The sequence below is a fragment of the Aplidium turbinatum genome, chromosome 4, assembly GCF_918807975.1.
Source record: "Aplidium turbinatum chromosome 4, kaAplTurb1.1, whole genome shotgun sequence".
Lineage (NCBI taxonomy): Eukaryota > Metazoa > Chordata > Ascidiacea > Aplousobranchia > Polyclinidae > Aplidium > Aplidium turbinatum.
This window is the reverse complement of record NC_137475.1, coordinates 9,331,597-9,392,544: the sequence shown is the minus strand read 5'-3', so window position 1 is coordinate 9,392,544 and position 60,948 is coordinate 9,331,597. Positions and strand designations below refer to the sequence as shown.

Below are 60,948 nucleotides of genomic sequence, written 5' to 3'. Positions count from 1 at the left end.
CTAGCCTGAAAAGATCGCTCATACGCCATCATCATCATCAAGCGCACTTTTACGATTGATAGATTTTTTCAAGTTTTGCCATTCCTGGTGTAATTTTTTCACCTGATTAATCACATGGTTTTGATGGCGTGTTGGAATTCGTGCTCGACTCCAAATAGGCAAAAGCAAAGATACTGTGTTCTTGACACTACTTTTCAAATCAAAACCTTTTTTACAATGAAAATCAAACAAAACTTGAAGCACTTCTCTCCTCGATGGTATTTTTACAGCGCTGAAATGACCTGAACTGCTACCTACCAGCCAAATTTTATCTTTAGACCTTGTCACAGCCATTGTACAACCGCAAACTGTTAGTAAACTGAAATAAATGCAACAGCACAACAGACTTGACAGTGTAATTTTTGTAGTTTTACGAGGTGTTGCAATTGTGACGTAACAACGCTTTATTTGTTCTGTGAAGTGACGTAGCCTACAAGTACCAGTAATTGCTTATATTCCGCTGCTACATTGTAGGCTAAACAACCTAAACTTTAGCTTCCTTGCGCAAGTAGTAAATGTCGACGGATTTCAACAAAAATTTGCCAAAAGGATTTTTTTACTGAAAGGAAATGAACACCACCCTGTACATTAATATTAACAATGGTTAGAATTTTGCGTATTGCGCTAAAAACACCCTAGTCCACATGGTACATTAAAATTGTCAAATGTTACAACAATTGCTTTGTGAGAAATTGATAGAAACACAATCAAAAATACACTTCAAATGTTTTCTAGTAGCCTATAGTTCAATATTGTTACATTTTTTTTAAATCTTTCATTTGTGATTTTTTGCGTTTTTGTCCAAATTTTGACGCACACTTTTTATAAGAAAACATTGAGAACCATTGATAAATTTTGCATGGTAGACTTACCATATCTTAGTGCATAAGTGGACAAAATTAATTTCAGTGCAAATTTTCCCTGGGGTCATGGGCAACCAAGATATTAAAAGGACTCCACTTTTTGCTTTTTTTTCATTTCGACCCATGTTTCACATTAAATAAACTCCCAAAAATTTAATATTTTGTACTGATATTTTCTCAGTTCATCAAGAATCTTATAAACAACATTTCTACTAAATTTTAGCCAAAACCAATCAAAAATGGGGTCTTGGCAAGATTTTAAAATTTTGGAAAATCTTAGCCAAGAGCTGGAAACGGCCAACTTTGGATGTCAATGACCTTTGACCTTTCATAGTGACAATGTAAACGATGTTGTTTTTAATATTTGGCAGAAGTACTATCACCTGTAAAAAATTTGGGTTGTTACCTAATTTAGTTTAGCAGTGATAGGGCCTCAAACATGGCCAAAAATCAAAAAAATCGTGCCCCCTTGGCAGACCCCCCCCCCAAACTAAATGCTTTGCTCACACTAGGATCAGCTGATTTTTGAATTAATAGGAAAATAATACCCTATGAACCAAATGCTAAATTTTTTGGTTAAAAAATTTAGCATTTTCACCAATTGAGGCAAAAATTTGGCACAGCACTTCGTGACTGACTTGTGTTGCCCAACCAAAATAGCCATGACTGAACAAAAATAAATACCCAATAAAACTAATTTCCAAGGAAGAACTACAAGATGAGTAGTTTTGAGACAAAGTACAATAATTGTAATTTCGTTTAAACTAGAAAGTCTTGGTTTAATTAACAATTTTCATAGTGTAATGCTCTGTTTAGTCGAAACCACAAAAAAAAAGTTAGTCCAAAATATGAAGGTAAAATTTTACACCAACTTACGTTTCGCAGCCTAGACCGATACAGCAAGTAAAAACCGCACAGCAGTTGCTGTTGTCGCATCACAAAAGAACCACTAAGTGAGCTAAAGCATTGTTTTGAGTGTATTATTTCCAAAAAAAAAGTTATGCTTGATTAAAATCAAACAAACCGGTTTTACCCGACGACTTGTTTTGCCCCGAACTACCCTAGTTAGTTTTACAATCTTTATTAAATGAGGAGAAGTCTACAACTTTGACTACATCGCACTCTATCCTAGATAAAGCAAGCTCATCATAATTTTTTGTTTTGTTTTTGAGTCCCAAGGAAAGAGAACGTAGTGAAGACGAGCCAGTCGCCTAACAAAAACATAACCTGAGCAATTTTGTAAGACAGTGAAATCTTGGGTCTTTTTGGGGCAACTCGGAGAAACGATTGCTATCAGCTACAGTGCGTTCCATTTTAAAAAAGCATTTCTGCAAAAGCTTTTGTCCGTTCATAACGTTCTTTCAATAATGTTCCAAGGTTTACTTACAATTGTGTATCAATAAAAACTATACACCTGAACCTTTTACAAGATTAGCCTACTGAAAAACAAATATCGAGATGGTGGAGATGGCTCAATGCACTGTCCCACGACAACAAATACAAAATCATTTTCTGATTTATAATGTGCCATCCTCAGACAAGAAGGTGACCGCACAAGTAAAAAATTAAAGTAAAAAAAACTAGTATGGGTATTGGTTCTAACATGTGAAAAAGATGTCCCAGAAAAGATTTTAATCGTTTCCCAATGGACGTAAACCCTACACGATGATACGGTCAGTCTATTTGGCTTACATAAGTGTGCTCAGCAAGTTAACGATAGGTCTAAATATTTGTGGACTACAAACTTTATCTTGCAGTGGAAGGCAATTCACAATTTTAGCTTTAGCGAAGTTTAGTACAATCACCGGTACATCCAAAAACGACAAAGGCTAATATTGCGCACCGTTTGTGATTCAACAATGTTTAGCTTCTTTATTCTGATCAGTTCTGTTTCATTCAAGAAATCTTGTATGGGACTCTGTGCTTTGTTCTATTGCCTATGTCGTAAAATGGCCACAATCGGCGGAGTTTGTGTTGATAGAAAAGGAATCATGTCCTCAGCAAGGTACTCTTTTGTTTCCAAAACGAAAAACATGTTCTGTAAATGGGCAGCATGCTTTTTTAAGAATTTCATCATTGTCTATTGTCACAGTGCAATCTCACAGATTAACACCATGGCTATTCGAACAAAACTATTGTTTAAAGCGTCCAACAAGATGAATGTCACGAAATGAATCAACGATCCAAATGTTTTTATTATAAAACAAGAGTTGAACCGCGCTTAAACAAAAGTCCCTATATCATTGTAAGTTGAGGAAGGAGTGAATTACAAATTAAGGATATGTATAGCTATCAAAAGAATTATACAGTAACTAAATAATGTGAATACAATAAAATAACTATCTCTTTCTTGATAGTATCACAGTAAATTTTCTTTTTCATTATCATTTTCGAATTTAATATTTTTGATCTTCACTGTGTGGCTTACTGAGATTATAAGCAACGCATTGTTCAATGTTTGAGCTACTGGAAAGTACTTTTGGAGCAGGAACTTCAATAGCTTCATTCGAATTTTATTGACACTAAAATTGGCGAAAAAAGCTAGACTAGGCCTACTTAGAATTAATGAGGTGTTCCAATTGGAATCTTTTTTTGAAATTAACTTATAATTTTAGATTAGGACTTAATTATGAATTCAATAATTGTACTATTGTTGTGTTGTCTAAAATAACCTTTTAGCTTACTTCACATAAAAACTTTATTATGAATGCTATAGTTGTTTATCTGGAGTACACCAACAGTTTTTTTTTTACAGTTTACTTAATCTGATTTTTGTCTAACGTAGGCCTACTAAGTGTTCAAAATAAAAATTTCAATCATTTTCTTAAAAGTAACAACACAAATGGTTGGAATTACTAGAATAAAACATTTTGAAAGCAGTGCATTTTTGGCCTGCACTTTTGAAAACATTTTGAATTTTGAAAGCAGTGAATTAAAAATTCCTCGAAATTTAAAATGAAAATTCAAACAAGTTAAAAGAAATTCTAAACAAGTTTGAAGTCAGCTTTCTCACATATTAAGCATCAGTTAAATTTATTTTTCACTTCAACATTGAAATTATACAACATCAACTTGCAAACGATAATAGAAATACTGCTCAAATGTCGACTTCAAAATTTTAGCTGAGCATAAGGAAACGTTGGAAATGAAAGATGTTTTGGCATTAGAGCTCACTACAAATTTTTCGCGCAAACTTTAGCAACGTGAACACGTTAGCTCCCTTAAGCATATCACTAAATTACAATTGGGAACCCTGTGGTAATCTATTATATTTTAGTTAATTGATTTCTTCCAAATTGTTTTACAATGATGACTTTCAAAACTAAAATTTAGTTTACAAAAAAAATGGTTCAGACTTTGCGTTTTAGAATTGCTTTTTCGACACTAAGCAAAGTTGCTTTGTTTTTTTTACATTCTATTTCATTGCGATATTTGTTGCGCGTTTTGACTGCCATTTGCTTGTAATCAAGCCATCTAATATCAAATCCTTCAGGGTATTGAAGCAAATTACTGTTGTCGCAGCCGACTATAGTTACGGATATGGAAGTTACCTTTTAACATGGTTTGCTAACATGCGTATTGTTATGCAGTAAGATGTATTGTTGCATAAATAACACGGTTGAAAAGGCAGCTATTACTCAATGCTGCATCCAAAATCGCTAGTTTTGCTATTTTCCAAATTTGGGATAGTTTTGTTTCCAGGTTGCAAAAAAAATGTAGAAGCTGAAGATGGCAGTCTAATTGTTTCGTTGGTTTCGTTTCGGACCAAAATTCATGGAATAAATACTATTGTAATGAAATACTCAAGAGCTAAAAATGTAGATAAAGGTCAGTTTGATTTATTTCTGACCATCACAACGAAAAAGCTATACGTGCCAAACACAGCAGAGCTCTAAAAAAAAATAGAAGCAACAAAACGCGAACGTTATAACATACGCTTTACCGAAACAGGATAATCAGCAAAATATGGCACGGTCACAGTACTGTTTTTTTGAACTCATGTTCACCAAACGTTTCAAAAACTAAACTGTTTTTTAATGCAATTTAGGTAGAAAGATTAACTGTTTTCATTTTCAGTGCAATGTCATTTTACTTTGTATTTTTGGATTTGATGACTTAACTTGCTCGAATTTTTGAATTCTGGCCTAAGTTGTGGCTTATTTCATTCTTATTAACAAATGGGTCACTTTTGAGCAAGATTCTTTTTATAACGATTGTGCTGAAATTTTTAAAAACATTTGACAACGCTGAATGAATTGAAAGCTGGCATGCTACCTAAAATACAGTAGAGAGGCATTGCTAGTTTATTATGTAGGCTAATTTATGGTTCTGTGTGGGTATATAGACTGTTTAGTGTGTTTCAAACTTTATTGAGAGAACTAATTTGTGATATTCAGATTGAAGTAAGTACCGTACATAAAAGTATTGTTGGTACGCAATTTTATCTACCAGCTGAAGTGGAATGATTATGGTCAGCTATTTAGCCTTGACTTGCAATCGTTGTTCCGCGCAACACTAGTGTTCCATGAAAGATCGTAATAGTTTGACTAGTGTTCCATGGAATACTAGTTTAACTGCTGTTCCACTTTGCAAGCATGGCTGCTAAAAATGTTTAAAAAAAAGAGAACTGTTGAGGAAGAGCTTCGCGTTTATCTCTACAATTCCTGCCCGAATATCAATTTTGTGCTCATCCAAACACGCCCAGATACCACATTGAAAAAAACAGAAACTGATTGTTGTTTATTTCATTGCATCATTACGCAAGATTATTTTAATGCATAAAATGTCCTTGGCTAAAAAAGGTTGAAATACATTGATATCTTGTGGGCTATGACACCCATCTACACTAGTGGGCCATATGCTGTTGTAGGCTATTGATGTTCTTCGGATAGGCATAATAAGGTAGAGAGTGAAAGTAGATTTAAGGTGGGGGGAACAAGTTTGATCACAGGTCTTTTAAAAACTGAAAAATAATGCTGCCGGTAAGCAAAATGATCCTCATTCGGCTGCATAAAGTTAGCAAAAGGGAGTTTGAGACCATCTTTTTTCGAATTAACAAAGTTTACTTAAAATGTTAACAAAAAATATAACTTTTGAATTACTGGTAGGCCTATTTACCTTACAGTAATAGAATAGTTTTGAACTTTTCATTTGATTTCACACCAAATCTTTTAACTCAACCGTTCAAAAATTTAAAGCTGTAATTTGAGAATTACAGTTAAATAAAAATTAATAATTGTATACAAAACCCATTTTTGGTGTCAAAATATACACAAAAGCAACCAAAACAAGATATTTTTTTTTACATTTTTCTGAGGGCAAACCCGAGACCCTTTTACAGAAATTTATTTTTCATAAATCCAACTAATATGTTGTTAATTTATCTCAAACAAATTTGATTCAACTGAACTTCGATGAACCTCGATAATAATTTTAGTAAATAGATTCACTACATGGCACTACATGGAAATAAATTTTGAATTACTACTGGACACACGGAAAGAACTTTTTGTCGAAATCGTATGAATCTGTATTATCAGGCTTCATGCTAAATTTATTCAAGTTATTTTTAATTTTGCGTTTTACAACATCGACTAAGTTAAATTGCTTCAAAAGTCACACAGCTCATTAATTTATTTGAGATTGTATAGATAATAACAACAAACATAGCTAGATAATAACAAACATAAAACAATCTGAGTTAAAACTGCAATTATATGCCCACTAAGCCCAGTTTTGTGAATATTTTAGTGTTAAAGAAAGCAAAACAAACTAAGCAGTAGATTTAGTAATGCATTGAAAGTGGTGCCCCACTGCACATTGCACAACCTGTCACTTGAAACACTTTTTAGTCAATCTCAAAATGAGCAAAAAATATCTGGTGCAACCTATAGGCCTATTACCATAGACGAAATGCAACATTGAAAGTAGCCTATCCTACACCACATTATTTCGAAAACTTTATCAAAATATTATAGAAATTTAACTATTTTTAACCCACGTTCAAAAAAAGCATAATATAATGTAACTTAGGGCTACCATACTGTATGTCCTCTGTTTGGAAAAATGGACCTCTTGTTTCAAGAAAAATGAGTTGTTTTCCAAGAACACTCGAAAATTTTCAAATGTTTTCTTTTTTTGCATTTTTATTTTCCTTGCTTATATTTTCAACAAAATGTTTCTTTATGTCAATTTTTGGAGCAAGCTATAAATAGCTAAGCAATAATATGGTACATTAATACTAAAAAGGAAAATTGTATTTTCTGTCAGCTGTGGCAAAATTAGACTATCTTTGTTTAAGAAAAGGACATTTACTTCTGTAGCAAACAAAGGTAGTGTTAGCCTCGATGATCATATCAGATGTCTTTTTATTGTAGGACTACAGCTACAGCTCTTGTGTTGCCTATTGGGACGAATAAACCCTTTCACTGGTCGTGTTCAAATGTTGCCATTGGATGCTTTTGTCCAAAACCAAAAAAATAGAATAACTGCCAGAAAAAAAAATTTGGCTTTGATGATGCTGTATAGGCTAACAAAGCTTATTTGTGTAAAGGTGCCTTAAAACTGACAGTTTTGCTTTTTATAAAATGATGGCAAAAGAAAAATAGACAAAATATTTGATACATTGTTGAACCGTGGAGTTTTTAGGTGAACTAACCGTTAAAAATTGTGCAATTCTTCGTCTGCAATGGCTCAGAATGCAAATGAAAAACGCATTTTTTGTATGATTCAGCCATAGTGGCGCAAGAGAAAGAGCATAAACCTTTTTGATCAGTCCGTTTCTTACATTTTAAAGGTTGTGTACTATTTCAATCACATTTCTTGTAAGCAATTTTATAATTTCGTTAAAGCTGACCTTTTCTCATAGAAAAAAGTAAAGAGAACAGCGAAAAATTCATGAGCTGATCTTGACGAACAAATTTGTTTCGTTTTTTAAGCTGTATCTTTACTGTATACTAGGGTGGGTCGATTTCTCCATTTATCATATAAATTTAAACATAGGTGAGACTTTACCTTCTAAACATTTTGTCAAAGTTTAAAATCGTTTTGGGCACAACAACCCCTTACCCCAATGACCCTCTGTTTCTATAACAGGGTTGCCAGATTGGGCGAAAAGTTGCGAAAAAAAGTGATTTTACCTCATTTTTTCGCCCAATCTGGCAATTCTGCGCAGTGGGCGAACTCCTAATAGTTGTGCGGTTTACCTCACCACAAAAAGCTTTGTGAAACTGACTCTTTATCTTATTCATCCGATAATGATCCAAGTTTCATGGAGAGAGTCTCAACAAGTAGTGCTTACAATACCATCCCAATCCCTTGTGGTGCAAGGGAAGCCGATCGAAAGATGGTTTCTGACGAACAGTTGCTGCTATTGCCACTGCTACTTTGCAGGATGTGTTAGAAGAAGATTTCTCCACAGACATCATTTTTGACTCACGGAAAGTAAGACATACCCGAGTCAAGATGGGTACTAGATTGAAACCAACCCAACATGTCATCAATAATTTTATATCGCTCTATTTCGATGGGAAAAAGGATGAATCATATGTCTTTGATGACTACCACCACAGGAGAAAAATAAAAGAATACCATTACGTTTTACTGACATAACCTGGTGACATCCGCATCTCTCATGTCACAACACCAAGTGGTCGTTCAGTTGACATTTTAAAATGTATGATCGACGAGAATATGAACATGGATGGAATTCGAATAACAGGTTGTGACGGGACAGCAGTGAACACTGGGAATCGTAATGGAGTAATTGCTAGAATAGAAGATCATATCCATTATCCGGTATGAAGTTCAGTGGAATATATGTTGGCCTATGTTGCCCATTAATGAGTTACCATTGTAACATTTATTTGGATTATTTGGAAAGACATCTGGTGCAGAAACATTCATAATTGGTGAAATTGACGATATTCTGTAGTCAAACCATATAGCCGTGGAGACCGCATTGTTTGATAAAATTGTAACTCCCCATTTGCCAAAATTGGACAATTCAAAGGATCTAAGCACAGACCAGATGTACCTTTTGGAAATCTGCCATGCAATCAGTTCTGGGGAATGCTCTGAAACACTCTTACACAGAGATCCTGGGAAATATAATCATTCACAGGAGCAAATCGAATGTGCCGCTATCATGTTAGTCAAACCCATCCATCAGAAGCTGTTAAGTCATTGACACGATTCCATTGCAACTGATAGGCCTGTATGGTTTGCCACTAAGATGGCCACAGATATCAGCGATGCTCTAGCAGTACTTTTCCTTATGATACAACTCAGTCGTGGACTTGAGCCAGTAGAAGTGCACTCTGTCATCGACAAATCTATCAAGCGAAATTGTTATGCAGCTCACCCCAAAAACTTGCTATAAGTTATAGGGCCTACCATGTTTCATGGCAATGGACCTGTCATTCGTGAGGTAGCTGTTAGGCGAATTCTGAAAGCTTTCATCTAAAATAATACGAAGATCCCATCACCCTGCTTATCAACTTAATCTTAATGCAAAGGTAAAGGATTATATTGATATGATCGACTGGACACAGATTGACGTTACTGAACCACCATTATTAGCATCTAAGATACAGGATGACCTTTGGGATGTAATAAAGTCAGTCCCAGTAAAGTCGTCATACACACCACAGACTCAAGCCGTTGAAAGCATGATTCGTGTAGCCTAGTCGCTGAGGTCAGCCTCAAAACAGTCGGAAAGGAGAAAAGGAACTCTATGATTCATTCTATCTTAGATGCAAGGAAGCAGCGGCCTAGGCTATATTTGAATCAAAGAAAGACTGTGTTGGTTAGTTTAACATCCAGGTGTGATTTTAACTCATTAAATTTCAATTGTGTTTCGTTTTCACTCCGGCCTACCTATTGAATATAATTTACCCTAAAGTAGAAAATTGTATTTTTCCATACCACCTGGGGTAAGTGGTTAGGGGCACACCATCACATTGAAATTTTAACACTTTATTTAGTATGGTAAGCCTCACCTAAATACCGATTTATGCGACAATCCGACAATTTTATGTGAAAATCGACCCACCCTACTGTATACTGTATAGGCCTATAACTATCCAAGAAAATGCAATAAATTCTTCAAACGCAGAAATCCACTTGCACTTTACTTGCTTACAAATATGTTTTCTTTTTGGGTGATAAAAATAACCTATGATTGGCCTAAATAATTGTTCTTTTACGTCTATTTTTAATATTTTGGGCAGACTTTTGTAAGTTTGTTGCATAGTGTTTAAGTCGTACATTTCATTCATCTTAATCCTTAATTTTTGACCAGCTTGTCTTTGTCGATTTGATTCACTAAGAAAGAATCTATAGCACTGTTGGTGGTCAGAATATCATCCAACACCATTTTTTGTAGCGGAGAGCCAGAATAAACAATTAAGAATGATTTTTCAAGCTATTTTTATATATAAAGTTATAGCATAACGTAACAACAAAATCTAAAAAAGCAAAATACAAGTCAAATCAAAAAATATTGTTTCTACAAGTTTTTTCATTTTTCTATATCGTGCGGCTAAAGGATTTCAGTATTTTCAAGCATGGAAGTTATGTAACCTTTTTCGAGCTGACAATACGTCACAGTCTGCAGTACTGTTTATAACTAAGTTGTAGCTCTAATTGAGCTTAAGCCATTTATAATGGTGGGCTAATTTGAAATCGATAAAAGTGGTAAAAAACAAACAATTCTTTTAACGTTTCTGCATTGCAGAGTTTTATAAAACAATCTAAGAAACTTTTCAAAGCAAAGAGACAATGGGAAATTTATTCTGTAAGTTGCTGGATTTATATAATTAAAAGTTAAACATTGTAAAATCACAGAAACTAACGTTGGTGCTTGTCCAACGTCTAAGCAAACTACAGTGATATACTTGCTATAGAAGTAAAACATTCAACAATAAAATGTGTCTTCCAGAAAACACAAAATATATGTTTACTAGGCAACAACATTATGTGGTGCAATCAAAGACAAAAAAGTAGTCTTTGGTGTAAACATAGTAACAGATGGCGAAGAAAAAAAGGTGGTTCATTACTGAAAGCCGCAGCACACATTGTAACCATATTTCATAAGAAGATATAAACATGACATTAATCGATGTTTACAGTATTAAAATAATATATGTGTATTCAGATAATAAGTAGATATAATATGTTAACAACGCAACAGAATGACAATAAATTACCATAAAGTGTTTTTGATCACTTCCATTCTTCTTTGTCGTGTGATCCTCAGAGGCCGAGGATTTATTTTTTTACCACCCCACATTCACGATGACCCCGGACCACACTGGAAGGCCACTAGACAGCAATCAGTATTTGGTTTCATCATCCAAGACGCGCAGACCTTCCACTCTACGAAAGAAAGCGTTGTTTTTTGTTTTTTTAAAGCAAAAATGCTTTAGGCTACCTAGCTAGAACTGCATCAATTAGCGTACTCTGGCAAATAAATACAGTAGCTTAGTTTGCTGCATTACAAAATTTACGCTTTTTTCAGCTTCATCTTCTGATAACTCTAAGGAGATAGCAGCTACAAGTCAGCAACCACAAAGAAGAAATTATAAAGGTATTCTGAATTACTGTGCAAAATGTGTAGCTTACAGCTAACTGCCATTATTCCACAAAGGGAGTCAAAATGTTTGAGCTAAATTTTATCTCCCCCAACAGCCTTACATCAGATTTTCGTGTACGTTGAGATGTCATCACATGAGTCTGGTAAAAATTATGATATTCTTGGAAAGATTTCAAAACAGTAATTTTGTTTGTGGACTCACAAGTTTTCCTAACCAGATACTGAAGTTTTTATGAAATTGGGGCTTGTAGACATTTTTGTATAAGCAAGATATTTTTTATTAAGTTGATCAGAAGGACATAACGACTTTTTAATATCGCACAAAATGAATTAGAACATTTATCTAAAATTAAAGGTGTTCAAACAGCACCGAAACATTTGTTTCCTTTGTGGAACAATGGCAGGAAAAATGTTAAACCGCTTTGAAAGTCACACAACTTATCAATTTACATGGGATTGTTTAACCCTATCTGTAGCGACACGGGGTTTTATGAGGACGCCCCAATCTAGTAGTGAAATATTTCTCAGAAGGAAATGCGCTAGAAATGTGAAATTTCTTGACTTTTAGATTTTGTTCTTTGCAAATTCTTTAAACCTACACTGGTAATTTTTCTACCTTCCTGCCCTTCACAATAAGCATTTCGTCTCAGGTGGCTAGACATTTTCGTGCAATGCTAGATATATATAATTTAATGTAAGTGCTATATAAATGTTAATGCAATTACTTTGAAATGTAAAAACGCCCAAAAATGCCTTATATTTATGAGCAAAAGTAATTTTTGTTTAGTTTAGCATTACTTTATGTTATAATTTGAAAAATTTCAATTTTGAAACTATTTTTGGGAAAGTAGAATAAAAACCGACTTTCTGACGTCTTTTCATCTCAAACACTTTATTCCAATAAATTTGTTGGGTAAAAATTTAATTTCTATACGCACAATAGGCCTATACATGGCTATTATCTTGTAAAATATTTTGGCTCTGTGACTTTCATATAGCTCCCGTTATTAACGATTAATTAGTACAGGCATATGTATGACGTATGTATTACCAATGTCCAAAGATATCTTCTATTGATTGATTGTATGCTTGGCAATATTTATCATGATCAAAAGTATTGGGTTCATTTTTGTCAGCCGGGGAATTGATTGTAAAGCATCATGTCCTTTGCTATTTTGAGGTTTGGCCTGAAGCACCACTATTCAGTAATGGGCATTAATCAACTTTTTGGATGTTGCTGAAATATATAAATTCTAAATACTTGAAATGTCAAATTTTCATACCCTAAAAAACATCTCCGACGCGGGCTCAAACGCCTCTCTCCATTAACTCCTTTGTCCACGCCAGTGTGTAACTGTGTATACCACAATTTTTACAATTACAATTTCTATAATCCTTTTTATCTGTTCTATCCATTTGTTGTACAGTTCGACAAACTGAAATAAATAAATTCATAAAGAACGCCTTTCACTCTGTTGAGTTCAATAACCTGGTTGTATTCAATTAAAATAGCTTTATAATAATGTAGTTTAGGATTTTATAGCAAACTGTTTGTAAGTTTATTTTCAAAAAAAAATATGCTTTCAACTTCTTTCTTTGGTAGTACTAGTTGAGACAGTATAGAAATAAACCTATATGCAGGCCTACTTTCAGTGGCCGTGAAAGCTCTATTGGGAGTTACAACTTCTTTTATGCCATGTATGACTTAACAATAGTGATCGTGCTTTATGAAGCAGTGCTTTTTAATCTTTAGCTTTTATACGTATGGGTGTTTTGCTAGTCATTACTGCCTAACTGAGTGGCGACCCTAAATAGGGCTTTGCCCTAAAATTGTACTAAAAATATATCAATCATGTGAACAAACAAAGGAGATGGGAACATGTAACTTCGTCTTAACGAAGTAGATAACAAAACAAACTTGTTAGAAGATAGCTCAAACAGCAACATATCCAATATCCATGTGCTGGTGATAAATTAACCCTTACACCTAAGTGCTGGGTCGCTGGCAACCCTAACAGATACTCGCGAGCACGTACCTCTCATACTATACACCCCACTACTGCCGTACTTGGTGAGTTTTTCAATCTACTGTTTACCTTGACTTGTATGAACGCGAGGTGTTTTGATGTGTAACTCCGTAGGCTATAAAAATTTTTTTTTTGTTAAACTATTACTTAAACTACGTAGTTTTATGCGAGAATAGTTTAATTTTCTTAAGGATTAGTGATGTTGCTGAGGTAGACTACGTCTGTTGAAGTTTGGTTTTCAAAAAATTTCGGGTATTGTCTATTGGAATAAGGTCTGGAGAATTATCAGGCCACTCCAAGACATTGATGTTATGGTAGGCTGAAAATTTATCACGACCTTGGACTTGTGTGCTTCAACACTATCATGCAAGAAATAATCACACCGATGAATTCTCCGGAATTAGACAAGCTGTTCTTTTAAAACGTTGTGATAGTTGCTTCCTTTATTGTTGGATTTTTAGATATAAAACACAAACCTTCCGGGACCAGCCTTAAAAACTCAGAGTGCTTCTTTTTAATGATCCAATTACGGTTATAGACGGATATAAAATTACTGCGCGCTTCACAAGCTTTTCCGTTGATGACGAAGTTTTCTGAGGTGCGCCAGACCCCGGCTTCCTTTGCGGTATCATCCCGGATGGCAAAGCCGGCACCAGTATTTTTAATTGCTGCCATTAATTACTGCCTCTCGAGCCACCAACTCTCTAGCTACCGTAATCATAGAATCTCCCTTCTCTAAAGATGGGTACCACATTTAAAAATTTAATTTGTTAAAACGTTTGTCTAATTGAGATTTAACAAGTGGATGGATTTATAAGCAAATTCTAATGTAGCCTACTTTTATTTTCGTTTTAGCTCAGGACTCTGGTTCCGAACAAATGTCAGAAAAGAGAAGAACAAGAAAACAACCACAAAGAAATTCAAACCGTAAGGGAACAATTCAAGCCTAACTAGAAACGCAAATTTAAAACTGAGCCTAAGTTTTCCTTTTTTGGTATTTTTAGATATTATTATCTAATATTATCTGTTTTCAAACTTTTAATGAATCAAACCTTTGGAGAAAAAGCAGTATGACATTGGTTTTAAATAGTAGCCTACGTCGCTGTAGCTGCCATGTGCGTAGCAGAGGTGTATAGGAGCCCGAGTTTTGAAGTATTTAAGAGCCGGAGTCTTTGGGTTCGGAGTGGAATAGAAGTCTAAAATATTTTGCAAAAACAGGAGCCAGATTGGTGCCAGAGTCTGTTTTACCAGTTGATGCTTTTAATGCACAAGTAATTACGCTGTAGCCTACTGGTCATAAAAAAAAAATTCTTAAGAAATATTTTTTTATGACAAGGAAGCGAATTTTTCAGTTTCGCATTTCGCAAGTATGGTGCGGATGAAACTAGAATTTAGAAACAGAACAAAATCTGTCCTGCACCTGTATTGTGCAAGTTTGTTAGCTTTGTGTAGGCTAGTGGCGCAGTTTGTAAATTTTTAGTACTTGTATGGTAGGTTAGCCTACATACTTTTTTTTACAAGCAGAAGCTTAATATTTTCATTTAAAAATATGCTTTTTCTTTTATGTTAGGAGCTAGAGAAAGCATGTTATAGTATTTAAAATAGCGCTCGGAGTCTGACAGGAGTTTGGAGTCACAAACTTCAGAGTAGGAGTAGAGGAGGAGTGTATAAAAACCTGACTCCGTACACCTCTGGTGCGTAGACAAAAAGCTTAAGAAGACTTAAGATGGTTTGTTGCGTTTACCAGTTGAATTAAATTGAAAAAAATACATGAAAATATTCTTGCCCTAAACTTGAAAGTGCATTATGTTTCTTCAGGTCAAGATCTTCGAATATTCGAACACTTACTAATTGTTGCAACAATTTTTATTTTTTAGCAAGGGTCCTATTTGAAGACTCAAACAAGAAGGTTTACGATATTAAAAGGGGTGCCGTGAAGGAGGTCATTCGGAAAGGCATAGAAAAAAAAGATAGCTCTGTTAAACCACTAAAAGCATGCCTTAACAATTCAAATAATCAGTGTAAGTTTGTTAACACATCGTGATGCTTATTTTTAATGTCGAATTAACAAAATGAATGCTGGGGAGGGGATGCAGCTTTCAACCTTGCAAAAGTTCATGACCATCTTAAAACAAGATCGATTTATGCAAGTGTCGTCATGCCAGCCATATGCCATTATCAAATAATAAAAACAAAATTATGAATCATAAAAATGCAACAGACATAAAATATGTATTTGAATCGTTTGCTAGTAAATACTTACGGTTATTGCTTGTGCCCTGTGTCGTGCCCCAATAGCTGCATTTTTTTGCATCGCTCATTACATTAGGGTGGACAGTTAATTTTAATTTCAACTGTAGATTTTGATTTTAGGATATAACGTTATAAGTAAGGTAAGTCGATGCACTCTGAAGATTAAGTTGATAGCCTACACTTTTATGGCTGAAATTTTGAATATTGTGTAAATACTTTAAAAAACACAATGTCGACATAAAGTACAAATACGAGTGGGATAACTTATCATTTTTGTTCAAAACTACACAGAAAAGTTAATCAAAAGCTATCACCTTGCAACACATAAAAGTCAGTTTAATATAGGCTACATCAGGGACTTAATAAGCACATGAATCACAAATGCTGTCACATGGTGCAGCGTATGCTCTGTCTAAATACTGTGCATAACATGACACCATATAAGCAACTGTTGATTCCCAACAATAGATGAGTTTTGGCAAAAATAAACAAAAGTTCCAAATTTTTAGAAGCATTTTAGTTCCTTTAAAAATTCGATGCTCTCTCCCAAACATCTGGTGAAGATCGGAAAAATCTATTTTTCCTTTTCACATATTTTAATAGCATCTTGACATTTCGTATAAGTCAACAAAATTCAAAATGTATCAACATGTAGCCAATTACAGAGTACAATCCTCTCTTTAACTATCATATCGTCTCAACATTTCACTGTAAGAAACTTTCTGTTATTTGTTTGTTCAATTCTATGGGGTGACACAGTAGTTTCTGCATTTTTTTAGGGCTTGAACATGCAGGTTCTATTCTCGTTTTAGTCAGCATGGTAATTACTCCTCGGCATGTGAAGCGGAGATGGCCGCTGTACTAGAGTATGTCGTAGATTTCAGTTTGTAATAACACTGCTCTTTTTGCTTTTTTTTTCCCTTTTGTGCTTGAATATTTAGGTTTATAGTTGTCTCAGTTGAACACTTTTATGCTTGAGCAGTAGAGTGTTACGCATATCTTATGAAATTTAAACTCTAATCTAAACTTGCTTGACTTTTTTTTGCTTTTGCGTTAATGAATATTGATTATAAATTCGAAGATTGAAAAAAATCGTTAATGTTTACCTTTCCCACCGGGCAGTTTTTGTAACCTGTTTTGTAAAAAAAATCATTTTTTTGCTATTAGAAGACATGGTTCTAAAGTTGAATAATTATCGAGATGTTTAAAAAGCGCCCATGTTTTTCTCTGCACGTTCTACAAAACAATTTGTCCTGATTGGGCTTTTGGGTCTAGAAATGTGGACATATTAGTATTCATTTTTTGCTTTTTACTGCCAGTAGTGGCGAAAATGTAATTGGCGTTTTCTTGGCAACTTCTCAAACGATTCGAACAAAGTTTGGCCAAGCTCTCTTTTATGATGTGAGGGTTTTGTTTCTGGCACTGATTTATTGAAATACTGCTACTAGAAAACAGTGAAGTATCAATTTAAGTGATTTGATTGTATCATTTTTCCATAACATAACTTTACTTTCATCAGTTCAAACAACCATGCAGAAAATGCACACTTTTTTCAATCAGATTTCCGGGGACGTTTTGGCTGTTGCGAATCTTCCTTTTTTGCAACCCGGACAAAATTTTGACAATTTTATTCAATTTGGAGAAATATAAAAAATTGGTCACATGCTTCACTTCCCTCTCTGAAGAGCTTACAATTGCTCTGCCAACGGCCTTGTCCTCGTTTTTTTTTTTTCTGCTGTACTTAAGAAAAAGAAAAACTTAAGTTAAGAAAAATGGCTTAAAAAAAACATTGAGGATTGCATTTGAAAGCACGGTTTGCTGTCAGACGTGAAAAATTATGTTGAACGAACTGAACGAACTAAATCTTTCACTTCAAGGCAAAATGACAACTGTATTCAAGTTGACAGATAAATTGGATGCATTTAAAGACAAACTTAAATTGTGGAAATAACGTCTAATCCGAGGGGTATTTGACATGTTTCAAACAAAAGCAGAGACTTTGAAAGACAAACAACCTGAGCAACCTTTTCCGACTTTATGAGCAGTCACTTGCGTGTTCATTTACTAGAGTTCAAGCTCTATTTTCCAAGCGTTAAAAACCTTATAAATACGAAGAAATGGATCCGTAATCTATTCATTTTCAAACCAGGTGAATCGATCTTGCATGTACGACAAGAGGACCAGATGCAGCTAGACATTGCAAATGATTTCAGCCTGAAATGTATTTTTCATTCAACGACTCTATCTATGTTTTGGATGAAGGTCTTTCCAGAATACTCAAGCCTTGCCATAAAAGCATTAAAAACTTTGCTGCCTTTTCTGACATCCTATACTACAATAGGCGAGTCGGGGTTTTTTTGTGATGGCAGAAATAAAGGTGAAACTAAGAAACATTGAACGTGAGGAACACTTTGCCGGTGTGATTGAGTTCCGAAATCCCAAGGTGGGAACATCTCTTTGCACCAAACAAGCTTAAGGTTCTCATTGTGTCAAAGTTTTAATTACTGATATGAGCTGAATAAATTTTCATTGCTGAACATTTGTTGATTTTTAAAGACCGGTCTGCGATAAAATTTCAGTTTTAAACAAGTCTGCATTGCAAAAAAGTTTGTCGACCCCTATGTGTAATACATAAACAAAGCACAAACAATTTTTAAATGTAGTAATTTTTCAACCGTGCTACAAATTCGGAAACTTTTACGAACCCCATAAATGCGCTTCACCGACCCTTTAGGGATCCGAGAACCCCCGGTTGAGAACCACTGTCTTAAAACGTCACACTAAAATTACTTTTAGATGAGAGTACAGAAAAATGTCTTCGTTTCATCAGAAGCATCACATAAAAACAAACTAACTTTTCATAATATTTTGTTGCACAAAGTAATCAAAGTCTTATTATCGGAGTATTTTCATTAACAGTACACTAACTGCTGCATAAGAAGAAGATAATAATCTATATAAAGGGTATTGAGTACCTCAAGCTTGTTTATCTGTTTCAACTTTTCTCTTGCTGATGTTGGAGCAGATCAAGAGGTGGTGGGTCAAGCTCGATAACAAGCGCGTTTTGGTAAAGTTGTTATTTTTAGATGACTTGTGTGTGTGTATGGATTTTTTCTTGGTGCTCGTTTGACGAAAGACACCGATATGTGGAAGAAAGGCCGCTGCAGTCTGACATCCTATTTGGCGGAGATGCCAGAAAGGAGCAGCCAAAGGGAGGGTAGCTTTTTTGCTGACCCCAGAGTCTTCTTTAGACGGGCTGCTGCAATCCTATCATCCAATGGCAAATGGGGTGATTAAGAGGGACGATTAAAGATTTTCCGCCGAAGTCATTCTTCCGCATGGTCGTTTCAGACGAAAGAAAGGGACGGGCTAAAGATGGATTATTACATTCTTGGCTGTCTAAACTTTCGAAAGATATTCTACTACGTTCCTGAGCTAGTAAGACTCACCGCTGCAATCAGTCATTCTTACCATCAAGGACACCTGAGAGTGGCTGTTGAGGAACGAGTCTCGACTGTTTCTTCTTTCTTTTGATCGTAGGAGGAGGATTAAAAGGAAGGGAAATGTTAGATGACAAATGACTATCATGTTTTTGTGTTATGTCTTTTGCTTTTGTCATGATTACTCATAGGACTGGGGTAGTGGACCGTTTTACGCTCCATATGTATGACTGTGTTGTCAATATCCAGAGATATCTTCTTTTGGATAAGTGTATGCTTGGCGACATTCATCATCATCAATGATACTGGATTCTTCTTTTTTCGGCCGGGAAAATATTTGTAAAGAATCATGTCCTTTGGTATTTCGACGCTTTCATTGGTTAAGTTAGAATATTGTTGTTTCAGGCGCTCCCATACTCCTAGTGCAAAGGAGCACTCGGTAAGGACCTGGGTCATATTGTCATCAGGTTTTCGGCAGAATATGCAGTTTGTGATTCTTCTGGATTGTATTAATTTTTCAAATTCATGCCATTTGTATTCTCCATCAGCTATCCGATAGGAAGGGGGAGGATAGGTAAGGTGAAATGAGGAATTTGATTTTTTTATTACTCAGAAGAATCTCGTACCAAGGGATCGTTTATCAAATTTTTCATCTTTTTTTTGTTTTGGATTGTCAAGTTGAGATAAATGTTTTTACATGACTTTTTTTCCTAATTGTGCCTTAAGCTTTTAAGTTTGAAAAAGGACGAAAATTTCCACATAAATTTTATTTAGATTTGGCGTATGCGGAACGCTGTTGGGAAACAAGAGAGGATTGATGTGCCTCATTTTGTAACTCAAATTGAACATGGCCCATTCGTGCCAGATTTGGTGGCATCTTCTACGAGGAGCAGATGACGGATTTTGTCAATGCGACTTGTTTGGAATTTGGATTGGATGTCCACCATGTTTATGTCTTCATCTTTGGCAGGAGGAAGTGTTTTGCTTCTCTGGATTTGTTCGAATGGTCAGGAATACCAGACAAAATTGAAGAGGATTTTTTTGAGGTCTATGATGTGTTACTGTGCTGGCATTAGCACTCTACTCAGATGTAAGGCGACAGGAACAAAGAGAGTGTTTAAGATGGAGATCTATCCATATGGGGAGTCTTTGTGGCTTGTGGACGTTTGCGGTAGTCTGGGTTTTTCTGATGGCCATCTGCCAGTTCACTTTATCCAGTTCTGTTTTGTTTGTTCCTAGCCAAATGCCCAGGATCTTAATGTTGTTCTAGATCGCAGCGTCAAGAAAGAGCTGTTGAGCTTGGTGGGCCAGATCAGGTTTGGACGCCAGGATCTTGGTCTTGCTCTGGCTCAGTTTCTGGCCGGACATGGTCTGGTATAAGGCTATAGTTCTTTGCTGATTTCTTTTAAAGATGGAATGTCCCTTGTTATGGATGTGGTGTCGTCCGCATATTGTTGTATTTTGATTGTAAGCTTGGAAAAGCGAAAACCGTTGATGTGTTGGTTTTTCTCTATGCGAACAATGCTCTGAATGAATTGATTGAATGATAAAACTCTCAGAACGGGTTCATGGTACACCCATGTACCATTGTACACCCGTATACCATTGGTCCTCAAAGGGTTAAGTAGATAGTTAGTAGTTGTCAAGAATCAGTAGCCTAAGGATAGCATAGGCACTCTAATTGGAAAACCAGAGGGTATACTATAGTTGCTCGAAAAAGCAGAGAGTATACTGCGTATACCGCCGTATACCCTACGAATACAGCACTGGTTGAAGGCCTTTACTTTGACGACAGAACGGATAAAACCCTTACATTGAATGGCATAACTGGCTATCGTCAAAGATCAATCGAAGCCCACTACGTGATGCTGAAATACCCAGGAGGTGAATATATCGACCACGTGTTTATTCAAGGGCGTTCAACTGGGAACAACATTGCCAAAACGATGCTGGCTGCTCTTGAACTCAAGGGAACTGACGTGAAACGCATTCGGGTCGTTGCTAGCTGCGACGGAACTGCCGTCAATACAGATAAGCACACAGGAGCCATCACCACCATTGACCAACATATCGGGAGTAGGCTAAGGTGAAATGATCGATTTGCCAGTTTCACCTCAACGAACTCCTGCTTCGGCATCTTTTCGGCGAGCTGGACGGGAAATCATCAGGACTGCAAACCTCCAAAAGATTTATCGGCCGTGTCGTCGCTAATGATAAGTGCAAAATGGGAGAATTTGCAGTCGTCGTTCGAAAAGATAAAATCCAATCTGAAGGAAGTCGATGTGATGGAAATTAGCGGCGATCAAAAGTATCTGCTCGATATCGTGTTGGTCATCGAGATAAGTCTGCCTCCATAAAGTATTCGATTCCGTGATCAGGAAAACAGGATTTTGCACGATGGCTTACTCTCGCTTCAAGAGTATGCGGACTTTATATCTCAGAGCCAGAACCAACAGAGGCGCTGATAGAAATGACGACGTACATCGTTAAAGTATAAGGTCCCATGTGGTTTACTACCAAGCAAAACAAGAAGACTCACTTCGCTGCTCGGTCCTTCCTTCGGTTGGTTAAACTGACTCGCTACCTGACAGGCCAATTAAAAAAAGTCGTCGACAGTTGCCTACAAACAAACGCCTTCGCTGCGCATCCGAAAAATGTAGTGTTGGCCCTCCTGCATGACGAGTAAGCCAATGCGTAAGCTCGCAGTTCATCGGGTCCAGAAAGCAAGGGACGAGTACACGGGTGGGATATGTCGTTTCGAAATTCCTAAACTAAACTTTGAGTACACAGATTTGACAACAAACTCGTTGCTCCGGTGGAGCAAGCGGAAACTCACTGACTCATCAATTCTACGCGATTTCAGCATCGAACAGCTCACAGAGCTTTTCGTTGAGACCGATGTTCCTATACATTGATTGACAGTTTTCCAACTTCACACAAGCAGTTGGCCGCAATCAAACTCACCGAAGTGAGCGATGAAGCTATCGGCCATGACAGCAGACATGAACTTGCTGACGCGAACTGCTGCTCGCTCACAGTGTTCACGTTTTGAGTCAAAGAAAGATTACATTCTGTGATTGTTTTTAACTGTTTTCGTCGTTTTGTGTATTTTCAATTATTTAATTTTTTTTTTGGAGGAAAAAATGTTTTTTTTTTTATTTGGGTATTGACTTTTTTGTGCGCGTTTTCTCGCGGCCCAATCTAAAAAAAGTTTTCAGATTATTTGTTTGTGACCTAAGCCTCCTATCTGAGCCGAGTTGCTAAGTGATTTGACAAAAAAGTGCATTGACGGCCCTCCCTAATATACAAGTCCCTGTGTTGTGTTTGAGAAGCTTCCAGGGCAGCTTGTATGTTCATTGTGACATGCTCTATTCTGCGGTTGGCAATCCACATGTCTGATTTGGACAAATCAGGTTTGTGATCATAGGTGTGAGTCTGTTGGAGAGGATTTAACTCAAAATCTTGGTCTGTGTTCAGAAGAGAGATCAATCTCCAGTTTTTGAGCTCTTCTTTTTCGCCTTTTTTAAAGATTACCTTTACTTTTGCTTCTCTCATGAAGGGAGTATTTTTTTCGCGCAACGCTTAGAGTTCAAGGTGGATATTATTACACCTTGTAGGTTGACGTTTTTTTCCATATAAAATGGAATTGTTACCTGACTCATCATTAGTGCGTCCTCTCCGAGAGCCGTCCACACAACCAAACGCTCAGCAGGCACACCGTATTAACAAGGATAGTACCTACCAGGAGGCGAAGAAATTATTCTGACCGAAGAGACAAATCGCAGTAGATGGTATAATCTGTGAGTAAGCTATAAGAAAAGTTATTGGCTGCCTCAAGCTTATCTACCTGTCTCAATTTTCCTCTTGCTGATGTTGGAACAGACTAGAAAGTGGCGGATCAAGCTCGAGAACTAGCACGTTTTGCTAAAGAAAAAAAAATGTTAAAATTATTTGTGTGTGTGAGTATCTTCGTAGTGCTTGTTTGAAGAAGAGTACTAGCGTGTGTAAAGGAATCACTGCAGTCTGACTTCATGTGGAGGAGATGCCAGAGGAAAGGTAGCTGAGCTAACACCAGAGTTCTCTTTTGATGGGCTACTGCAGTGCTATCATCCCAAATCGATTGCGGTGATGGAGAGGGACAGTTAAGAATATCCTTCTGCAATCATTCTTCTGGTACCAGGCCGTTTCAGATGAGTGAAAGAGATGGGTTGTTACACCCTTGGCTGTCTAAACTTTTGAAAGATGTTCTACGACCGTACTAATTAAGCTAGTGAGACTCATCGCTGCAATCAGTCATCTTTATCATCAAGGATGGCTGAGAGTGGAGGTTGAAAAGAGAGTCTCAACTGGTTATTCTGACCGTAAGAAATGTTATGTTTTTGTGTCAAGTTTTTTGTTTTTGCAATGATTATTATTCATAGTTTTGTGCTACATAATATGTAGCGTATAAATAATTTTTTTTTCATGCAACGCTCAGTGTTCAAAATGGATACCATTACACCTTGCAGGTTTAGGCTAAAATTTTTTATATGAAATGGATTTGTTACCTGACTCATCATTAATGCGTCCGCTCCGGGAGCCGTCCACACACTTAAACCATACTTACCTGGAAGATACCTACTAGGGCGGCGAGAAACTTACTCTGACTGAAGGGACCCACCAGGGTAGATGGTAATCTGTGGGTGGATAAAATAACGGTTATTGGCTGCCTCAAGCTTATCTGCCTGTCTCAACTTTCCTTTTGCTGATGCTGGAGCAGACTGGGAGGAGGCGGGTCAAGCTAGAGAAATAGCATGTTTTGGTAGAGAATTGATTTTAATTTAATTTAAGTTTGTTTGTGTGTGTCCTTCTTCTTGATGCTCGCTTCAGGAAGGGTACCGGCTTATGCAAAAAGAGTCACTGCAGTCTGGCATCTCATTTGGCGGAGATGCCAGAGAGTTGCGGCCAGAGGAAGGGTAGCTTTCGCTGACACCAGAGTCTTCTTGAGATAGATCGCTGCAATCCTGTCATCCCATAGCGAGTGGGACGACGGAGAGGGACGGTTAAAGATTTCCCGCTGCAATCACTCTTCCGGCATCGGGCCGTTTCAGATGAGTGGGGGACGGGTTAAAGATTGGTTGTTACGCCCTTGGCTGTCTATAATTTTTCAAAGATGTTCCACGCTAGTGAGACCCACTGCTGCAATCAGTCCTCCCTACCATCAAGGACGGCTGAGAGGGGCGGTTGAAGAGTGAGTCTCGACTGGTTCGTCCTCCTTCTGGCCGTAAGAGGAGGTTTGGAAGGAAGGGATATGTCAGATGAAAAAGGAATGTTATGCTTTTGTGTTATGTCTTTTGTTTTTGTTGTGATCACCCACAGGGCTTGGATGGTGGACCGTTTTGTGTTCCATATGTATGTGTTCCCAATACCCAGAAATATCTTCTTTTGAATGATGGTATGTTTGACGACATTCATTATGGTCAAAAGCATTGGGATCTTCTTTTGTCCGCCAAGGTATTGATTGTAAAGGATGATGTCTTTTGTTATTTTGATGTCTTCGTTGGTTAGGTCAGAGTATTGTTGTTTCAGGCGCTCCCATATTCCTATCGCAAAGGAGAACTCGGTGAGGACGTGGGTCATATTGTCATCAGGTTTTTTGCAGAATTTGCATTTATTATTCTACTGGATTGTAGTGACCTTTCAAATTTATCCCATTTTAATTCTCCATGAGCTATTCTATAGGAAGGGGAAGATCTCGGCAGATAGCGCTCTCACTCGCTCGCTCTAGCGACGAAAGCAAGGTTGATCAGATGAGCACTGTTGGTATTATTTTTTTTGCGCAACGCTCAGAGTTTAAGATGAATACCAATCCACCTTGCAGGTTTACAGTTTCCAGAAAAAATGGACTTGTTACCTGACTCATCACCGCACTGCTTCGTCTATATTATTTTATTTTTATCTATTTTTTTCTGATTTTTCACCAATTTGTGTTCTGAGTCAGGTTGGTAATTTGTGTCGAATTAGTGTACGCTCCACTCACGTTCATAGATCCGCCATTGTCAGAAGGTGACCATGATATGAGGTAGCCAGTTATTTCAACAGCACCACCGCCTATTGACTCACTCAAGCGCTTGTGTCAATGATTGACGTTATGCTTGAGGTTACAGGGATGTGGGCTTTGAAATACCAGTTGCCCCGTTTGCTGGCTGACTTAGATCACTTGTCTTCGTAGAGTATGTTGTACGAGACATCACAACCACAATATAATTCGTATTTGAAGTGAAGTTAATAAAAGTGACGTTTCTTGACGAAGAATTCACTTTAAGTAACAACGGGTTTTCTGCTATTTTATCAGAAAACAGTTCTTGACAAGTGATGATGTACTGGTTGACAAGGTCAGCCACTGAAGTATTCGTCTCATTCTACTCAACTTGTAATGCGGTTGGTTCTGTACTGGGTGTGTTGATGATTTTCGGAGGTGGTGGACCAGTTTCTACGCTTTCCGAAAAGTTTAATGTACCGTTGAACACTATCAGTCTATCACTTCAACGTCTTATACACTTCGGCGTGAAATCAATGAGCAGATACTAGCATCAATCGCAAAAAATAGACTTGAAACATTGCTTGAAATGTTGTAAGTAGACGTCACTCGAACATTGTAGAAGTAACCCACATCTTCCCAATTGATTAAGAAACTTTTTGAGCGGATGTTTGTTATGTTTACATCGAATTGTGGATGCCCCGACGTATCCACGAAAACACGTGAAACCCCTCGTTTTCTATCGTCATAATGTGGTAGAAGACACATAAGTAGACATAAAACGGCAAACGGGCGTAACAACATTGTGAAACGAACACAATTTCTTAATCTTTTGCCTGGATAGGTTTGAAAAACCACAACGGTAGGCTACTTGGACATGGCCTGATCATCAACCTGTTGTATTCACCAACTGGCTTGTTGCCCAAGAGGTTGCGTGTTCAGGGTTTCACCAGGTTTTTTGAATATCGCCTTTACCAGTCAGTTTAACTCTTATCTTTGTGAAAAAGTTATCTTTGTGAAAAGAAAAGAACCAACAAAGCCAGCAAGTGCAAGGAGAACGCTTCCTTCTTCACAATGAAACTTAGGCTTCCAATCAAAACATTTTCACTATAAACACCTGATAAAACATAAAACGCGCTGCTGCGACAATGCAACCATTATCCATTCAATTTATCTCAACCAAAACCTTTTACGCCAATTTTCCTAAATAATTTAATTTAACAAACAAGCTACTCCACCCTTCGTCTATGCTATGGTAATATTGAGTAGGGTAAAGTCAAAAAAAAAATTAATGGCTTTCTACGCATTAACTCTTTCAAATGCAGAATGTTTGTCCGGCTTGCGGCTACCGTACCAGTAATAAACAGGTTATTAGTTTATAATAATCTGTTTTAGTGATTGTAGAGTAACTTAATCTTTCTTGAAAGAACCTACACCTACGTCTTACAGTATAGTTTTTGAGCTATAGTGTGTCAGAAAACACTTTGTGGCCATGTTCTAATGTCCAAAACCCTTTTACAGAGGTTGTATATTGCTTCTGACTTTAAGCACAGACACAACATATACTTTTTTAAAGTCTTGTTTTGCTTCATAGCTGCTCCTTCGACGCGTATTTCCTACAAAAGTGATGCAGACCCGAAAACATTGCATAGACTGGAACAGCTTCAACCGCACATGCTTCAAAACGATGAGATCTACTTGAGGCAGCAGACCGAACATGGATCTTTACAATTGTATGATGAGTAATTAATTCTTTGCTAAATTTGCTTCATTTCATGATCCAATACAGTATACTACAACCTCACGTTTTTAAACAAAACAGACCCAAGTGAATGTTGGCTATAATGTAAATAATTCATTGTAACATTCAATAAAAAATTACGAAAATTTCTGATTGATTTTGTAATTTATTGCGTCACACCAACATTTTTTTTAAATGCAAGTAGTAGCGTATACTTGACACACGTTTGCACAATTTTAAATTATCTTGTGTTATGTTGAGCATGCTTTGGTAAAGTTTAGCAGTACACGAAACAAGTTTTTAAAACAAAATATTGTGCTATAAAAAGCGATTTGACATAAACCATTTCTTACAAAAAAAATTAGCCTAAATTGGGACCAGCAAAGATGCTTTTATTACAAAATTGAACAACAAATTTTACCAATAAAGCCTCATCTGACATCATGGGTAAAACTACAACAATTGAATATAATAGATAAAAATAAATCATCTTGAAATTATGATTATACGAATTTATCCAGTGGAAAAGCTTTTAACTAAGAGAAAGAGAAGTGTATTGACGTGTATTGAATGTTTAAATAAATATTAAATAAATAGCCAATTTGTTCGGCAACATAATAATATTTTATTGATTTGTCTCAAGAGACATAACTAAATGACAGTGTTCTGAATTCACCGTCTCATGTTTACAACCTTTTTATGATTTAGGGCGCAACCAAAAGCTATTTGTTTTTGTTTTTGCACAATTGATGTTTTGTGATATACTTACAGTTTGATATAATGTAAAAATAATTTAGTTTGACTGTATTGAACCCTTTTATAAAACTATCAAAATCATCACAATGCTGTTGCCTCAAAATCAATAAAATCTGTAATTTTGTTTTAATGAACAACTTATTCATACAGAATTGGAAAGCCACAGAATATTAAGCAATTTGAATTTATTCAATCCGTTTATGCAACTTGTCAAAGCAACATTATGTATGTCTGCTATGAATTTTACTGTTGGTGCAGCTACGGAATGAATAGACTATAGCTTAATTTTTGAAAAAAGTTTATGTGTTAATTTGTTGTTTGTAGCGTACAATTTCAGAATACAATTTCGGAAAAGAGGTGATTTCGTGGAACCATTAGACAGAACAGGCTCTGACATGAAATTATTTGCAAACTTTTATAAATTCCCGTAAAGAAGTAAATGTAAAATACCTTTAAAACATTAGCACCAATTCCTGCGACTTTACGTAAGCTGATTTTTTTTGGTCAAGTGAATTGAAAGCTTTTATTCACTCATTTATGAAAAAAAAACCTTATATCTTTTATCTATAATAAAAACTGCATTCATAACTAATATTTGCTCTTCTATTGACATTTTTAGAAAATACCATCACCAGGAAATATACTTTCTTTATGTGAATACAGCTGCGCTAGGGTGAAATAATTTATAGAAAACGACTCCTTAACATACGAAAACTTTAATCCGTCAATCTCGATGACCGGACCCCGTCATCATTGGTTGAAAGCCACTGTAAGTATGCAAAATTGCCAGGGTTAAGCTTGCAAAAAAGGTTTTTCGGTCCGAGGATAAAGATTCTTTTACTTAATTAGGTGGCTAAATTTATTTTGCTGCATCTTAAAACTGTAGGCTTTATTTAGTAATGCATAAAGGACAGTGTCAACGCAAATAGTAGAGTTTTCATAATAGTCAAGGCACAGTGGCCTTGCGTGCAAACTAAAATGTATATCACTTTTAATTCTGTAGATAAATGCTTTGGCATATAAACCTTAGGGAGATATTTCAATACTTTTTTAAAGTTTGGGCAACTTTTCATTTTGCTCTTTTAAATTTTTTTTATCCCGATGGGCTATGAAGACATTTAGCTGGAGATTTTGGAGAACTATCTAACTTGGTGGTTTCAGATTGACTTGTTAAAACAAACCGGAACCTAATAACTACGAAATCAAGACTGATAGACAGCTGCCAATAACATTACAGTTGAACACAACTAGAAGGCCTACGTGTCTTAAATGGCCAAAGAGAACGTGGCAGACTTTTATTATCGTCTTGCACGAGTCCAGACACTGTTATCATTGATCTGGAGGGGCAGAAAAATAGATCTTCAGTCTCAGTAATTCAAATGAAGAAGATGGACAATTATAGAATTTAAGTTCAGTTGATTGCTCATTTATTGTTAGGCCTACTCTTGTGTAGGAAGTAACGCAATAGTGGAGTAAAAACTATAATCAAATCAGGACTTGGCGGGAAACAATACGAAATATGGGCTCCAACAAAACAATTTTCAGCAAAAAAAATAAAAACAAAATTTTTTTATGATGCGGTGCATTTGAACTTAGCATACTTTTCTTTGCGTGAAATTGAATTCCTTTCAACATTCAACTTTAACAACGTATAGATATGAAAAAAGCTTCCTTCGATATGAAAATCTTTAAAATTTACTCGATTTTCACCTACTTGAAGCAGAAATACAATTATTGCTAACTATTAATTATAAACACACAATAGCCTAGGCTAGTATTTCTTAACCTTTAACACTACTAAACCAATAAAAAAAATTGTGAACCGGTGTAACGGTCTAGGAGTTACTGCGGTCTGGAAGTTACCGTAACTTCTGGACCGGGTATACGCGGTCTGGAAGTTACTGCCAGTTCAGAAGTTACTAAAACAAGGTTACCAGATTTGACGCTTGCAGCAGATTTGTATAAATGATTTTAACATTGGAAACAAGTTGAAGACTTATCTACCATTGCATCTTAACAACATGGTTTACCGCAAAAACGTAATTGGAAATGAAGCGAAAATAAGATGAAAGTTAAAAGCTGACTGAGTTTTGTACCAGAGATTGTTGCTGTATTGGAATGAAACTTTAATTTGTAACAAGCCATTTATGTATCATTTTAACCTGATTCATTTGTACTATACCATTTGAAGTTGTGTCTGTGCCTTACGTGCGTTGGCAAATAATATTTCATGGGGTGGTGGTTGACTAGATGACCGCTTATGGTCTTTTGCTGTCATCCTGATTGTGCTATGATGCAACCTATAGCCAGGGCCTCTGAGAGAAGTTTTCACTAGGGGTACGAAGAATCATTCCGGGCCCCCTCTCATTCCGGGCCCCCTTAGTCTTGGGCAAAACACATGGTGTTTACCTAGGCATATTGCACACCATCCAACATTTTATTGCAGGATTGTAGATCTGTGCGAAATAATAGTATCAGGCTGCAATAAAACTATTAGGCTATAATAGTTATTTAGTGTTTTGTGTTGCGCATATCATGTAATCTGTCCCTCAACAATTTGTGCATCCTGCATTGAATTCGTGAATCAGTTGTTGATTGGGTTGTAGAGAGGTGTAGCTTGTAGGCTACAGATTTAATGTAAGATTCTCAAATTCAATTATTTATTTCTCTTAGATGTAGCCCATAATTATTCCTGATGAGGACACAATGTGGTGTCGAAAACGTTGGATCTAGTAGTTTTTTCTTGTTTTTTGTGTGTTTAATAAAAAATGTTAAATCCGTTAAACTTACTAAGTGTTATATGTATCAGGTACAACAAGCCAAGCTCTCTACCAAGGCTCAAACATAACATCTTGTTAAAATATAATCAAATTAAACATCTGACCAATGCCCCCGCCCCCCCCCCCCCCCGGACAGGAGAATAACCAACTTTTACGATATAATTTAGGGTGCTTTTAACAGAACATTATTGCACGTAAAGCATTAAATCGCCACTTTGGGCCCCTGATTTGCGCGCAATGCACTCAATTATCTTTCCGGACCCTTTTGCTACATTACGGGCCCCAGAGGACTAAAGAATGACAACTTTTATGCTTGAATTCAGTTGTTTAGGACGTAAACTAAAAAAATCACAATTTCGGGCCTTCCAACAATCACAGGCTTGGGCCCTCAAGGGTACGCCGTACCCTTCGTACCCCCTCTCATAGGCCCTGCCTATAGCAATCTACGATTCACAATGTAGTGCTATGAGTGTTTTATTGACTCGTTGTATATGGCGCTATTGAAACAAATAGTTTGATAATAAATAATATTGAATAATATAACAAATAATATTGAAACAAATAATTTGAATTCAAACATTTCAAAGTTTGAATCGTGGCGGCATTTAATAGGCTACAGGCCTTAATACATCGTACAAAGTTTGCATTTGAAGGCTGACTTGTTAGCCGCTTTTCTTGAGTTGTAGTTGACGAACATAGTCTTTGACTATATTTTATGTAAGTTTTTTCATGAAAGTTAAAACCAAAGTTTTCTGAGCCTATTTTTGATCTGGTTTTTCATAACTTCCGTTTTGAAGAAAATTTTTGTTTTGAAGAAAAAGAAATATTCTGAAGATAATCTTTTATGGATTCCATGAACGGTATCTGCAAAATTCTTCTATAGCCTACCTTTTTCAATTTTCTTTGTAGTCTGGATCTGAAACTAGTGCAAAAACAGTTCTAACTGCAGAATTTTAAGTCCATTTACAAGTTTTCCCAAACGAATTTCGAAAAAGCACACCCACTTACAATAGCAGTAACTTCTGGACTGCTTCTGCGGCGTTGCAGTTTGGAAGTTCCTATCAGTCTAGAGGTTACAAGAGGTGCCCGGCGTTTTCGCAAACCGTACAAAAGCGAAAATTGTTTTAGCTAAGTTTAATGAATTCATTGCTCTCAAACTAATGCAAGCTATTCAGTTAACATTACAAAATACTTATAATTATTCATCTTACTTTTTGAGAAGTTAAAAATTTAAATATTTTTCAAAACAAAATTAAATAAAATTCAAATAAAATATTTGGCAACCCTGGTAACTTTTGGCCCGCAGTAACTCTTGGACTACTCCGGTAACCAAACTATGGAAGGCACGACTATTTTACAAGAGGTGCGCTAGGAAATAAAAATAAAATTGATGCACAGCTGCATTCAAATATTCAGTGTAGTTTATAGGCAAATATTTAATAAGACCTTGCAATCATAAGTTACTATCCTGAGGTTTCCTTCCCACTCAGAGCTTAGTTTTAACTTAATAGCTCTCAGACAAAGCACAAACAAAGCCAAACACGCATATTCATGTAGAACTACAAGAAACAACGCAGCAATTAAATAAAATATTGGTTCTTTCGAAATTTATGTGTCTTGAACAAACCCGTCGGCTGCAAGTGATACATGGAGACCAAGCATGCTTTCTATATAACTTATTTGGTATCTTCTCGATTGATACCTTGAATTGTGCGATTCAAATTGTTTGAAGTAGCAGCATCGATGAACCCCATCTTTTCGGCAAGTAGCCTACTTTAGTTTCTTCTGCCAATTTCCTTTTGTTGGCATATGGTTGAGCAAGCGAAAAGGTAAGTTTTTAGAGAGAATTTGTTTTTTTTTGTTACTTTTTCGATTGTTTCTCATTATGATAAATGCATCGTTTCTGGAAACATTTATCAAATTGTAATTGATAACCATTGGTCAACGGTTTGTTTTTCTAAAACTATTAGATTTCTCACAGTTTTCATGAAGAGTGTCAACTCCGCCTTTATTCTTGTTATTATCCATCGTAACTGAAGGTTTGTTGTGAAAGTCAGTTACTGAAACAGAAGAGTATGCGAAAAAGACATTATGAAGACATGCTTGTTTCGTTTTGGTACATATGACAATAGCAGAATGTTGTTCAAATGGTCATATACTTTATTATTTATTTGCATCAGACCAATAGGTCCATGTTAATGTACGCACTACCAAACATGCATGAAGTAAAACAAAACGAAACAATACAAGTAGTAATCACAATAACCCAAATGACAAATAATACTGCTGCCGAAAACTGTCAACGAATAAACTGCGCATAGCAGAATTGAAATACGACAATTGGACAAAAGCGTCGGAATTGCAGAAAGCATTTATGTGACAATGTTTTGAAGATTAACATCTACATAAAAAATTATGTTACGATAAATGGTATTAATACCACAAACGAGTGCTCACTGCTCAATGCCTAGCGCAATGCTACTGTAAGCAGAGCTAATTCAAGTAGATTGGATCACTATTATCAAAGTAACCTTTAAAGCCTGATCAAAAATTACAGCTTATACAAAAATTGTAAAGAGATTTACTGTATCAAAGGTCAAGATATTTTGTTCAATTTGAATAGTGCAGAGACTAGCATAGCGAGGTAACATACGAAAGACATTAGGCAACACGTCAATATAATTGATGGAGTAACAAGAGAAATTACACCAAAGTTAACATGCATAAAAAAACACTATGTGCCTGAAATAACAAGTTTTGGGAAGATATAGAGTTTTTCGAGAAGCTAGCCATGTGAGGGTAAGCCCTTGAAGCAAACTGGTGAGATGTGCGCAACTCAAACACCCCGAGAAGTCATTTTGACTTCATTGGGCAGTCTAGTGTTAAGAGCTTTCTAACCACTTGCCTTACTACCCCGAGTTGACACGGAATCGGTTTATGGTAAAAAGAAATCGATCCTCCCTTTAACTCGTTCTTAGTACAAAAACGCTCGCATATGGTCGAAGGCATTCGTTTGGCTATTTAGTTGTAGCTTTACATCAAATACAGTTACAGCTTTCTAACATCTCTGCAGTACAGCCTGTTTCACCCTCACCTGTTTCACCCTCATGATTATAGTTTATATTCGGTTTTGTCATTTGTCTGAATAATATTAACCCGATTTCGTGACATCTTGTTATGTTGTAGTAAAACTACGTCTTTTACGGAATTGGTTGGTTGGTTTCAAATCTTCATCTTCGGACTTACAAAGCCTTGGTAGGTTATTCCTGGCTGTTTTGCATATTTGTAGAGGCTTTTGACCCAAGTAGGTTTCCCCGCTTGGCAGTAAAGTTTTTGATTGTAGAAGTTTTTCGTTGTCTTTAAATTAATCCGATCACTATGTGCCACTGAATGTATTAGAACAGTCTTTTATTTTCATCATTTAACTCACAAAATGGCCACGATAAACGGGTTTAAATTGAATGAAAAGAAAATTATTTCTTCGCGTGGATTTGTTTGTTTGTTGTCCTTGTAAATAAATGCTTTTGGGAAATTCCATAGTTTTGTTATCTCACAACACAACAAAAAAACCAGCACCGTCATGGTTATTGAAATAAAACAATTATTAAAACCCAAAGAGTACAAAGCTTTATACAAAGCTATTTGATTACATGCTGAATTAACACAGCCTTCATCAATGATCCAAACATCGTTGCTACGAAACAAGACTTTGTATATTGTTGAAAAAAACTCCCAAGTCATTTGAGATTGTGAAGAACAAGTCAAGGTATAAAAAAGCAGAGTTACCTGGTTAGGCAAAAATCAATCTTAAGTTTTCTGTGCATAAATATGAAAATGCAATTCTATGGTAGATTACATCAAAAATCGGTGATTTTATTTTAGTATTAACTACTTTTAAATCGCGAATAGGCCTAATAAAAAAATTGGAATATTTCAAGCTTCTCAGAATAAATTTGCATGTTTTGGCACTGCAAAGCACAGAGTTTAGGCTAATTAAAACATTTCCTTTAAAAAGTCGAGGTGACATATTAGCACAAGAACCTCAGTAAATGCAAGTTAATTTCATTGACATTGCAACTGCTAAAACTAGCAATATTGCACTTAAAACAAGAAACGTATTTCAATTTTTAATATCTAATAGTTTTTCTAAACTATCAATGCAATATTGTGAGTGTACTTGCAATTTTGTGAATTTCACCAATTGTATTGCAAACTTTTGAGAAAAAAAACATGTAAAGTTTATGCAAAAAATTAATCTTATGCTAAACTGTACTTGAGAAATTATTTTTCAGTAAAATCGCCTTTGAATTCGTATTGCAATGCCGCTTTATTGTCATGCGTTGTGTATCTTTTTTCTTGTAACCAAAACTTCCATGTTTATCATAAGCCAAATCATGTTTCGTTTATTTTCCTTTGGTAATCGTAGCAAATTTAGAGTTGAAATGCTATTAGCAAGAAAGTAGAAAAAGTATTGCCCCTGATTACGCCCCTAATTATTATTGCTCCCTGATTACGCCCCTAATTAGTATCGCCCCCTGATTACGCCCCTAATTAGTATCGCCCCCTGATTACAACTTAACTTTTATCGAATGCAATTTTACTTGTTTTTGATCAAATTAAACTGAAAAAGTCACTAATGAACATAAATAGTGAAATATTCAGTTTCAGTCATTGAAACGTGTAATTAATTACATTTAGTAATAACTGTAATTTTAAGTGTCAGAACAACTGGTTGTTATGTTGCATGAGAACGAGAACGTTGGAACGAGAAATTATGACGCCTAACGTGCAGGGCTTCAATTGATTTTTTTAATTTTAACTTGCCACTGGTGGTGATTTTAAATGAATCGATCTACACGCTTTTGCAAATTGAAAGTATTATTGTTTTTGTTTCGAGTATTCTCAAATAATACAGGGTAGTGTGGAAAAGGTTCACCACCTGATCGGTAAACTCTATACAAGTTTACCACGTATCAGCTAGAAAAGAAAAGTTAAACATAAATAAACTAGAGAAAAATAATTGTTTTGATCATGAAAATCAAGAAACGTTTTCTATTAAAATTAAATCTTTATTAAAACCATCGTATTAAGGCTTGTAAACTGAGCTAAAATTTATTGACATACCTATTCAAAAAATTCAACCAGCTCAGTGGCCGAGTGGTTGTCACCATTGGTACTAGTCCTGGTAGATCTGAGATTGATTCTAGGTCAAGCCATAGCCTACCGAAAACTTTGCCGATTTCGTATTTTCTTGCATAACGCAGTGAGGATAAATTGGGTAATGATACGATGACATTCTAAATCTGTTACAAAATTTTAAATGAGCCTTGTCGATAAAAGACCTTAGCAGTCATAGAGCGACAATAAATAAAATCATAACTTTATTACAGTTATTTTTCAAAAGATTTATTTAATGGTGTAAACATTTCTGTCTTGCAGAATTTTTTGTAAATAATTGACATTTTGTTTTAAAGCAAGAAAACGATGGGAAATGGGAAGTGTAAGTTTTTCAAGTTGTATAATTAAGTAACAAAACGTTGTGACAGCATACCAAACAACTTCTTACTTATCTTACTTGGTGTCAAAGTACAATTATGTAATGGATACTTAAAAGTCAAAATTAAAAATGTTTTTGCATTTTAACATGATTTGCGTAAATCCTATTTAAACGCAACCAATCATAGGTGTCTCAATCACTTTTATTAGGCTTTTTATTAGATCACTTGCAGAGATACATTTTGGGACTGTGGTGGTTTTTGTATGATGCAGGCTAAGTAGCTTCAATTATTCGTTTTATTACAAGAGGAAAAGGCTTTTTTATTGAAATATTTGATAAAAGTTGGAATTTCAAAACTGAATGCCATCGTATTCGAATCCCAAGAACTTTTTAGTGCAGTGATTCTTAAATTGGGAGGCGTGCTCTCCTTGGGTGGCGTAAAGATTTTTCAAGGGAGGGGGTGCAAAGGTAGTAAGCTGTTGCACTAGTATTCTACAGTATTGTACAAGTCCTGAACCGAAACGTTGGTAAAACCTTATCTTGTGTTACGATTATTGACTGGTGATGTGATGTAGTTTTCCTTCAGCACCAAGCGCTTTCTTACGGTTTGTATTGAGTCTTGTTCAGTAACATTGCGAAGTTACTATGTGGAAAAGTGGCTCTTTTCTGCACTTGCAAGTGGAACGACACAAACAGCTTCGGAACAAACTTAACTGTAAACCTGACATGCGATGTATATTGTTTTCAACTAAGCCACCAATTAAACTTCTGGTTTTAAAAAAGCAGCTATATCCTTCTCGTTAGGCCTAAGGCGAGGAAAGTAGATTGTGATGTACTTAATTTTTTGATTTACGTATGGTGGAAAATAGAAAATAAACTCTGTTTGTTTTAAAATCCAAAATTTATGAAGTATGATTTTGATTTATAACCGAGAAAAGAGGGCACAAAGTTTTACAAGTGACGACAAGTGGCCGCAGCCCAAACAGTTTAAGAACCACTGCTAATTCACGATCCTGCAATCATTTCTATATTTCGAACAACAGATTCTACAATTAATCTGGATGGATGAGAACAGTGTATGACAGTTTGATTATTTTGTCCCAAATAATCCTTGGCTAAAGTAGCAAGCATTTGTAGACAGTACGTCATATCGCCTCTCTCTTCTTTAGATTGCAAACAGTGGCGTACCTATGCAAAATGGCGCCCATGGCAAAGTTTAAATGTGCGCCCTTTTTAACAATTGAAGTTAAATATTGCAAGTCTTTTATGAACATTTTTTTCAAATACTAAATATTAATTAATTTAATTTGTCGCCGGCATTTGTTGGCATGCGGCTGGTTTTGTGACCGTTTGGCTGTATGCTAACTAAGTTAGAGATTGAAGAAACTGATACCGTAGCGAATCATTTTCAATCCTAACGCTGTAACACATAGTGATATCGTATTGTAATTAGGTGTCGAAAAAATAAGAAGCAACAAGAAATGTCCTTATTGAAAATATTTTATGTTTTCAGCTAAAAAACGTGAATGTGAAGACGACAAACCGACGTCAAGTAAGACAGGTAGCCTATAGCTAATTTCCTGACTTGTGTACAAAATTTCTAATTTTTTTAAAATTACACAACATTTTATTAAACTCAGACGAGAAAACTTTTGGGTTTGCAATCCAGAAAAACTCTATAGCAAACACTCTGAAGTAAACTAACGAAAATGTGTCATTGATGTGCGTTTGTTCCTTTGCTCAATTAAGCGTCACGTGATTTTGCCTCTCCTCTGCCTTGCCTTTTATTTTTATGCGTTTTTTTTTGTCGAATTTTGTGTATGTAGATCAGTTTTGTAATTTCAATTTATGTAGAACATTAGCGTTTACTTGAAAAGGCCTAACATGAGTATGGCCGAGAACGTTTGTAATTTTTAGTTTATTTTCATGTTATTACATTATGTTAAATGCCGTGTGGTCGTTACGTCTTATTTGTGTATGATTCAGAAAAATCATCTCTTTACCAAAATTGTATAACAAAAGTGTCCAAGACAAATAACTGTGAAAGGTGATTTAAAAAAATTGTCTGGCTTGTTGTAGGTGCGTCTTCGTCAACTAAACAATTGGTGGTAAAACAGAAAGAGTATAAAGGTGAGAACTATTTAGTATTTCTTATTTAGTGATTTTTACTATTCAATGCCCAAGTTTATTATTATCACTAGGGCCATTTTAATTTTGACTTTATTTTGACCTAACGAAATTGCTTGTTTGTAGAGGCCGCAGTTCTTCTTTGAATTGATACCAGTTGCCCAAACATAATATTTTGTCGATTTCAGACCCAAACGTGTTCAATAAAAGCGTAAAGGGGCTTGTTCAATAAAAGTTTGCTTTGATTGCGATGCTTGTCGCTGCAATCCAGCTTGATGGCGTTTCCTTAACCCAGGGGTCACCAAACATTTTTTCTGAGGGCCGTATTGCTGCGAGATTTACAGCTGCGGGCCGGATGCAAATTGCGAAAAGATATACAATATTTAGAATCCCCATTGACTTGAATTGAGCACAATAAATAACAAAGTCAGCGGTGGAAGTCAGAGTAAAGTATACAACACAACTGTCACGATTTCTTTCTATCTCTTACCAGGAAAAAGACTTGGAAAGATTCAATGACGTAGTTTAATGGGTTATAACCGAAAAACAGTCAATTAAATGTCGAATAATTCTACTAGCGAAATGATACTCTGACTTCTTGAAGAACTTTAACGAACGGCTTCTCAAATAACTCTAATTTCTGCATCAACTACCAATCCACAACTCATAGCACAACTCTCATAACCAACACAATAATAATCATAATAATAAAATTACACAAACTACACCACTATTTATAGTTGGTTGTTCAGTCCAGTAACCTCGAGAAGGTTACGCAAGGTTACATCATAAAGAACCATTGTTCTATCAAGCAGCATTTAAATGTAAACAACAGAAGTCTCTAGAAAGTCACGTAGGGAAAATGATTCCAGAAAACACGTTTTACATAATACAGATTTCGTAATCAGAGGTTACTTCAGGTCATAACCGATAATAACACATCGCACCAGAATTCTACAACCAAAACAACACATCCTGTCAAGACGCAAAGCAGCCCGACGCGAGGCCTTGCACATTGATTGTGACATACGCCCCCCCTTAGAATATTGTTACAAACAGTATAACAACACAATCAATACAAAACATATTACAAAACAATTAATTACTCATAAGTCCATCGTTGCATGATCTACCAACGATAGCTTTCTCAAAACAATAGTCACGTTTTCTGCGAAAGTTTTCATCGTCCTCAATGTCTTCAGTGCATCGGCGAGCAAGATGACCCATTTTCCTACATCGGAAACACCTCCTCTCCGGACAGTCCTTGGCGAGATGACCTTCTTTATGACAGTTGTAGCAAGCCTTTTCATCAAAAGGGCAGCTCCTGGCTCATCATCATCATCGGCCATGCCTGAGTAAGGCGTCGGCTACCGTGAGTCTCCACAACGATCGATTGTCCATACTTCTAATTAGGTTTTCAAAATTTTGGTTTGTCTATGTTGAAAGATTTTTGAAGATTTCCAAACGTGGACGTCCCCGGTGCCTCTGACCAGGAAATCGCCCCATCATTGCCGAGTGTTCAATTCCTGGCTATGTGTCCTCCTGGCGTGTCCTCCTGGCAGGCTCCTGGCTATGTGTCCAATTTCCCCACATCGGTAGCAGTGGTTGTCACGGCAACGTCTGTTTTCCGAATGTCCGCCGTCAGCAACGCACTCCCTGGCGAAGTGTCCGCGTCTACCGCATCTATAGCAAACTCCAAATGGTCGTCGCCTGCCTCTTCTCCTCGGTTCATCGCGCTCGTAGTATCCGTCATCGTGAGATCGTTGCTGATTATCTGCAGAACAATCTCGAGCAAAGTGACCATTCTTGCCACAAGAATAACAAGTAACTTCAGAATCTCTCTCAATAACATTTCCGATTATAAGATCAACTAAAGAGTTTTGTAAACATAACGCTTTCACAGTCCCACTACAATACGGAGTTTCGATATATATCTTCGCTAACGGTCCTTGGATTGAAGTGTTATTTATCGACATCACAATTCCAGTTTTTCCCGTTAATTGACTGTCTTTAACCAAATCTCTCCTCACTATTATACCCGTAGAACCAGAATCACGTAAAACTTTTACCTTTTTGTTTCCAACTTTTCCATCCACTACTGGCAGGTAATCTTCAGGTATTATTTTTTCGCAAACATCTTCATCCGGTTTCTCCTCGTCAAGCTTGGGTTCAGGAATCATTAACGCACAACCGCATCGATAAACGTCCTCTGTGTTTTTCTCGTTCTTTCCAGACTGATTGGAAAGGAAAAACGACTTGTCCTTGCATTCCTTCGCTTCGTGTCCTTGCCTATTGCAACGATTGCACCACTTCCTCGATTCCTGATGATTTCTGTTAGTCTTCTTCCGGCAGTTAACAGACTTATGACCTAAGCCATTACAATTAAAACAACGTACTTCTCTTGGAACAGCACCTCCTTTAGAATTATTTGTTTGCTCCTCGTCATTATCGCATGACAGCGTTTCTTCAGTCGACAACTTCTCATCATGAGCAACTAAATACTGTTCCGCCACACTGGCTATGTCTTCTAGAGTCTTTGGACTTCTCTCCATTAAATAAACAGACAGATCTTTTGAACATGAATCTGTGAATTGTTCCTTAACTATAAGGTTTGCCAATCCGTCCAATGATTGTTCGGCCCCCGAAAGTTCAAACCATTTTAACAAAAGGTTTCTCAAACGTTCAATAAATTGACCTGGACTTTCGTGTCGTTCAGGCTTTGCCTCACGGAATCTTTGACGGTATCCATGCTCGGTAAAATTGTATCGCTTTAACAGAGCTAACTTCAATCTGTCGTAGTTCATGGCTTCTTCTTGCGAAAGTCTTGAATATACATCAAGAGCTTGTCCCGATAATAACATGCTTAGCTGGGTAGCCCACGTCGACTTCTCCAATTTGGCTATTGTAGCATATCTTTCAAATCTTAACAAATAACTATCCAACTCATCTTTTTCTTCAACAAATGATGGCAAATCTGGACGTCTAACTTGCGCCACAATAACATCTCGAGCACTATCAATAGTAGAATTAGATCGCTCACCAATGTCCAGCTTTTGTCTTTCTAATTCAAGTTTTAACTTTTCCAATTCATATTGCGCTCTTCTTTCTTCAGCTTCTGCTTCGCGCTGCGCTCTTCTTTCTTCAGCTTCTGCTTCGTACTGCCATTGAGCACGTTTTTCTTCAGCTTCTCGTTGTGCTTGTTTTTCTTCAGCTTCGCGCTGCGCCCGCTTCTCCTCTGCTTCGCGCTGCGCCCGCTTCTCCTCTGCTTCAGCTTCAAGTTGTGCTCGCTTTTCCTCAGCTTCAAGTTCTGCTTTCCTTATTTCACGAGCAGCTCTTCTATCTTCTCTTTCGTCAGCTTCTCGCTGAGCTTTTTGGGCCATTATCTTGTGATACTCTTCCATCACAAACTGAGACTTTTCATTGTCACTCAGCCCCATTCGTTCAGCCATGCTCCGTAAGTCTTCAATCATCTCATGTTTGACGGCATCCGCCATTTTGACAGCTTGTTGTTAATTTATTATTCTTTCAATAAATCTTTCGGTATTCTTCGGTTTTTCGGTATTCCCGGACGAGCCCCCAGAATGTCACGATTTCTTTCTATCTCTTACCAGGAAAAAGACTTGGAAAGATTCAATGACGTAGTTTAATGGGTTATAACCGAAAAACAGTCAATTAAATGTCGAATAATTCTACTAGCAAAATGATACTCTGACTTCTTGAAGAACTTTAACGAACGGCTTCTCAAACAACTCTAATTTCTGCATCAACTACCAATCCACAACTCATAGCACAACTCTCATAACCAACACAATAATAATCATAATAATAAAATTACACAAACTACACCACTATTTATAGTTGGTTGTTCAGTCCAGTAACCTCGAGAAGGTTACGCAAGGTTACATCATAAAGAACCATTGTTCTATCAAGCAGCATTTAAATGTAAACAACAGAAGTCTCTAGAAAGTCACGTAGGGAAAATGATTCCAGAAAACACGTTTTACATAATACAGATTTCGTAATCAGAGGTTACTTCAGGTCATAACCGATAATAACACATCGCACCAGAATTCTACAACCAAAACAACACATCCTGTCAAGACGCAAAGCAGCCCGACGCGAGGCCTTGCACATTGATTGTGACAACAACCTAAAAGTTAATTATTTAGATCTGGTACTGTCCAAATCCTTCTGCTTATGATGTCTAGTCTGACTGGTATGGTATGATTTACCTAAACAGAGATATCGCACTGATGAAACATTGGTGTTTTGAACAACAACGTTTGTGATGTCATAAGAAGAAACAATATGGAAAAATCATTAGCAGGTTGCGTGGAACTCAACAGCAACGTTAGTCCTTTAAAAAAAGTTTGTTAACTTTTTTCCTTAACAGTTGTAGTGCAGCTGTTATTTCCGCAGCACGTGGCGGGCCGGTTCCGGCCCGCAGGCCGTAGTTTGGTGACCTCTGACTTAACCTGTGGCTTTCTACAAAATAGTTTTTATCGCACTTGACTATAAACTCGCAAAAATTGCACCTTAAATCACCCCCGGAGTTACATTAAATTCATCAGGAAAATCTCGACAAATGTGTCTAACTTTTGCTGAAGATGATTTAGCTTTCTTAGGCATTTTTGTATTACAGAAATGTCAGTAAGCTATTCTTAAAATCCAAACTGTTGATCTTCGAAAAGACCACGTTTGTGAAGAGAAGTCTTTTATAGAATTATTTAAATACGTACGGTAACAATGAATAAATACTGGACAATTTGCGATAAAATTTGATAAAAGTTACTGCTGATCAAAGTGGGCATTATGACATATTTCCTGCTTTTATGGGTCAATATGGTTTAATTGTGTCGCAGTTCATGATTTACAATGCTTCTACTAGGATTTTGACAAAAATTACTCTCAAGAAACACAAAAACTTTGTGAAAAGCCATAATTTGACAAATTTTGACTTTATTGAAAATTTTGACTTTATTGTCAATTTTGACTTTATTTTGACCTATAAACTTCTTAGAAACACCCCCCTAAGTTCTGAAACCAACTTTATTCTTTGATTCGTGGACAGAAAAGGTCCTTAAAAATTTTTGACTTTATTGACTTTTGCGGGCCCTAGTTATCATCAAAAGTGGTGAATAAAATAGTTCACAATGAATTAATTATGACATCCAGCCTACGCATCGCTTTCAAAAAGTAGGCTACCACATCGTCCATGATCTAACAGTTTAGCTTTTATTTGTAACTTTGACTAAACAGAGAGTTGCATCAGTTGCTCTAATAAAAAGAATGAATAAGGATGAAAAAATTATCTACAATTGTATTAAAATAATGGTGTAAAAATGTAGTGCTTCAACAAGGACAGTGGAAATTAAGCGAATGAAATATGTAAATAACTTTCATATTTTGATGCCTGTCATGATGTCTCATGTTTCAGACACGTAAAGAATATTTAAAGTCAAATTCCATTGATTCTCAAGCCAAAGAAAGCGATTTTAAAAACTTTCTTAACAAGTAGCAGCCCGGGTAGCAGCTAACAATTATACAACAATTAACAATCATGATATGAGGCACAATATCGACTATGTTGCGACCAGGAAAAATCTACTTAGACAACCAATTCACCAAAACTGTTTACAGTGTTGATAGCGCAAGAGCACGTAAAGTCCTTCATGAAGTCAAAGAAAAAAGCGACTGTATACGTGCTGATGGATAAATGGTCATTGATTTTTGTTTCGATGTAACGAGCCATTTTTAAAAACAAAATGTTCATAGTAAATTTCGTAAACTATATTCAGAATTGTGCATTTTTTAAGATATTTGCGTTAATAAAGATCCAATCTATATTGAAATTTGGTAAAGAGATACTGCTATTGGAGATGTAGTTGGTCTGCTTGAAGATCAAATGCAGTTGAGTATAATGAATAGGTCAAGTTAGGTCTAACACTTCGACACGTAATCGGTGAATTACACAATAAAAACTGAATAATTCTTTTTCAACATACTTTGAATATTCCTAAAAGTAAACAGTTTGTAGCACTGGTTGCAACGTTCATCTGATGAAAGTAAAAATAAACTACATTTCCGTGATGAAAGTAAACAGGTTTGTTTATTGCTTCACTGACGTTTCGCGCACCATGACAATGCGCATCTTCAGAGCGAATAATATTCATAATAAAATTTACAAAGTAATACACTGCAGAAAGTTATGTAAAGACTTTTTACATAATTTAACGTGGAACGTAACCGCTCACACGTTATTGGCCAATCTTTAAAATATTGTGTGTTTTATATTTTTTCTTACCTTCAATCGCACTGCAGTGCATAACTTTGTAAATTTTATTTTGTATGTTATTCGCTCTGAGGATGCGCATTGTCATGGTGCGCGAAACGTCAGTGAAGCAATAAACCAACCTGTTTATTGTTAAGTGAATAAAAAAATAACAGTTAACCTCTCAAGTACATGTAGCTCCACACAGAGTGAAATTTACATGTCTTTTGACTCTTTTTTATTTCTTTAAAAGTAATGTATAAAAAGACATTATTGACCCAAAAAGAATGTCTAAAAAGACATTATGAAAAGTAACTACGGACAAAGGCCAGTGTTTCGATCTTCCGATCTCTTCAGCGTAGTAAAGGGAAAGTGGAAAGTTGTCTTGAAGCGTAATCAAAATTTGTTTATTGTTATTTTTATTTTCACTTTCATCAGATGAACGTTGCAACTAGTGTTAGAAAGTGTTTACTTTTAAGTATGTTCAAAGTATGTTGGAAAAGAATTATTTAGTTTTTATTGTGTTATTCACCGATTACGTGTCGAAGTATTAGACCTATCATGGACCTATTCATTATACTCAGTTTTTTTCAATTTTTGCGTATGTTGATCAGTTTTGCAATTTCAATTTATGTAAAGCATCAGTCGGTTGGTTACTTGAAAAGGACTAACATGATTATGGCCGAAAACGATGATAATTTTTAGTTTATTTTATATTATAAATTATGTTAAATGCCGTGTGGTCGTTAGGCCTTATTATTTGTTCATGGTTCAGAAAAATCACCTCTTTACCAAAATTGTATAACAAAAATGTCCAAGACAAATAACTGTGAAAGGTGATTTAAAAAAATATCTGGCTTGTTGTAGGTGCGTCTTCGTCAACTAAACAATCAGTGGTAAAACAGAAAGAGCATAAAGGTGAGAACAATTTAGTATTTCTTATTTAGTGATTTTTACTATTCAATGCCCAAGTTTATTGTTATCACCAAAAGTGGTGAATAAAATAGTTCACAATGAATTAATTATGACATCTAGCCTACTCATTGTTTTCAAAAATAGGCTACCACTTCGTCGATGACCTAACAGTTTTGCTTTTATTGGTTAGGCCTACTTTTACTAAACAGAGAGTTGCAGACTTGCAGTTGCTCTATTAAAAAAAAGGAGGAATGAGGATGATAAAACTGAAAATTGAATGAGGCTGTTCACCAGGCATTAAATTAAATAATATGAGATGTTCTACTGGTGCAAATTAAGCTAAACTATCACAAGATGTACACAGTGACAATCTGCTTTCATTCCGACGTTTCGTCAATCAGACACGACTGACTTTTTCAGGGGGCTAAACCAGGTATTGACTACCTGTCTAGCATGGCATAAATGGGATGGTAAAAATTATCTACAATTGTATTAAAACAATGGTGTAAAATATATAGTGCTTCAACAAGGACAGTGGAAGTTAAGCGAATGAAATATATAAATTACTTTTATATATTAATGCCAGTCATAGTGTTATATGTTTCAGACACGTAAAGAATATTTAAATTCAAATTCCATTGATTTTCAAGCCAAAATCAGCGATTTTAAAAACTTTCTTAACAATTAGCAGTTAACGATTGTACAACCATTAACAATCATGATATGATTCGCAATGTCGACTATGTTGCGAGGAGGAAAAGTCTACGTAGAGAACCAATCCAACAAAACTGTTTACAGTGTTGATAGCGCAGGAATACGCAAAATCCTTGACGAAGTCAAAGAAAAAAGCGACTGTTTACGTGGTGATGGATCGATGATCATTGATTTTTGCTTGGATGTAAAGAGCCATTTTCAAAAACAAAATGTTCATAGTAAGTTTCATAGACTATTTTCAGAATTGTGCATTTTTTAAGGCAATTTTGTTTATAAAGATCCAATCTATATTGAAATTTGGTAAAGAGATACTGCTATTGGAGATGTAGTTGGTCTGCTTGAAGATCAAATGCAGTTGAGTATAATGAATAGGTTTATGATAGGTCTAATACTTTGACACGTAATCGGTGCAAAACACATTAAAAACTGAATAATTCTCTTTCAACATATTTTGAACATACTTAAAAGTAAACACTTTGTTATTATTTGGTAGTTCGTGATCCAAAGTTATTCTTATCAATTGGCGAGGTTAAATGGAGCAAAATGGATTCGATTGATGATTTACGAAGCTCTTATGACAAGGAGTTGCAAATGCAAATTGCAAATTACGCGTTAATTTTACTATTTGTAGTTTCTGTAAACTTGCAAGCCTAGATTATCGTCAAATTTTGAGGTCAATCTTCAACTTAAAATGGAACTTGTACACGACCAAAATCCACGATTAAGCAACCTAGTGATATCGCATTGTAATTAAGTGTCGAAAAAATAAGAAATACCGTAACAAAAATTATTGAAAATATTTTGTTTTTTCAGCTAAAAAATGTGAATTTGAAGACAATAAATCAACGTCAAGTAAGACAGTTATAGCTAATTTCATGACTAGTGTACAAAATTTATACTATTATTTGGAATTACACAACATTTTATTAAACTCACACGAGAAAACTTTTGAGTTTGCAATCCAGCAAAACGCTATATGAAGTAAACTAACGCAAAATGCGTCATTGATGTGTGATTTTATCTTCGGGCAATTAAGCGTCATGTGATTTTGCCTCTTCTCTGCCTTATTGCTGTTTCATTCTTATGTGTTTTTTTCTTAATTTTTGTGTATGTTGATCAGTTTTGTAATTTCAATTTATGTAGAGCATCATCAAGTTGATTACTTGAAAAGGGCTAACATGAGTATGGCCGAGAACGTTTGTAATTTTTAGTTAATTTTATATTATAAATTATGTTAAATGCCGTGTGGTCGTTAGGTCTTAATTGTCTATGGTTAAAAAAATCACTTCTTTACCAAAATTGTATAATGAAAATGTCCGTAACAAATAACTGTGAAATGTAATTTTAAAAATAATCTGGCTTGTTGTAGGTGCGTCTTCGTCAACTAAACAATCAGTGGTAAAACAGAAAGAGCATAAAGGTGAGAACAATTTAGTATTTCTTATTTAGTGATTTTTACTATTCAATGCTCGAGTTTATTGTTATCAACAAAATTGGTGAATAAAATAGTTCACAATGAATTAATTATGACATCTAGCCTACGCATCGCTTTCAAACAGTAGGCTACCACTTTGTCGATGATCTAACAGTTTTGCTTTTATTTGTCACTTTGACTAAACAGAGAGTTACAGTTGCTCTATTAAAAAAGAATAAATGAGGATGATAAAAGTTATCTACCATTGTATTAAAACAATGGTGAAAAAAATGTAGTGCTTTAAAAAGGACAGTGGAATTTAAGCGAATGAAATATATAAATAACTTTCATGTTTCGATGTTAGTCATAACGTTTCAAATTCCATTGATTCTCAAGCCAAAATAAGCGATTTTAAAAACTGTTAACAATTAGCAGCTAACAATTATACAACCATTAACAATCATGATATGAATGACAATGTCGACTACGTTGCGACCAGGAAAAATCTACTTAGAGAACCAATTCACCAAAACTGTTTAGTGTTTACAGTGTTGATAGCGCAGAAGCACGTAAAGTCCTTCATGAAGTCAAAGAAAAAAGCGACTGTATACGTGCTGATGGATAAATGGTCATTGATTTTTGTTTGGATGTAACGAGCCATTTTTAAAAACAAAATGTTCATAGTAAATTTCGTAAACTATATTCTGGATTGTGCATTTTTTAAGACATTTGCGTTAATAAAGATCCAATCTACATTGAAATTTGGTAAATAGACACTGCTATTGGAGATGTAGTTAGTCTGCTTGAAGATCAAATGCAGTTGAGTATAATGAGTAGGTCCATGTTAGGTCTAATCTAATACTTTGACGCGAAATCGTTGAATAACACAATAAAAACTAAATAAAATTTTTCCAACATAGGCCTACTTTGAACATACTTAAAAGTGAACACTTTCTACCACTAGTTGCAACGTTCATCAGATGAAAGTGAAAGTAACAATAAACAGGTCGGTTTATTGCTTCACTGACGTTTCGCGCACCATGACAATGCGCATCCTCAGAGCGAATAACATACAAAATAAAATTTACAAAGTAATACACTGCAGCAAATTACGTAAAGACTTTTTACATAATTTAACGTGGAACGTAACCGCTCACACGTTATTGGCCAATCTTTAAAATTTTGTGTGTTTTATATTATTTCTTACCTTCAATCGCACTGCAGTGTATAACTTTATAAATTTTATTTTGTATCTTATTCGCTCTGGGGATGCGCATTGTCATGTTACGCGAAACGTCAGTGAAGCAATAAATTAACCTGTTTATTGTTACTTTTACTTTCATCAGATGAACGTTACAACTAGTGCTAGAAACGGTAATTTTCCTGATGAACACCCAAACTTTTGAGTATTCAGTAAACCTTTTGTTATTATTTTGGTAGTTCATGATCCAAAGTTATTCTTATCAATTGGTGAGGTTAAATGGAACAAACTGGATTCGATTGATGATTTCGAGGCTTTTATGACAAGGAGATCGCAAATGCAAATTACAAATTACGCATTAATTTTGCTATTTGTAGTTTCCGTAAACTTGCAAGCCTAGTAGGCCTATTAAAGATTATCGACAAATTATGAGCTTAATCTTCAATTTAAAATTGAACTTGTACACGAATAAAATCCACAAGTTAACAACATAGTGATATCGTATTGTCATTAGGTGTCGAAAAAATAAGAAGCAACAAAAAATGTCCTTATTGAAAATATTTTATGTTTTCAGCTGAAAAACGTGAATCTGAAGACGGCAAACCGACGTCGCGTAAGACAGGTAGCCTATAGCTAATTTCCTGTCTAGTCTACAAAATTTCTAATATTTTTTAAAATTACACAACATTTTATTAAACTCACACGAGAAAAATTTTGGGTTTGCAATCCAGAAAAACTCTATAGCAAACAAACTGAAGTAAACTAACGAAAATGCGTCATTGATGCGTGTTTTTTCTTTGCGCGATTAAGCGTGATGCGATTTTGCCTCTCCTCTGCTTTGCCGTTTGTTCTTGTGCGTTCCTTTTTTTTCGAATTTTGTGTATGTGGATCCGTTTTGTAATTTCAATTTATATAGAGTAGTGGTTCTCAACCTTTTTTCTTTCGTGGCCCATTTTCGTTGCACAAAAATTCTTATGGCTCATTAATTGTTTATGCAAGAAAAAACTGCAAAATAGATTTAAAAACAAAAGAACAGCAGAAAATGTTCCAAAACAGATTATACTGTGCATCAATGAGATGCGTGCTCCTGAACGTTATTGACTAACTTGTAGTTACAGTGGTTCTCAACATTAATGACGTTTTCCTTCTTGGAAAGACACAACTATTGTCAATTTCTCCCTACAATAATTCACAAAAAATACTAAAAACAGATCTCGACAAATTTCGGTAGGTTACCGCTTTCAGTTTGGCTATGACTTGATTTTAATCACAAAGTGGTCTATTAGCCTGCATCATAAAGTGTTGTAAAAACTCGACGTTGATCTAAAACTAGGCTATGTGCTCAGTCATAAATAAATGAACCATTTCAATAGATTATTTAGTTAAATTTACATTTGATTTACATTTCTTCTCAATTCCTTTCAACACGATTATTCCTCTCTTTAAGTTAAAAATTTCTCTTTACGGAGCCAAGTGGCTCCCTATAAGAACCACACTGTTATAGTTGCTTAAAATCAACGTTCGTATATCAACAGACGGCATTGATTACACCACGCCACCAAAATTATTATTTCAATAATTAGAATAGAAATTCTGCAGCAAATTGCAGCAGCACTCTTCATTGTTGCTACAATCAAAACAACTAAACAAAACACACAAGTGTAAAATTAACTATAGTAACACAAATGAAACTAAATTTTTCACCAACACTGGCAAAATTTTAAATAGGTCTGTGGCCCACCTCAAAATCTTTCCATGGCCCACTAGTGAGCCATGGCCCACCGGTTGAGAACCGCTGATATAGAGCATCAGTCAGTTGTTTAAAGGGCTAACATGAGTATGGCCGAAAACGTTTGTAATTTTTAGTTTATTTTCATGTCATTATATTATATTAAATGCCGTGTGGTCGTTAAGTCTTATTTGTCTATGGTTCAGAAAAATCACCTCTTAACCAAAATTGTATAATGAAAATGTCCAAGACACAAAACTGTGAAATGTGATTTAAACAAAAACAATTTAGTTTGTTGTAGGTGCGTCTTCGTCAACTATAAAATTAGTGGTAGAACAAAGAGAGCATAAAGGGTTTGAGAAAGGTGAGAACTATTTAATATTTCTTATTTAGTGATTTTTACTATTCAATGCTCGAGTTTATTGTTATCAACAAAAGTGGTGAATAAAATAGTTCACAATGAATTAATTAAGACATCTAGCCTACGCATCGTTTTCAAAAAGTAGGCTACCACTTCGTCGATGATCTAACACAGGGATCACCAACCTTTTTGCATGCGGGCAACTTTAGCACTAAGAAGAGCTGTGGCGGGCCGCACTAATAAAATTTTAGGTAATAAAATTGGCTCTTATGCCAGAAAAAAACGCATTTCGTATCCAGCGTTACATGTTGTTAATATTTGTCTTAGAATGTATCATAAGGCAATAAAGACATTTTCGATGCTGTGTTGTCAGATAAATTATTTGCATCATGTGAAAATTTGATTGATCTATCTTGCGTAGTTTTTGAGTTACACGAGCTCAAAGTTGCAGTGTCGAACCGACCCCCGTCCACAGGTCAACTGGCCAAAAAAAGTCATAGGAAATAGGGTTAAATTTATATACAGTATAATACTTTGCCAATTTATTATAAATTAAGTTGGCACACAGACCTATTTTGCCAACAAACACTTGCATAAAGGGAACAGTGCTCGTGAAACACAATAACGATGAAACGCACACTAGTGTTTACATGACATTTACAAACTTAAAATAAGCAACCCTATGCTCACAGTGTGGCTGGACATTGCATTGGAATAACTTTAAGCGACCCCCACCTAGAACTACAATCTGATTGGTCGGTCGGTGGAATCGTATACAAAGCGAAAATATGCTTCCTGGAAAGTATTTTTTGCCTTCATGCTATTTAACTCCTCAAGAAAAGTATTTTTGGTTATATTTGTACGCTGCTACCTTCCGCGGGCCGCCAGTTGGTGACCCCTGATCTAACAGTTTTGCTTTTATTTGTCACTTTGACTAAACAGAGAGTTGCAGTTGCTTTATTAAAAAGAGTGAATGAGGAAGATAAAAGTCATCTACCATTGTATTAAAACAATGGTGTAAAAAATGTAGTGCTTCAAAAAGGACAGTGGAAATTAAGCGAATGAAATATACAAATTACTTTCATATTTTGATGCCAGTCATAATATCTCATATTTCAGACCCGTATAGAGAATATTTAAATTCAAATTCCATTGATTCCCAATCCAAAAAAGCGATTTTAAAAACTTTCTTAACAATTAGCAGCTAACAATTATACATTACAACCATTAACAATCATGATATGATTCACAATATCGGCTATGTTGCGACCAGGAAAAGTCTACTTTGAGAAGGAAACCACCAAAACTGTCTACAGTGTTGATAGCGCAGGAGCACGTAAATTCCTTGTTGAATTCAAAGAGAAAAAACGCTGCACCTGGTGATATAGTGAGCTGTTTTCAAGAACGAGAGCTTCATAGTAAGTTTGATAAACATTTTTCCAAATTGTGCATTTTTCAAGATATTTACGTTAATAAAAATCCAATAGATATGAAACGTTGGTAAAGAGATACTGCTATTGGAGATGTAATTGGTCTGCTTGAACATCAAATGCAGTTGAGTATAATGAATAGGTCCATGATAGGTCTAATACTTTGACACGTAATCGGTGCAAAACACATTAAAAACTGAATAATTCTCTTTCAACATACTTAAAAGTAACCACTTTGTTATTTCGTAGTTCATGATCCAAAGTTATTCTCATCAATTGGCATGGTTACATGGAACAAAACGGATTCGATTGATGATTTCGAAGCTCTCATGACAACAAGATCGCAAAAACAAGACGCAGTTTGTCTGAAACAGACCAAAGATGGGAATTTTATTTTGCTTCGTAGTTCGATTTCATTCTATGTGCCCGAATAGTAGGAACCGAATATACTTGCATTATTAACGGACATTAACATTTGTTTGATTTCTTATAAACGTAGTAGCCTAATGTCCTTGATTGTTTTTACATACGGTAATTCTTGAGATGGTTTAATTTATGATTTATATGGATATGGTTGATTCAATGGGAGGCTTTAGCTTGTCAATAAATACTTTTTGCACAAAATACAATTGTATTTATCTAATGTTTATATTAGATCTGAGGTATACGCCAAACGTAGAAACAAATATTCGACATGACAGTAGACTAACGGTGCCGGAAAGCAAAACGTTATAAATTTTATATTGTTTTATAATAAAACAACCAAATTGCATATCACTGCCTCTGACAACTGTTAACAGCAAATGTTAGGCTACATGGCTAAATACCGCATAAATATGATCAAAGATATAAATATTATTTTAACAAGCTTTTTCGGCTTTTTAATAGCTTACAAGTCTGGTTTGATTGCATACACAAAATATTTTGGAGGGGGAGGTAGCCTAATTGCTCTTGACTACTCTCCTGCGTACAAACTAGGACTAGAGGACTGAAATCAAATTCACTAAAATTCACGACCAATACAAAAATTGACAAACAAGAATCAAATGCTGCATAAAAGTTTAATCTCAGAAAAAAATCCCACATAAATTGGATGCTGAAAACAACAATTTACAGCATTTGATCGGTTAAAAAAAAAAACACACATGCAGTAGTAATTTATTAAATAATGGGCTACGCCCCTGAGCTACGTAAACAAAATAAGTCAGACTTTCATTATTGTCATTGCCGTTTCCGGTAACAGGAGACATACCACCAAGAAGCACGCCATAACGTGTCTCGTAAAGGCAGCGTGACACGTTCAAATCGAAGTTCTTTATTTCATTTATCTCGACATCGGAAAAGCAGCAGGTCTGCTATTGCAAGTCTTGATTGTTCATTGTTTTTTGTCGTATCCAGGCGTACACCCAGTGGTTGAAGATTTAGATTAAGTGAACGGGAAGGCAAGGAAGCCAATCTTCATGTCCACCTTCAGGCATGCCTTTTAGTGTCCTGCCACAGACACAGCCGCATGCTCTTGAGCGGTGTCGAACCGGCACCCTTTCGATTGCCGTTCCAGGGTCCTCACCACTCGGCTATGCAGCCGACGCAGCCGAGTTCATTGTCATAAATTACTTGTTTCGAAATATGAAGAATCTGTCTCATACGAACGAAGGGCATGAATCGTTATGAGAAGAGAACCAATTAACTTGACAGCAATTTTAAAGGTCAAAATAAAAGAACGTACAAAACCCTAAATCGTTACGTTGGGCATAACCAGATTTGGTAAGTGGAAAGTGGCAACTTTTGGCAAATGCACTTGAATTTGATTTGAATGCATCAAATCAGTTTTAATCAAAAAAATGACATACGTTGCTTCACTTATTTATTGATCAAAATAAAGACAAAGCAAAGCAGGCGACATTGAAACACATTGCGAAATGTAGATATGTTGTCTGGGTTGCATAATCGAAAATCGAGATCGATGCCATTGTGATAACATTTACCCATGCTGACGTTGTCATGATGTTAAAGTTTGTTCTGAATATACAATCACAAGTTTGACATATTAGCCATAAACTGTTAAAAAGGGAGTAAATTTTCTTGTTACCTAGATTTAATTCGCCCACTTCCTTGGTGACTTTCATGGACAACTGTAGGCTACATTGTAGCCTACATACTTAATCACAAGTACTGTAGATCAAGTGGCGCTGGTTCGACTCTTGGGGTGTGCGCTTGAGCAACGCATTCAAAGGACTGCTCTCCATTCAGTGGCACTTAATAAATGGAATAATTCCCGGAAACAAGACTTCAACAATCGGAAACTTCACTCGCCAATCTCGATGACTGGGCCTGCGTCAAGAGCCTCTACAAGTATGCTAAACTGCCAGGATTAAGCTCTGCAAGAAGCTTTCCCAGTCCAAGGATAAAGATTCAATCAATCAAACAATGCGTTAACGATGAAAAACAAACCGTACCTCAATTAGGCGTACCAACTAATGATTACCATGCATTAAACAAAACAATGTTGTAATATTGACATTACTCAGTTTTATATGTCTGTGGCAGGGACAACAAGTTTAAATCTAAACGAAACTATATAGCCTACGGCTTTGGCCTGAATAAAATTTGAGTTGAACACACTTCTTCATCAAATAAAATGTTGAACGATTGACATCCAAATTGTACATGTTACAATTAGATTTAAAAATCCACTTGTCTTGCTACTCGATATTATTCAAGAGATCATATTCTGTTTTGTTTTCTGCAAGCGCAGTGAGCAACACCTCTCCTCCATAACATGGTAATTTTTTCCACATTTGTGCGTGTATGTAACTTTCAGCGCCAACCTGAATCTGAAGCAAAATGCATTTGTGTTATTATGTAGTGAAGTATCAATATAATATTATGCGAGTTTTACATTATCAGTATGTGACATTTTCAGTCCTTTGGAATGTAGCTCCACCTAAATACAACAGTTAAAGACAAAAGTGAGCACAAAGAGTTCAAAATGTACGAGTACAAAACAACTCTCTGGTAGAAGATGTGTTGTACATATGAATCAAGTCCAATGGTTTAAGATATTGTCAAGAGTTTTCAAATTATTCAAACTATTCAAATTTGATGTTTGGGAGAAAAATATAAAAATTAATATGGTAAGTTTGGTTTCTCTCAGTATAGTAGTTTTGTGTTCAGACAAGTCTCCATTTGGCATTAATATAATAAATAACCTAAATTCCAGCGAGCGTTGCAACAAAAAAATACGACCAGTGATAACTTGCGATCAAAAAGTCATCGAAATGAACACGAAGTGATTGAGCTTGAGGTGGAATTAAATACTTGCCATTGCAATATGAAAAATCTTTCATGTGATTTCAAAAACAAGGAATATCATTGACTTGTGCATTAAAAATGTACTAAGTTTATGATTTCGTTTTGCAAAACCTCAATGTTTCATAAACTGCTAGGCTACCAGACATACCTTAACCAGGTAATTCATTCCTTGGACAACTTGTGATCTAAACGTAACCGCTTTGAAAGCGGTATACTGACAATTTATTGGTACGCTTACTGGCTTCAATTTGTGGTTTGACCTGAAATAAACATGAACAAATTAAAACCTGAATAACACTTTAGCAACTCATTATGCCTAACTTCATAAATACAAACAAAGTAGCCTACACTACTGAGTAAAGTCTGTGAAAAAAAAAATTGTAACAGCTGTAAATTCTATGCTTCACCAAACAATGTTCTGTGCACGAATGTAGGTAAAAATCTATACAAAACAAAATCTGCTAAGACGCTTTAAATAGGAGTACCACATGCTATGCTCGGTTAGCTACAGTCTTTTCTAACTTGATGCAATTATATTCTACAGTATATACTTTAGTTGAAATCACTATTTGTTTAAATCACTATTATAAAAGTAACCTTTACATCCCTGTTTCACTGCGTGTGGGATCGTAAGAAGGTGCAGAAAAGATGGAAGTCTATGCTACATTGTGAATATTATCATCAGCGTCAATGTAGCCTACCAGCTTCATTGTTGTGAATGGTTGGTTTGAATCTTTATCCGCGAACTGACAAGTTTTTGATAGGTTATTCCTGGCAGTTTCGCATTCTTGTAAAGGCTTTGAATCACTGACGCATGGCTGGTTACCGAATTTGACAGAGTAGGCTAAAGTTTCCTTTTGTTGCTGAAATATTGTTGTCTGTGAATTAATCATTCTACTACGTGCTGCTGAATGGAGAGCAGTCCTGAAATGCGTTGCTCAATGCTCAAGCGCATAGGCCTATACGCCAAAAGCCGAACCAGCGCCCCTTAATCTGGAGGTTTCTCTGTGTACAAAGTCAGCTATTAACCACTGAGTTAACTGGGCAGGCCGTGTAACCACTGAGCTAATGAGAAACATACTTCGCTATTAATATGAAGCATCTTCAGTTTCAAATATCAAACTTTATCACAAGACGCAAGGATAATGAAACATTGCAAGCACACAATAAAAATCAAAAAAATGTTACCATATTGCAAATTTATTGAATTTCCTCTGTAGCATTAGCAGCACAAGACCACCCTCCAGAAAGTGTGTCACGATCGTTATTCTCAGACATTATAACATCAAAATATTTATAACATTATCAGCAATAACAAATAATGTATTTCTAAAGAAGTAAACCACATTATAATTAGCACTGTTGTAGCCTGCAGAAGAGTGGATCAGGGACTCTGGATTCTAGAACGGAGATTACTCTAATGAAAACTTTGTTTTACCACAAATTGGTTACAAATCATTTTTCATATTAATTCCTGCATAATTTTTACTCTATAGGCTTCAACTCAGTCGATAGGGAAGGCTATAGTCTACCCCAGGGGTCACCAAACTTTTTTCTTTGAGGGCCGGATTGCTGCAAGATTAACAGCTGCGGGCCGGATGCAAATTGCGAAAAGATATACAACTATTTAGAATCTCCATTGACTTGAATTGAGCACAATAAATAACAAAGTCAGCGGTGAGATAGCGATGATGATGATGAGATGTGATGGCTATCCCTCGTCTTCGAGGATGATGGCCTTCGCAATAAAATAAAAGCTAACGGTGAGTTCTTAAATGGCCAATGAGTCCAATCCTGGCTTTAAATGTTTGGTTACATTTGGTACATTTAAGATCCTTTGGGAGAGTGGTTTGAGTGTCTTGCGAAGACGCCTGTGCGTGAATTGATTAGCGTGAACTTGATGGCGCACACTCAACAAGCACACATAAACTTGACAAAGCCATCAGCTTTATCCAATGGCAAGGCAAGCCAAGACGATTGGAGCTGGTGGCATGCTGCAGCCTTCATCCGCCTTCACAGTCGTTGAGCCTGGCTGGCTTCATCCGTCTGTTCCGCCGTTGGGGTACTTTAGACTACGTTTTGTCTGACCTCTACCTTTCGACCAACCCGGCATAGGTGACCCTTCTGGGAGCAGTTAGCTCCCGCCAATACAGCTCTAGAGATCATTGAGGCACGGAAACTCTCTCACCACGTTAAGGTAGTATAGTCCGAGGAGAGTAGGTGAGATACTGAGATAGCAAAGTTGTGATAAAAATTGAAAGGTTACTGGAAAAGTTATCCCCTGCTGTGATACAATACAGGGCATCGTGCTCTTGCAAAACATTACATCTTTCCAAATTTGGCCTAGGCTGTCCCCATTTGTGGTGGCCTAATGATAAAAACAGAACACCAACATGTAGGCTGCCTGATGGAAAACTGTACAAATTCAACATACAAGAATGAACTGTAAGAACGAACAATTTTAACAAAAAACATTTTCACTTTTTTTCTTAACAGTTGTAGTGCAGCTGTTATTTCCGCAGCACGTGGCGGGCCGGATGAAATCAGTTCGCGGGCCGGTTTTGGCCCGCGGGCCGTAGTTTGGTGACCTCTGGTCTACCCTATCGACTGAGTAGACAGCTCATCAAATCATAAACCAGATTATTTGTTGAAGCTAGTTTAGTAAAGTTTGGCATAAAATTGAAGTTAAATTTTGATTTAAATAATTTATGGCTTATTGCCTCCAAAGAAATTTTTGACACTTTTATTTGAACTAAAATAGGCAAGTTAAATCGAATTGTTAGTTAGCCTAAGTAAGCAACATAACATGGTCATGTCTGAAAATTGCAATATAACTTACAATCACCATTTAGATCTTGAAAGCACGATTTTTTTCCCTTTATGTTCACCGATGAAAACATGCGTGCAAAATGTAATTATCCTTAATGAAAAATTTATCTTAAAAAATAAATAAAATTCATGTTTTTTCTCGGTTTATGGTGAGCACGTAAATAAATGCCGGCAGCCGTGGCCGAGTGGTTAGCGCATTGGGCTCGCAGTCGAGAGCCTGCATGTTCGACTCCAACCACCCGCACTTGCTGTTGTTTCTCTGGGCAAGAAACTTTACGATAATTGCCTCTACCTAGTGATCGATTTCGAGTAATGGGTAGTACCAAATTTAAGTCATAAGTACACTAGATAATCGGAAACAGACATTGCCGTCGGCTGCAGCGTGGGTCAGGTGTATGTCGGAAGGCGTACACCGATGCATAGCGCTCAAGTCCGCTTTCCCGCAATGCAGGATAAAGATAAACAAACAAACAAAACAACAAAATGCTATTTGGATCCATTATTTAGTTTCCTAGACAAAGAGTATTTCTGTACAAGTTAGGGTGATCTTAAAATACCGAATAAATTGGACATTACCATAGCCGTCTGATGTTATGATGACACTTGAAAAAAAAACTAAAATGTTGTGAGATATTCAGATAGCCTACAATTTAGGCTAAAACTAGCGCAAAATCCTATTAATATTTCGGTTTCCACAATATGTACATTAGGGTGTTTTTAATTTTCTCATATCGTAAGTTTGATTTGTACAGGGCACCAGGTTGTTACAATTGGTAACAAAACAATGTCTTTCAAATTTCAAGAAATTATTTCAACATTTACAACTTGCGCAAAGAGGTTGAAAAATTCGCAAAATCAATAAAACAAGCAACTTTACAACACGCAACCAAATAACCAGCTTTATTCAGTACTTTTAATATGCACGCATTTCAGGCACGTTTATAGGATAACAAAGCAAATATAGCAACAAAGCAACTATTCCTCTAACAACCTTTACACCGTGTTTCACCCATAACCGAGATGATCAGAAGCAGTGGCGTATTTAGAAAGCTTATTAGGGGGGGGGGGGGGGGCAATACATTGTGTCAGTCAGCCGTGTAGCGGTCCAGAATCTAATAATAATGTGATGTTGACAGGCTAAATTCAAGAATTGTTTCTTGAGAGAAGCTTCGATCAAAACACAAACTCCGTTCTGCCAGCCAGTATTGACACTGGTTGTGTCGAAACACATTGCACGTACAAGATCCGCTATGCCCCAACTATATATTTCGGAGACCACTGTTTCAGCTTCGACGATTGATTTCCCGATTCTAGTTTTGGTACAGCCAGAAGTTTGGTAACGTCTTTGCCAGACACTAAAATTGGCAAACGGTCTACTTTGATGTGATTGTATTGCTCATAATCACCCATGATCTTCCCATCCCAATGTATGGTCAGTGGGGTGCAAGGGTCAAAAGCCTCCTTAATTTCGTCCGACAGCTTTTGGCGATAGATCTGGCGAGCTTTGTGAATTGAACTTCGGCTAATCATCAGATCACGGGTTGGATGGGGCAATTGCTTGGACACCGCCAGTGCATTTAAAATATGAACGGCCTTCCTCGAGGTAGAATTGGTCCTGTCCAATGCTGCTGCTATCTCGGGGGTTACTACAGCAATTTTACCTCGTCGGAATTTCGGCAGACAGCTTGCAGCACTGGACCCAGGCTGTTCGGAGCACGTCGATCCACCAGCTAATGGATGACGCCCATCTCCAGACTTGTCGAGATTATCTTCTTGCTGAGTATACATTTCTGAACCATTGGATTCCAGTATGGTTAAATTAGTAGATTCGGCAACACGAACTGCTTCCGCCTCAACTCGCTCTCTCTCCTTTAATGCTCTATTCCTCACCCGCTCGTCTCTCCTGCATAGAACCATATCAACGCCAACCATGGAACCTAGGCGCCCCTCTTCTCTCTGGGCAAGAAGGAACTGGCGATCTTCTTCTATGTTGCTCATTTCCAAAGCATTACTGTGTGCTATATCGAATAGGTGATCCAATGATTTCTTAAAGTCTGTCCGTTTGATTAACTCAAGCGCACTCTTACGATTGATACATTTTTTCAAGTTTTGCCATTTCTGGTGTAATTTTTTCACCTGATTAATCACATGGTTTTGATGGCGTGTTGGAATTCGTGCTCGACTCCAAATAGGCAAAAGCAAACTGAAATAAATGCAACAGCACAACAGACTTGACAGTGTAATTTTTGTAGGTTTACGAGGTGTTGCAATTGTGACGTAACAATGCTTTATTTGTTCTGTGAAGTGACGTAGCCTACAAGTACCGGTAATTGCTTATATTCCGCTGCTAAATTATAGGCTAAACAACCTAAACTTTAGCTTCCTTGCGCAAGTAGTAAATGTCGACGGATTTCAACAAAAATTTGCCAAAAGGATTTTTTTACTGAAAGGAAATGAACACCACCCTGTACATTAATATTAACAATGGTTAGAATTTTGCGTATTACGTTAAAAACACCCTAATGTACATTATGCTTTTCCTTTCAGGATAAACGCACATTGGTCCACATTTTTCGCAGAGTTGTTGCTGCAGTTTGTGACATTTGCCAGAGTTTGAATGTTGACTTGATGAAATC

The 60,948-nt window shown here is 36.1% G+C and overlaps 3 protein-coding genes across 8 annotated transcripts; 2 read left to right on the top strand and 1 right to left on the bottom strand.

The window, feature by feature from the left end:
- Positions 1–10,636: 10,636 nt before the first annotated feature.
- On the top strand, positions 10,637–28,086 carry LOC145769493 (uncharacterized). Its single transcript, XM_082581141.1, has 5 exons — positions 10,637–10,698; positions 11,422–11,490; positions 14,379–14,450; positions 15,401–15,544; positions 26,830–28,086. Exons 1-5 carry the CDS (start codon positions 10,683–10,685, stop codon positions 26,979–26,981), a joined length of 453 nt encoding a protein of 150 aa, XP_082437267.1. The 5' UTR covers positions 10,637–10,682; the 3' UTR covers positions 26,982–28,086.
- A 7,864-nt stretch (positions 28,087–35,950) lies between these two features.
- On the top strand, positions 35,951–52,783 carry LOC145769405 (uncharacterized). 6 transcript variants are annotated; one of them, XM_082581037.1, is made up of 11 exons: positions 35,951–36,012; positions 37,523–37,561; positions 38,089–38,139; positions 45,275–45,325; positions 46,135–46,254; positions 46,850–46,888; positions 47,406–47,456; positions 49,226–49,273; positions 50,682–50,744; positions 52,015–52,159; positions 52,421–52,783. In XM_082581037.1, exons 1-10 carry the CDS (start codon positions 35,997–35,999, stop codon positions 52,122–52,124), a joined length of 588 nt encoding a protein of 195 aa, XP_082437163.1. In that variant the 5' UTR covers positions 35,951–35,996; the 3' UTR covers positions 52,125–52,159; positions 52,421–52,783. The 6 variants fall into 6 exon arrangements, with proteins under 6 accessions (XP_082437163.1, XP_082437162.1, XP_082437164.1 ...); XM_082581036.1 differs by having other exon boundaries at positions 35,952–36,012; positions 37,523–37,570; XM_082581038.1 differs by lacking the exon at positions 50,682–50,744 and having other exon boundaries at positions 35,952–36,012; positions 37,523–37,570.
- Positions 52,784–54,873: 2,090 nt separating this feature from the next.
- Positions 54,874–56,782, bottom strand: LOC145768881 (stefin-C-like). Its single transcript, XM_082580486.1, has 3 exons — positions 56,672–56,782; positions 55,632–55,743; positions 54,874–55,005 (listed from the first exon to the last, which is right to left on the bottom strand). The coding sequence occupies exons 1-3, from the start codon at positions 56,704–56,706 to the stop codon at positions 54,874–54,876; spliced, it is 279 nt and encodes a 92-aa protein (XP_082436612.1). The 5' UTR covers positions 56,707–56,782.
- Positions 56,783–60,948: the final 4,166 nt, after the last annotated feature.

Excerpts from the sequence above, each read along its gene's own strand:
- LOC145768881 (XM_082580486.1), bottom strand. The coding sequence starts at position 56,706 with ATGCTACAGAGGAAATTCAATAAATTTGCAATATG. Across the intron at positions 55,744-56,671 it reads TTCAATAAATTTGCAATATG|GTCAAACCACAAATTGAAGC; the intron begins GTAACATTTTTT and ends TGTTTATTTCAG. Across the intron at positions 55,006-55,631 it reads GAATGAATTACCTGGTTAAG|ATTCAGGTTGGCGCTGAAAG; the intron begins GTATGTCTGGTA and ends ATTTTGCTTCAG.
- LOC145769493 (XM_082581141.1), top strand. Across the intron at positions 11,491-14,378 it reads ACAAAGAAGAAATTATAAAG|CTCAGGACTCTGGTTCCGAA; the intron begins GTATTCTGAATT and ends TTTTCGTTTTAG. Across the intron at positions 15,545-26,829 it reads TAACAATTCAAATAATCAGT|CTGCTCCTTCGACGCGTATT; the intron begins GTAAGTTTGTTA and ends TTTGCTTCATAG.
- LOC145769405 (XM_082581036.1), top strand. Across the intron at positions 47,457-49,225 it reads AAAACAGAAAGAGCATAAAG|CTGAAAAACGTGAATCTGAA; the intron begins GTGAGAACAATT and ends TTATGTTTTCAG. Across the intron at positions 50,745-52,014 it reads GCATAAAGGGTTTGAGAAAG|GAAAAGTCTACTTTGAGAAG; the intron begins GTGAGAACTATT and ends TGTTGCGACCAG.